Here is a 72,089-nt window from a genome sequence, read left to right on the forward strand (position 1 = left end):
ATATGATCTTGCCTTTCAGGCTTGTCAGGAGAATTAAATGAGGCAAAATATGTAAAATTTGTGGACATAAAGATGTTCCACAAATGCGTATATGCCCAAGGGCCACAAGCAGCCTGTGCAACTTTCCTGAGCAACCCTGGGTTCCTCAGGATGTGTACTCTGTATACTGGTCCACTCTATCCCAATATGGCAGGACACACAACAAACGGAATTCTGCTGGTTTATTCAGCTCCAAAATCAGACATTCCAACTGATGGACTAGAGTCTCAAGTCACACGCAGACCACTTTTCCTAGCAACGTAACAGGACTCCTCCTTCCTCCATTTGTATCCATTGCCACTACCGATCTGAAGCAATAATTGCTACTCAATTCCTCTGCCACAGTTGTATGCTACATAAAGGTATTATTCAGAAAATGCATAAAAAATAAGACCTGTCTTTACGAGAGGAGATTTTAAAGAGTCTTGGAATTAAAGAGATATTAGATATCTCTTCCTTGACTATTTTTTAAATGGTAACTATAAACATGATAATATAAATAGGGAGTTTTGGCTAATTGCAAATAGATTTATTCTCATTAAAGAAACTTGGCTAATCTCGAACTCTTATTACCACATAATAACCGTAAATCTATCATTACAGTGAACCCAAAATTATCCAGAATACACAAGATTAGAGCTTTGGGGAAAGCCTGTAGATACTAATATTCCATCAGTGATTTTAAGAAGCAGTAAGTTCCTTCGGTTTGCCAATATATTGTCAGCCAAAAACAATGATCAGAAATAAAATTGTCATTGGCCTATAAACAAGCTTAAAAACTAAATAATTGAATCAGATAGGCCCAAGGAGCTTTTCTAGGAAGGTTTCCCACTAAAAATTGCTCCATCTTTAGCCCTGTATTCATTTCTCAAACAGTGATTGTTCAGGTTATCTTATTCCAAAAGCTCTCACCATCTGTCCCCAAATTATCCCAATAGTGGCACATCATTTAGAAATTTCTTCAGCAATATTGACATTCTGTGCTGCATAATGCTTTGGGGGATGGGGGGGGGGTGCTGTCCTAGGCATTGTAGGTTGTATAGCAACATCTCTAGTCTCTTCCCATTAAAGGCCAGTAGTACACAACATGGCTCTAAGATGTGCCAACCAAAAATGTCTCCAGATATTGCCCATTGTCCCTGGGTTGGGGGGGGGGGGGGAGGCAAAATTGCTCCCTGGCTGAATCACTGATTTATTCATTTCTCTGGTGTCTCTGCCTCGACAAGACCCTTGTTAAAGTGCACATGCACTCCCTCAACAGTCACTGATCCAATGGCAATTGTTAATGCCTCTGAACACTGTTATGAGCCCTAGCCCCATACAGTGGCTGCTACATGTACTACTTTGTAGATGAAAAAATTCAGGTTCAGGAAGATGAAGTAACTTTTTTATTCAATGCCAGAACCAAGATTTTAAATTAGACCTAACTATAAAGCTTTTTATATGGAGAGATCCTTCCATAAGGACAAAGACCTCTGAAGAAAGAAGGCATAGTAGGATGAGTAGAGCTAAAAACTAAACAAAATAAACCCACAAGATTTAGATTCGTGAAAGGGATTCACCACCCTTGAGGGAGCGGTCACTTCCCTTTCTGGGTATCTGTTCTCCACCAGTGATAGAAAAATACTCCCATCTAGGGTGGTGGGCTGGGTGAAATAGGTAACGGGGATTAAGAGTACACTTACTGTGATGAGTACAGAGTACAGAATTGTTGAATCACTGTACTGTAACTAACATAACATTGCATGTTAATTACACTGAAATTTAAAAAAACAAATTCTTATTTATTTATTTAAGAGAGATAGAGATAGCATGCACAGGGGAGAGGGAAAGATAGAATTTTTTTAATGTTTATTTTTGAGAGAGAGAGAGAGGCGGGGGGAGGGGGAGGGAGGAATGCACACGCACTAGTGGGGTAGGGGCAGAGAGAGAGGGAGACAGAGAATCCGAAGCAGGCTCCGAACTGTCAGCGCAAAGCCCACCATGGGGCTCGAACCAACGAACAGTGAGATCATGACCTGAGCCAAAGTCAGATGCTCAACCAAATGAGCCACCAGGTGCCCTGAGGTAGAATCTTTAGGAGGGACCACACTCAACATGGAGCCCCATGTGCAGCTCCATCCCATAACCCCAGGATGACCCCAGCTGAAATCAAGAGTTGGGCACTCAACTTTTTTGGGGTGCTCCCAAAAACAAATTTTTAGAAAAGGAATACTCCCACAACCATATAGCATATGTGGACTGATGGCATACAAGTAGAATTATCATCAAATGATTTTTTTTCCCTCATGATAGGTTATCAGCACCCTAAAATCTCTTCCCCAGATTCTTTCCTACCTCCTTTGGGTCTTTGTTCCAATAGTACCCCTCCTAGGACTTCCCTATATGAAAGAGCACCCACCTCACTCTCACTTTCTGGTCCCTCTATTTTTTCTTCCTAGCACTCACCCTACTCCACATCATAGTGGACATTTGTTCACCCAGCTCCTCCGGTAGAATTTAAGGACACTTAATTTTCTTCTCTTTTCACTTCTATTCACCTCACAATGCCTGGCACACAGTGGGCACCCAGATGTTTTCTCAGTGGATTCTTAAAAACTAAACCAAAGATCATGGGGTTCCTGGCTGGCTGCTGGTAGAGTATGTGACTCTTTATCTTGGGGTTGTAAGTTCAAGCCCCATGTTGTGTGTAAAGATTACTTAAAAATAAAATCTTAAAAAAAAAAACAAAAAACAAAAAACTAAACCAAAGATTGTAACTATGTGCGGTGATGGATGTTAAGTAAACTTAACGTAGTAATCATTTCACAATATACACATGTATCAAATCATTATGTTGTACACCTAAAACTAATAGAATGTTACATGTCAATTAAAACTCAATCATAAACAGTAAACCAAAAAAATGCAAAAATTAAAGCAGGAAAATTGGAATTAAGGACCTGTGGAAATCAGATGGACTTTGATTTGAGATGAGAAAGGAAAGCCAAGGAGGTGGTGTTGGAGCATTGGCTAATGTTTTAAACATTCTAAAACTTTTCACTAGATGAGAATTAGGGCTGCCAAAGACTAAGCAGAGGAATTATTTGCTAACGAAAAGTAATGCCATATTTCTCCATATTGCCTTCCTTTCAGCTTCTAAGACTGACGCGATAGATGCAAGGAATACTTCATGGAATGAAAAATCTGCAAATCCCAGTACCAAATAATCTCTTTTATTTGTATGGCATCTTTTTCTTGATGCAATGATCATCTATATACATTTGGACTTGCTCAGGAAGCAATATACTGAAATGTTTGATATTAAAAAAACATTTAGCTTAATTTCTGATTACCATATAATACAAAATACTAGTGACTAATGTGTCTGATTTCACTAATAGATTAGCAAAAGCTTTCTTTTCCACATTCTCCTTCAACATTATTTAATGCTTAATCCAACACATATACAAACTCTGAATTTTGTAGTGGGTAGATTATGAGGAGTTGAAAATTATGAGATTAAGAAGTAGCTAAATGGAGAAGGGAATACATTCCCAAGTTCAAGACCAGTTGTCCCAGTTTCAATCTGGATAACAATGTAATTGGGACCAAAATCAAGAAGCACACTGAGCACCATAGGTTGCTAACTTAAAAAATATATGTTTACTTATGAGAGTCTCTGGTAACAGTAAAATGTTCGATTTACTTTTATTAAAAATGGCTAAAATTTTAAATCAAATCAGCTAAGTGCAACTATAAAATTATCAATACATTTCTTTTTATCTATTCCTAATGTAAAATACAGTGATGCTGTATTTAAGAGAAAAAATATGACTAAAACTTATTTATAAATGAATAAGTTAATAGGCTTCAACTAACCTGATGGTTTCATAGAACAAATGGCAGAAAGGAATAAGAGAATTTTGAAGATATCCATTTCCAAAGTATAAACTAAATTTATTATTTCTTCTAAGTACACTATCGTGACCATTTCTAAAGAATAATTTATTTCACATGTTCACAATGTAAATACTAAATATCTTTATGAATTATTTCATTTTACTTTTCAACAGACATTTCTAGATATGCATTGTAACCTTATCATGTGAAAAAAATTCAGTCTTTTTCAAAAAGAGATCTTTGACGTACATTTTATAATACACCAGAACAACTGCTGCTCTCCAACATTTGAAAGCCTCCTGAAAGATTTGGAGTGGCTGCTCTTAACACACAGGGAGAAACTGGATCTACCTTAAACCTTATATGTGTTCAGTGAAGTTCAATTCTCTAGCCATGTTTCTGAGAAATGAGCTTTTTCAAATCCAGTCAAGTCAGGTTCAGGCAGTGGTTTGCTTCCTATTGATAGGCTAAACTTTTTTCCTTTCTCTTCACAATCTTAATAGCTCTAAACACATTAATCTTATTTATTGCTGAGCAATGTCCCTACCATCTGCTCTTGCTAGTATTCCATCTAAAAATACAATTCTTTTTTTTTATATATTCAGCCCCAGTAATTTGTGTTCTGAATATTTTATTACAAAGCAAGTACATGGGGGGGGGGTGTTAGAATAAACTTGATCATCTAAATAATTATTTATATGTGGCTTATAAACAAAATCACCAACTGATGTCTGAAAAGCAATTCTACAAATATTTTGGATTTCTGCTCTGATATTCAGCTGCCAAAATTCCAACTGATATTCAGTACTGAATGTTTTTAACAAGCAGTACTTTCAGACTGTTCAAAATGTTTTTGTATTTTAGCTCCAGATGGAGTATTGGTCCAGTTGGGTGAGTGACTGATATAACCCAGAGTGATCATTTCTTATTAAATTAGAAAATGCATATTATTTATTTTGGGTTTGAAAATCAGACAAATAATTTCTATCATTAAATGCCATGGGAAGCCTTGAAATGATTCCATAATTATACATCCAATCTTATAAATTTTTACTTGCATGTTATGTAAGATTTCAATTACATACACAGATGAACTGATGGGATTTAAAAGCAAAAAAAAAAAAAAAAAAAAGTTCCCCCTTATAATTCTTTCTTAGCTACCTAGTTTTTAGATAAGAATAAAAGTGTTCTTTTACCCTGTATTAACCAATTAGTTGTTTGTGAGAACATTATTTTTTATAAATTAAGATGTTCACCCATACTAAATTACAGTAATTCAAAATCTCAACAGTTACAAGGCAGGGAATTTAAATGTTCTTGTTAGAAATACAAGATTATGCAAGATGCCCCCTTTTCTCCCAACTTTTCCTAAATACTACCTTTTCTCCTTTCATAGGTCATACACACTAGCATTATCAGCAAAAATAACATTGTATCATTCACTAATATACCTTTTCTCTCCTTGTCAAATATCAATTTGCTTTAGAGGTTTAATAAAATTAAAGTGTGAACAAAACGAAAACTGTAATTTTCTGTTCGTTCCCCCAGCCTTCTCTAGAAATCTCCCCAAATCGCATTTTAATTGTGCTTCCATAATACATTCCTGTGATTCATCAGCAGTAACCCATATCAGCTTACTGTTATTACCAGTCTCCCAAATGCATCTCATTCAAATCTTTAAGATCTTTTACTATACGACTATGGTAAACACATCCACTAATACTCATCTCCTTACATCCCTTTACACTTTTCCTTTACACAATAATCCTTCCTTTTCAAAGACAAATCTGTCACAACAGTTTGAATGTTTTTGACACTATGTTCAACATTCTTAAGTATTTTATATTCAAATAAATCCTGAACTATGTTTAGTTATGATTTCTTCTTTACTAAAAATGAAACAATTAAAAAAGTTAAGAATGTAATGATTTCAGATTACCCATATAAATTTTCTTCACCAAACTTTTAAGAGATTAGCTAAATTGCTAACATTAACACTCATAAAAAAAGATACACAGCTGACTACTCCAAATGTGATCGAAACACATATGATATCTTAGTGGAAAAAATCACATTAAAAAAATAAAACCCTTCAGGCAGCTGGGTGGCTCAGTCAGTTAAGTGTCCAACTTCGGCTTAACTAAGTTAAGGTCATGATCTCGGCGGTTTGTGAGCTCGAGCCCTGCGTCGGGCTCTGTGCTGACTGGAGCCTGCAGCCTGCTTTGGGTTCTGTGTCTCCCTCGCTCTCTGTCCCTAACCAGCTCATGCTCTCTCTCTTCTCAAAAATAAACATTAAAAAAAAAAAAAAAAAATCTTGGGAACTTCCGCAGCATTGTCTCCCAAACTCAAAGGAATAAAATTCCACGGTAACTTAGAAACAACATAATTCTTAACAATATTAACACAATTTTAAGATGTTCATTGAAAGGCTAAACAAAATGGGATCATACAGGACTAATTTTTAAAAATGTTTTAATGCACGTATGCAATGCTATGAACCTCAATCAGTTTTCTAATATTGTGCTTAGGACAGTAAAATTTACATGTTGGGTCTATTAAAAGCAAATATTTTCCTAATAACTTTCATTCCTGTACTTCATCCATTTGCAAGAGGAAAACTCCAGGTCTCATCTCAGCCTGCTTTCTAATCTCTTACTGAACACTTTTGTTATTCGGGGCCACTAAGTAACAAAACTGCAGCCTCAGAGAGGATATTTCCAGGACCACTACTAAACTGATCAAGGTCATGGGTTGTCTATTCATGGAGACCCACAATGATACCCATTTACAGTTCTCATTATCCTCCAAAAAGAAGGAACTCTCTTTCAAATGTTTATACTTGGCTTCCTTGTAGGAAGAGCCTAGTTTATGTGCAACCAAACATAAAATAGTTACATTGCTGATCTTGTCATTCAATTTTGCAATCCACTGTTAAAAAATTAATCTAAAAATGTCACTCCCAGATTTAAAAAGCTGTATTTATCTCAAAAATCAAGATTAAACTTTAGCTCCTTTTAATTTTCCAATAGATAATGCTTATAAAAACAAGATCTTGTATAAAGTAGAATGAACAAATGAGTCAGTCACAAGTTAAAATTAAACAACACTTTTCAAAGCAAAACCTAAAAAATAATAATTAGGGAGTTTCCAACATGTTACACTCACACTTTTTCTTTGTCAGAACACAATATGCCTTTATACACTGTACTTGTACATCTCTTTCTTGGTGGTTGGGGATGTTGATTCAGAGATTTTGTCTTAATTCCTCAATTCTGTGCATATTCAGTTCAACACATATAACAATAATTTTGACTGCAATTGTTTTGGTACGAAAAGTTATTTGCAATTCTCACCAACCAATGGGAGCTGTGTGACTTTATGAGTTACTAAAGAAAAGATTTAATATATAAACACAAAGATTAGCCATCTTTTTCCTAGATTGGGAATGTAAACAGAAGTTCACCACAGTTGTCTGTTAAGAGTTATTTATTAATTGTTCCACAATAGTACTAAAGTTCATACCAAACCAAAGTACCTAAAGAAGTCTGAACTGAGAGAATGACAAAACGCGAACAGGTTTTCAAAGATCTCCTTTACCTTTCTAGTTACTTAAATTCCCCAGGACCCTTATCAATATTGGAGTAAATTTTATATTCCCTATTTTCCTTCAAACCTATTCCTTTCCTTCTCCTATTCTAACATATTCCTTACCTCCCTTAACACACAACCTCTGCTCATTATTCTTTTACTCCCTACAAACACAGGAAACAAAATTTTCCCTTTGGAGTATAAGATCCAAATCATTACATTTTTCTCCAGCTGTTTATCTACATTTCCCAAGAGATACTTATCTCAACATGTAACAACATACTTCTCAAGGCTTATCTTGCACAGTATATTTCAACCTAGCTAGTCACACTCAGGCTATATGAAGCAGAGTTTTCGTTTCATGTTATTAAGAACTCAGTATTATTCTTTAGGCAAAAAGATGTGGGGCTGTGGGCTTTCATTTTTATCAATATACTTGCTTATGAGGGAAGCTACTCCTGTGCAACTGAAGCAGCACAATGGTTGACTGTAGTTATTATACACTGTTAACACATTTCTTTGTTGATTGAAAATACTGAACAATTGTCACGTTTAGCGTCTCTATGGTACTTATTATCAGATGGGAAACTGTGCAGAGAATTATATTCCACTAATTATCTGACCAGCTTTATCATAAAACTTTATGGCCTTATGTAACCTAAATGTGGTTCCATAAATGCTAAGTAACTAAATTGCAGATAAAGAAACTTTTAAGTATGCCTAATATCTGACGCTAAATTTAGGTAATGACTATAACACAAAATTTCAATATTTAGGCATTCTTCTAAGGCAGAGATTTTTTTTTTTTAAGCTTATTTTTTTTTTTAAGTAATCTCTACACCCAATGTGGGGCTCGAACTCACGACCCCGAGATAAAGAGTTGCGTATTCTTGCCACTGAGCCTGCTAGGCGCCCTAAGGCAGGGAATCTTTGTTAAGGTCCACAGGTTAAGAATTTTTTGTTGGAGTTTGTTCATTTTGAGGAAGGGGGTGGTTATTGTGAGTATACAAATTGGCTTGTAAACTTTCATGTACAAATATATTTCTGGTAACGAATGGGGGTGGGGAGATATCAATTCTCTCATCAGCTGCCCAGAGTTTGAGACACTAAAAATGTTATATACAGTTCTCCCCAGAGCAAAGGTTCATGAAAATCTTACAGTAGAATCTACTTACGTTGGTCACTCACATGCAGTTAATACTTTTTTAAAAAGCGAAACAGGTAAAAAGGAGAAATAACTTTAGAATTGTATGCCCTCTGTATGGTTTAAACTCACTATAATTTCAGAGAATTTATTTTCAAGTTTTTTGATCAAGGATAAGACAATAGAATTCCTAATGCTGTCTTTATGTTAATGTTCATTTTAAGTAATCAATGACTAAGGACGTAAATAACAAGTGGAACTAACACATTTTCCCTCAAAATCTGCCAGGAACTCGTTATCCTCTCATAGACGGTATGAGTATCATAGCACCAACAAAGGAATCTTGCATCACATTTTAAAAATTAAAACCTGTCATTATGGATCACAGAAAACATGAAGACCATAAAACTCAAAAAATGGTAAGTCTTCAGATGTAGTTTACTCTAAAAACGTAACTTTGAAGTTCAGAAGTTAATTTTCATTTGAAGAAAGTTCTTTAGTTTAACAAGAACTACGAATTTGGAAGCTAAGGACTGTGTATGTCCTATTGCTCAAACGGTCACCCAGTTCAGGCTTAAATGCTACTAATTACAAGAAACTACAAAATGCCAGATACCAGGAATGAACAAAAAGTTTTGCCTTTCTCACCTGATTAATGTAATACAGAAAACTAAATGTGAGGCAGAAATATTTGTATCACTGTTTGCAATTTTTTAGAAATATTAAAAATTTTAAGTACAGGGCCACCTGACTGACCCGGTTGTTAGAGCATGTGACTCTTGATCTACGGGTCGTGAGTTCGAACTCCACACTGGCGGTAGAGCCTACTAATAAAGAAAAAAAATTAAGCACAGATCTTTTTGCATGTATTTCTGTTCTCATTATTGAATTACCACACAAATTACTGACTAGCAACTGCTAAATTATGGTAAATTATGGTACATTCATCCTGAATGTACAGCAACACAACAGTTTTCTACTTCATACCCTAACATCTTGAAAGTAAAAACCTTAATTTTAAAATGACCATATTCAAATATGGCCATTCCACAAACAGAAGAAAACGGAGGGGGGGGGCGGAGGGGAGTGGGGGGTAGGTGGGTAAAAAAAAAAAAAAATGTTAAGGTTAACCTAGAATGGAGAAGTCAGTCATCTGTGCAGAAAAATTAAGAACTGGATTTGAATGCAGAATCAGGGAGACTCTGTTTAGCAGTCTTGTTCGAGAAAGTACCAAAGCTAGGAAATGACCTTGGCAAAGAAAGAACTAATTTACTTTTCCCAATCACATGGGCCCAGCAGATTATTTCACTAGAGACGAACCCATGTTTATGTCTAATATAATTTATCATTTCCCTGTAATAGTATCATATACCCAAAAAAAGCAAAGCTTCAAAGACCTATTCTATCCTTTAATATTTTTACTCCTTAATTCAACATTTGTAGCTACTGAATTTCAAAGCACAATTTTCTCATGATTTTACATAGCCACCCGCAATTTTTTCTCCATCTTTAAAAGGTACTTACTTTCAAATATCTCTTCTGCATCTTCAATATTTAAATGTCTTATCTCTTTCCTTCTGATATCTATACTTTCAACTTTTTTAAACATTGTTAGACTATGACTAATAGTTTTCCTACTAAAAATGCTCAAGGCCCTTTTTGTGTCCTACTGTTATTACAACCTTTTTGAGGCAAAAAGGATGCATCTAGAACCAAAAGATATTGGAATCTGATTTTAAGTGAGGCCTCAATAGTCTCTCTGATGTAATACTTAGGATACGTAACCCAATTTCAACAAAACATGTTCTAATTTACATATTAACTTTCTACCCTTCCATATAGTGCACCTCAAACACAAAATGCTCAACCAGTTTTCAAATGAAATAAACCTAGAAACATGAAATACTTAAGTTAAAAAAAAAAAAACACAATAGAAATACAAGTCTCTAAACTGCAAGTTATACCACTGATGTGAATATTTTAGAAAATGTAGTTCATGAAAAAAACTGAAAAATGTTACTGGATATTAAGTGATATCTCCTTTCTTCAATTTTGTGATTAACAGGTCTTTTATTGGTAGTAAACTAGAGCAAACAATCAGAATAATACATATGCAGTATTCAGTACACACAATAAAAGTTAAAGAAATTCAAAACCTGTATAAAACAAACACTGGAGAAAAATCATACAGCTTAAGAGATACAGTGGTAAAGGTCCTCTCCATCCTTTGATTACAGCTTGTACTCTGTACCCAATAGAACTTACCGCACTTACCAAAATAAGAAATACAGACGTTTTAGTATTGATGTATTTAAGAGGATTAAACACATTTTCTAAGAATCTTGCAATGACAAATAGGTGACCCTTTAGCTGGTAAGCAGACTTAAGGGAGGAAAGTGGGGAAAGGAAATTAACTAATATTTTGTAACCATTTTTAATAATTTCTTATTTTCCAAACACTGCTTTCATAACAGAAGTGTTTTACACTTGCACAATATTAATTACTTTATTATACATGGAAGCCTGTGGTAGGCTGATTACACAATAAGACTGCAAACAACCAGTGGTACTTTTCTGACGTCAGAAGAGTACATAAGACTGAAACATCACCAAAAGTACATAAAAAACTCATCAGCATAAACATCAAAGTACATTAAAAAATATAATCAGGAAAAAAATACAATTGCTAAAAAGTGGTTTAGAGCAAAGCCACTGTCTTATCAGTAGCTTCAAATGGCAATTAGCGTTCATAGCAAGTTTTGATGACTTTACAAGACCCCTGTACAATACTGACTAATGCACCCTTTTAAAATGTACATTAAAGGCTGCAATTTCACAAAGAGGTTCTGATGTCACTACTAAATGCAGACACTTACTCCTCACATTAGCTAGGTCACCAGTTGGAATTACAACCTTATTAACAGTATCTGTAGCTCAGACTATGTGGGGCTTTATTATACATGGAAATCTCTATGGTTTTTTTTTTTGTTGTTTTTTTAAAGATGGGGCGTTGTTTATCCTATTTAGTATTTGAATGCCACAAGGCATGTAAAATGCCTAATGAGTTACCTAATGGAATGTAAATCATTCTAAAATTGAAACTGTCCAGAGAGAAGAGGGAACAAGGCAGGCTCAGAAAGAGGGTAAGTCAAGAAAAGAACAAAAAAAAGAAGTGTGGGTGACACGTAATAACACAGACAAGAAAACGATGCTTTAAGCCATGTATAATAAATAATGCATACCCCAAATTTCAAAAAATTATGTAATTCCAACTTGGGTTCTAATACTGGATCCAACCAACCACTTGGGTGTCAACACTGTGCCAGATATCATAACTCCTAATGGAACTACAGCCCTGTTACAGTTGGGATAAGGAGAGGGTGCTATTTTTTCTTCTTTTATTAAAGCTATCATTCCAGGCTTTGATCAAAGATCCAAGAATATTTGTTCTACCAGGCTGGAATGAATGGTTTGGAAGTTCAGAGTACATTTAAAAGCTGCAACAAAACATAGGTAGCCAACATCTCAGAATTTTGGATCAGCCTAGATGGAGACAGCAATTTGAAATGTTTTCGATCCCTTACTTAAAATGATGAAATGTGTATCAGCCCAGATAGAGCAATTTGAAATGTTTTCGATCCCTTACTTAAATGATAAAATGTATTATCATACTATCTGTAAATTGGATATTCCATTACAGTGATAACGTACAGAATTCCCATGCGTTATTACACTTTCCTGAGAGTAAAGCAATTAGAATAACCTTAATCCTAGCAACAAAGTTTTTTTTTTTTTTGTGGGTTTTTTTTTGTCTTTTTTGTAGGTTTTTTTTGTTTTTGTTTTTGTTTTTGTTTTTTTTTTTGCCTTTTTTGTTTTTTTTTTGTATTTTTGTGGTTTTTTTGCATTTAAAACTTTTGGGCTATTCCCTGACAATCTATACATGTAAATTTGATTGCTAAACATTGTCACTTTGAATGTCAAACTATTTTTAATCTATTGATTTTGATTAAAAATCATAATACAAACAGAGCTAAAATCACACTAACAAAATAAACTAAATATGAAAAGTTGCATTGAAAGGGCATTACATTATTCTTAATAGGATCGTGTAGAAACATTCCAATGGCAGTGTTCTCAAAATAAAACAAAATTACATTAGACCTCCAGCCTGGTCACTTTGGGGACCTTACCTGTAACTTTGGCTGGTGGGTGTCTTTACTCTCGTACTACATGGCTCACTTACATCAGACATCATATTTGTATACCCTGAGAAATCTGACACCGAAGTCCTTACTCTATGGTCCACTTCTCCATTAGAGTTAGTGATGAAGGTCATTGGCACCCTGCTGCCCGACTTAAACTGAGAACCAAACGCTTGTGCAAAGTTCTCAATCTGGTACGTTGTTCTAGGCTCTATGTCTTTCTGAGGATCTATCTGGCTAGCTAACTCCTGAGATGGAATCTGAAAGCTTGTTGAGGACTCTAAATTTTTCTGTTGTTCCTTCTGGCTAGTCAATTTCTGAGATGAGGACTGGAAGGCTGATGAAGTCTCTAAATTCTTCTGAGAATCTATCAGATCATCCAGCTCCTGGGAAGGTGTCAACTGCTGATGTGTAGCATCCAAAGCAGATAAATAAAGACCTGGTTGAGATCCAAACAACATCCCAAAAGGAGGCTTTGGCAATGAAGATGGCAACACTGAGGTAACAGATTGGCCGAAACCACACTCCAAAGGAGACGTAGTGTATATTTGTTTTTCTGGAAATAAAGTGTGGTTGTGGAGAGGTGAAGACAAACTGACAAACTGGAAACCGTGTCCAAGAGTAAAACCTGCATTAGTGGATTTTTCAAAAGCCTGTTGGAGGTATTTGGAGTATTCTTGCAACATGCTTGCCTTATCACTTGAAGACGTTTGGGTGCCTGGGCTCAAATTTTCTTCTTGAACCAACTCTGAGTGTTCTCCTGAGGTGTGTAAATCCACTCGTGGTTCCGTTATGTTGAAAGGATCCTCTTTCTGGCTTTCTGATTTGTTGGAGTATTGATCCAAAATACTTTGTAAAACCTCATCAGGAATTCCAGACTTGTCATGACAAGACTTAATTTCAGCATTTAGAGCTGAGGAGTCAATAAGGGACAATGGGGTCTCATTGTCCAAAACACTGACACCTGCAGACTGAATGACGGACTGTTGGGAGACCATGTGTCCTACATTTATAGAAAAGGCACTGTTGCTGCTGGCAGTTGGTAAATATCTTCTTTTCTTTGAAAACTGCATGGCATCATCATAATTACTACTTATTTGACCTTGTTTACCACTGGTACTTTGGAGAAGACTAATAGTCTCCACACTATTATTTGAAACTATGCCAAGTGAGCCACCTGGTTTCCCAGACAAGGACTTCTGTCCAATGATGTCTGGTAATGGTGACACAAAATTAAGGTAGCTTTTCTCTGTATTCTTTCTGCTTCCTTTCTTAAAGATCAGTTTTGGCACCCTTTTCTGCAGTTCATCAATACCAGTGCCAATTATGCCTCCACTGGAAGACACAGTAGGCATTTCTACTGAGTAACTCTGCATGTTTATATTATTTGAAATTTGTGATTCACTTGTTTTACCAGTCTTATGTTCCTTATTTTCAACAGCTATACTTTTTGACTTCGTTTTTCTCCTTGAAGAACTTGTATTTCCCTGAGACAACACAGCCAGATTACCCATACTGCTATGGGTTGATGACCCAGGTTCTGCACCAGCGGCTCCTTTAGCTATGGCTTCACCACATGTGCGCCTGTGCTTCAACAGTCTATCAGTCCTTGAAAAATACTGTTGGCAAGTGTCACATTTATATGGCTTTTCTCCACTATGCGTCCTCTTGTGTCTCTCCATATGGTACTTCTGAATAAACTTCATGCTGCACTGATCACATCCAAATGGCTTCTCTCTACTATGAATTTTCTCATGTCTCTGTAGTAGGTATTTCTGAATGAAACCCATACTACACTGGCTGCACTGGAAAGGTCGTTCTCCAGTATGAATGAGGACATGTCTCCGCAGGTGATAGGAGCTTCTGAAAGCAGCACTACAGTGATCACAGATATGAGGTTTCTGACTTGGGGAGAGGATGGCACCTTCTCCATCTCCAACCAAAGAAGGTTTGGAAGATGCACTTGGCTTCCTCTTGGCTTTGATTCCCTGAGATTCTGGCTTTGGCCTCTTTGCCTTTTTGACATTAGTGTCCTGCTTTGGCTCCTCACTGCCATGGTGGTCATCAGTCCTGCTACTGCTGCTGAGCAATACGTCACGGTGGTGCTGGGCTGGTTGCTGCTGGGCATGCTGGTGGAGAATACTGAGGTCCTGGATGACGCCGTGGCTCCCCCCATCCCCGCCTCCTAGGCCAGGAGATCTCTCCTCAGCCCCAGCGAACAGCCCCCCATAGTGGTGGTGGTGATGGTGGTGGTGGTGGGACTGCTGCTCCTCAGGATCTGCGGGTTTCTCCTGTTTGATGCTAACCAAAGACTGCAAGAATCCCCAGGAGGTCCTCTGCGAGGGGAAGGCCGCGGCTGACGCCGCCGGCTCCTTCTTGAAAGTCATGTCCGGGGCTGGCGGAGGGGGGGGCTCAGCGGCCGGGGCTGCGGAGGTAGAGGAGGATAACACGCACTGCGGGGGAGGGGCGGCCGACCCCGCCGGCCGGGTGAAGCTGGTGACCGGGGGAAGCCGGTGGTTGAACATAACCATACCCTGGGGAAAGGTGGGTTCCATCTCTGCCCTCCTGCTGCTGCCGCTGCCGCCGCTGCCGCCGCCGCTACTACCACCGCCGCCGGAGCCGCTACCACCGCTACTGCCGGTACCACCGCCGCCACTCAGGAACCCACTGCCGATTTTCATACCCCGAAGGAGGCCTGGCTGAGGAGAGGAGGAGGAAGAGGGAAGAGGGAGGAAAGGGGGTGGAACCGGGCCCCGGGCCGGGACCACCGCAGCGCCCAGGACCCCGCCGCGCCGCCGCCCAGACCGCAACGCGCCCAGCACTAATTCCCAGCCCGGTCGCCTCCGGCACCGGCACACATGGTCCTGGGACTCTTCCCTGGGCCTCGCCCTCTCCCTCTCAGACCCACCGGCAACACTTACGGGTACCGCCGCCGCCGCAGCCGCCGTCGCCTCCAGTTAATAAAAATAACGCCGTCCTCTCCACAATGGAATTAAAAGCCTCCCCTGTACTGCGCAGCCGCGGCGCGGTGTCTGCTGGGAACTCTTCAACCCAGCCAGAGGGGAGCTCTGCGGAGCCACGGCGCCTGCGCTGCAGCTTCCGCCCGGTCTGCCTGTCAATCACTGGGGCGGTTGGGCGGAGGGGAGGCCCAGGGCTCGAGGGGCGGGGATTTGGGTCCCCTGTAGAAAGAGGCTTCCAGGCGAACGGGCGTGATTGGTGGGCTGCACTGACGGAGTTGGACGTGGGTGAGGGCTTCTGGGGGAGGACGCTCAGGGGGTGGAACCCAAGGGGCGGAATTACGCGGGACCTTACTGCGGCGTGGCTCGGGGGCTGCAGAGAAAGAGGCTGGCAAGATGGGGGAAACTGAGGACTGAATGTTGGGGCTTTTTCTAGCTTACAATTTGTAGTCTAGGTATTGAATCACAATCCAAACCCAGAAGTGGGTCACTTAGGGCACTTTTGGTTCTGCCTAAAAGCAGTAAACTTCAAATGCCCAACATTTATTAAAACAGATTTCTTCCGTTATCCCTCTTAGGTTGGAAATATTTTAATAGTGGGCGTGTACCTTTGCATTTATAGGAGGAGCCCGCTTTGAAACCGTTGCAAAAAAAAAAAAAAGTTGTTTTACTGCCAACCTACCTGAAGGCTACTGAAGAAGGAAACCGCGTGTAATCCGGGTGCTGCAGCCCTGTAAAACACGCCCACACTCATACTTCATCATCATCAGATGTTATTTAAATGCCCACATACCTTTTCAGTCTGGCTAATGACTCTGTTTGCAATGTTACAATGTTGCCTAGTCCCTTATGTTACTTATTTAGGAAAAACTGACTACCAGGCCCTTCTAAGACGTGTACTAGGAGTCACTCTGCCCTCCCCCAGTATAGACTGCTGAGAAACGCATGCAAAATTACAAATTTTTTCTTGAGGGAAAATTACAAAGTAAAATCTTGAAATCAGAGACTAACAAATACCACACAAGTCTCTACTCAGTGGCTAATGTACACAAAGCACTCACTTTCATATTAAACGTGCCAAAATCTAAACCAGCTACTTGCCTAACAAAGCCTATATAAATCACAATTTTTTTCATAAAAGAACTAGAACCATCACAATAATTCGTTTACATAGTATATTTTCTTCGTGAAATTTCAAGTCCATTTTCTCACAATATTTCTAACTAAATAACTGCTCATAACTAAATAGTAAATGACTTCTCTGAGAAACTTCACCATTGAAACCATAAGATTATTCATTATTCTTTATGGGCCTCTCTGAACCTGTGCAGAAACTTAAAAGGTAATATTTATGAACATTTGGTGGTAAGAAATATTATTCTAATTCCATGAAGTTACCTATAAGCATTCTGCCACTTAAATTGCAAAACTTGAATACCGTCAAGGATAGCTAAGTGTTAAAAGAAAGACTGAAAATTCCAAAACTTAAGGCAGTAGTAAAATATTAGTCAATGCCTGTGAGAAATGAGGCTGTCCCTTTATTCAGGGCGTCAGTGTTTAATGGTAAGCTGGGATGCATATAAGCTAGTCCAAGCATGAAGGGCAGTAGGACACTCATATGAAAAGCCAACTTTGTTCCTCAGTTATCAAGATAAGAAACCTGTCATTTCTCTCATTCACTCTGTCAGCCTTGAGATACTCCAAGCAGACTTACCTCTGTGTTGTATACCCCATATATCAGGAAGATGAAGAGACCCTGTAAAATAAAATGGAGGGAAAAAGCTGTTAACGCTAATCATTTCAGCAGTAGAAATACCTGAAATAAACTTTCCTGGGAACAGACAAAAGAAGACACACTTCATCAAGGTCAATTTATTTTTCTATTTTTCAACATTAGAAGCTGTACCTTGAGCATTTATAAGGTAACATACCAGCACATCACTTACAGTGGTTGTGCTACGCAATTCTTCATAAATAGAAAATAAAAATACCATTCCTGGTACATAGAATATTAATTATAAAAATCAAAATGCCAGTTTCTGAAAGATAGCTAGGTAATGAAAAAATTAAACTCAGAAAATGTCATCAAAGTAATCAATAGCACTCAGCATCAATATTTCTAAACCCTGTTTTAGACTACGGAAAATGGAATATATTGGTTAAAGTCTTCACAGGAGTAAAAAAAAAATTTTTAATGAAAACAACTAAAAGGATAAACTTAGGGTAATAAATAGTTTCTAAACAATATTTAAAACTCCAGTTCAGGTTAGGATAAAATTTCACATTATCACTTGTAAAACTACACACATTTTTATTGTAAACTTTTTATAAAGAAGTTTCAAAGATCTGCTGTTTATTAGTCCTTAGTTTTAGAAAATACTTAATTGTAAAATATAAAATGAATCTCTCTAAAATATTAAATTTTTTAAGAAAATAAAACTGATGTAGTTTAAACTTATTAGAGAAAATAGCAAGAAATTTTCCATGTATTTTGGCTTTGCAGGGGAAAGAAAAAATCTATATTATCCTATTCTTGTTAGGTATGAGTAAACCAAATATGAGATAGATGCCAGGACTAAAGTCTGGAAATGGTTCAAATAGTTAAGAAATGTGACATTTCAAAAGGAAAATATTACAGGAATATTTTAATATTTGTTTTATATCTGCATACTTAACATCTTACAGATAAAGGAAACAATCCTATAATAAGGAGATTGAATAAAACAGAACTAGGTTTTGCTCATCAGTTTCTTCTGTAACATATTTTATTTTTTAAGAACAATTTTACTTTCTTTATTATTTTCTTATGTAATCTTTACACCAACATGGGGCTCAAACTCACAACCCTTGAGATCAGGAGTTGCATGCAATACTGACTGAGCCAGGTGCCCCTCATCATTTTACTCTAGTATGGTATGTTCATTACAATTAATCTTACAAGTTTTCAATACTACTCTCTATATAATATCAGAAACAAACCTTCATTACATGTATTTGTATTAGGAAGAAAGGTTGATAAAGAGTTTTGAACAACCAAAAATGTCTACTGGGTCATTGACTTTTAAAAATTCAAGTACAGTGAGAGTTTCTTCACTGTGTATACATCACGTCCCATAGCTCAATATCAATACTCAAATCCATCCAAGTAGCCTTTCTCAAGATCTACATAGTGTGAATTCAACCGTCTTAGATGATACTCATTTTATAGGCTACTTGTTTGCCTATATTCTAGATAATTCAAGAAAAAAGTTCTCTGACTTATGACAAAACTATACAATAATTAATAGTGCTCCTTCCTTTCATAATTGCTAATTCTTTATTTCATATTGTGTTCTATAGATATAAAATTAAGAGTAGGTCACTCAAATTACTTCTATGTATGAGACAGGAGTATTTTGCTTTGTGCAGTACCTAAGTTCTTCACCACAATGCCTTGTGTATGGAACAATAGACACTGTGATTTCTATATGTTAAGAAATTCATCTGTTGGGGTGCCTGGGTGGCTCAGTCAGTTAAGCAGCTGACTTCAGCTCAGGTCATGATTTCATGGTTTGTGGGTTCGAGCCCCGTGTCGGGCTTTCTGCCATCACCCAGGAGCTCGCTTCAGATCTTCTGTCCCCCTCTCTCTCTGCCCCTTCAATATGCTCTCTCTCAAAAATAAATAAACATTAAAAAATGCACAAAAAAAGAAATTCGGCTGTTATCTATATATTTTGAGGCATCTATAGAAGAGCCCTTCTATGATGTGTATAATCACTTCTGTAATTTATCTATTTCGTAAATTCAATTTTCTCTAAAAGAAAAGAAAATTTCAAAAATCACATTCATTCTCCATGTCTTGGTAAAGTAAGAAAGATATGGAGTATGTTCTAATATTTTTATTTACTCTATTTCCATGTTACTTGTTATACATTTTAAGTTCTCACATATTTAACTCTTTAAAGTAATATAAAATGATCCACAACAAAAGTCTGCCTTTTGAAAAAAAGATTTAGACTGAAAAACTGTTTTAAATAAAGGCAGCTTCAGTCTCAGAAGTTTTTTTCTCTTTCTCCTTTCTCTTCAACAGATGCACACTTAAAAGCATGGTAAGCAATCCCCAAATTATTACTTCAAAGATCCTGAAAAAGCCTGAGACTTGAAATCACTCCAAGGAATCTCTGCTTTTTTTTCTCTTGGGTTGTCTACCTGATGTCACCACAACCAGCTGAAAAGTAAAAATAATAATAATAATAATAATAATAAATTGTGTGTTTTATACATGGTGCCTTTTTTCCCCACTGATTTTACCAACTATTGACAGTTGTGATAATTTAGATCTAACTCTACAGAACTTCATAAGCCCTTCACTACTGGTTAAACATCTCATTTTCTCTTTTTTCCCAAGGGAAGAATCAAAACAGAAATAGCTAAACATAAAAATCTTAAGCCATAACTAGGAGCCACTTTTAAATCCCCGCAGGGAGAATACCTTTAAGAACAGCTGGAAGGAACCAACTGCCAAGTTTCAACTGGCACTGAGACTTCTGAGCTCCTTCTACCAACATTCTGTCCCACCAAAGAGTGAACACTGTAAGTATGCCTTATTTCTGAAACGAATGATCCTTCATGTCTGTTGGGGAGTTTCTGCTATTCCATCCATAGACCTACCCATTCAAAATATATATGGAGTATTAATCTATAATGGAACCAATTTCTCAATGTTTCAATCACAGTAAAAATAACAGTAATTGGACAGGAAACATCCCAAGCGTAGCTGGATTCCTATAGCATGTGTATATATCATGGGCAGGAGCCAGGACCAGGGAAAGAACACAAGGGTATTACATCTGATGCTGTACAGGAGTTAAAAATAGAAACTTACAGGAAAGAAGGGGGGAAATCATGCTATATTATTTTATTTTCATTTATGTATGAAACATTAAAAACTGAGGCAGCTTTGTAAATATCTTCATTGTCCTAGAAGTTCATTGAACAACGTCGGCGGATAGATTCAATGGCTGACATCTAGTCTGTTATTTTTATATTGATTGTTCTGTACTTTCGTAGTGCACTTCATGACTGCTACAAAATCAATCTTTTCTGTGGTAATGTATTCTTTCCTGGCGATACAAAGAACAGGAAGGTGCCACTATACACAGTACATTGCCCACTCAGGAATCAGAAGAATATTAACAATGCTAATATATGTATAGCTCTCTCAAAGTACTTTCATTTGCATAATTCCATTTGTTCCTCACTACAATACTGCAAAGTAGGCAGCATGAGTGTTATTAGCTTTTTTTTTTACATATGAGGATTTTGAGGCTTGCTCAAAATGCCACCGTGCTGACAAGTGGGCAGAGGCAAGGATTAGTTTCTGACTCCTCATCTAATGTGCTTTCACATACAACTGCCTTAAATAGACACCTTCGTAATTCTGAAATCACCAGCTTCAAGGTAATACAATTGGTGAGCTCTTTAAAAGCTGAGGTGTTTTGAAAGCATATTATAGTTTGATTAGAACTGTAGAAGGTCAGGGACTCAGTATCCAGTAATAGAGCTGCTTAGACTAGTGCTCCACAGTCTAAGATGGCCTAGCAAATACAACAGGAAATACACTTTGCAACAGTGGTTCCTAGTTGCTATGCACCAGGTTCTGTCTTTTGTGCTTCCTTACAAGTTCTCATTCAATGATATATACTTGCTAGTTGCTGGGAAACATATCTTTTCCCATCAAAACGCTGCTAGGTAACCACATAGTCAAATATCCTTTATCATTATCATCATTTACTGACCTTCTTTGAATGTATGGTGCTATGCTGTGTGCTTTTATTTATTTACAAACCATGCTCCAACCTAGTTTCTATAAACAATTCCTGTTTGGGGGACGAAATCCCATGGAAACAAAAGCATTAGTGTGCAAGGATATGTGTATTTGCTTGTTGCAACACTGTGTGTAGTGGTAAAGAACTGGAAACAACCTGAATGCCCTTCAACACAGGATTGGCTGAGTAAATCGTGGTCTCTTCATCCCTTAAGATACTAGGCAGCTGAAAGAATGAGTTAGAGCTATGTTTATTAGCCTGGAGTAATTTCATGAATTGTTAAAGGAGAAGAGCAAGAGGAAAAGACACGTGTGTTATATCGTCTCTTTTTTTAAAACAAATGACAAAACCTCCCTTCCTCCTCCCCAAATACAACTGATTCAACAGGAGAACAGTGGAAAGGTGCACACCACACTGTTGTCACTGGTTTTCCTAGTGGAAAAGACGTGAGGGAGAGGAAGCAAGTCAGAAACATGTTAGAAGCACACTAGAAAAATATGTATGACCTTATCAAAGGAGGTGGAATGTACAATTCTATGGAGGATATTAAATATAAATATAGAAAAGAGAATCTGCACATGGATAAGGAGCTAAAGATAAGATGGACAAATAAAATACTGATTTGATTTGGGGTAAGATTGGGGGTTTTTCTTGACTCCTATTATTTTTTTAAAGCTTTTATTTTTAAGTAACCTCTACACTCAAAGTGGGGCTTGAACTCACAACCCTGAGGTCAAGAGTCACATGACTGAGCCAGTCAGGCATCCCCACTATTATTTTAATATAAAGAGTAGCTGAGGTGCCTGCGTGGCTCAGTCAGTTAAATGTCTGACTCTTGATTTCAGCTCAGTCATGATCTCACGGTTGGTGAGTTCAAGCCCCATGGCAGGCTCTGTGCTGACCGAATGGAGCCTGCTTGGGATTCTCTGTCCCACTCTCTCTCTGCACCTCCAGCTTACATGCACACATGTTCTCTCTCTCTCTCTCTCTCTCTCTCTCTCTCTCTCTCTCTGTCTCTCTGAAAAATAAATAAATAAATATAAAAAATAAAGAGTATAATACATTTGAACGAAAAAAGATGTAAGTGGGTTTATTTAAAATGAATTCATTGGGGCACCTGGGTGGTTCAGTCGGTTAAGTGTCAGAGCTCGGCTTTATCATTATCACGAACTTGTGTTCGTGAGTTCAAGCCCCGCGTCAGGCTCTGTGCTGACAGCTCAGGGCCTGGAGCCTGCTTCAGATTGTGTGTGTCCCTCTCTTTCTGCCCCTCCCCCACTTGCACTCACACACACACTCTCTCTCTCTCTCAAAAATAAACATTAAAAAATAAGAAGAATTTATTATTTTTTAAAAGTGGGGTATAATTTACCAATAAATGTATACTTGTGATTAGTAGACTAAAGAAAATAAGCAGTTTATACAGCAGAACACATCAATTTTGCCAGGGAAAGTGGGTGCATCATGAGAAGGGAGCTAAAATCTATTAAGCGATGGCCTCTTGTGGTATGTGTTTGGTTTGCTGCTCTTCTGAAGATCTGATTCTTGAAGGAGAAGGAAGCGTGGTCAGTGAGACAGCTGGGAAAGGGCATTTACGAGAGATCTTTGAGAAAGCACAGCTTCATGAAAGCACAGAGATCTCCAGGGGACACGCAAGGAGCTCAGAATTGCTAGAGCAAGTTGCTTTCAAGCGAGAGAGGGGAAGCTGATGAAACCAGAAGCAGGGGCAGCACCAGACTGCGAAAGGCCTTGCATAGCGTGTCAAGGAATCCAGTTATTCCTCTCCTAGAAAAGGTGGTCATTACAAAGTTTTCATCAGGAAAGTGATGTCAGGAGCTTTTGGGGGTTTTGTTGTTGTAAAGCAACTCCTGTAGCACTGAGAGAAATCGGTTAAAGAGGCATAGGGCAACCGGTTAGGAAGCTACAGTCAGGGTAAGAGAATCCAAAACGAGGGAAATGGTTATGAGAATTCAGAGACGTTTAGGAGGTACAGTCAAATATCGAACGGAGGTGGATGCTGACTGGACGGGACAGGAAAAAGCGAGAGCTGGGTTACAGGTGATCATCAGCTCACTGGCTTCAGTGATGGGTGATTTCCTAAGGCAGAGAATTAAATGGAAAAGAAGCATGTTTGCTGAGGAAAAGAATGCATTTATTATATGTGTCAGATGGGAATGTGGTCCACTGAGCAATTGGACACACAAGTCTGAGCCTCAGGAAGGATCTCTGGGATAGAGATACAGGGCTGGGAATCATCCAAGTAGGGATGGCAGTGGATGCCCTCAACTAGGGAGCACGTAAAGTAAATGAAGGCAGTGGCTGTAGACAGATTTCTGGGAAATGCCATTCCTGCTTCAGAGCTAAGCAGAGAGAAAACCAATGAAGGAGGAGTCAGAGAGATGGTGCTTTCATGGAAGCCAATGGAAGATTTTTTTCTTTATTTGGTTTTATTTATTTCTTTTAATGTTTATTTTTGAGAAAGAGAGAGCGCGCGCGCGCGAGAGAGAGAGAGAGAGAGAGAGAGGAGCAGGGGAGGGGCAGAGAGAGCGGGGGAGACACAGAATCTGAAGCAGGCTCCAAGCCCCTAGCTGTCAGCACAGAGCCCAACACAGGGCTTGAACCCACGAACGGTGAGATCATGACCTGAGCCAAAGTCTGACACTTAACCAAGTGAGACACCCAGGCACCCCAGAAGAGAGTTTTAAAGAAGAAATGAGTAGCGGCAAACATAGGTTAAAGGCATAAACTCTGAAACCATACTGCCTGGGTTCCATTCCTGGCTCTACTACTTACTAGCTGTGTGAGCTTGGGCAAATTACTAAGCATCTCTGTTCCTCACTTTCATCATGTATAAAATGCTCACAGTAATGTGCCTGTCTCATAAGATTGTTACGGGAACTAAAAGAGTAAATAAGTGTAAAGTGCTTGGAACAGTGCCTAACAGAGGTAATACTATCTGAGTATTTGACTGATGTCACATAAGATCAACTAAGAAAGGACCGGCAAATGCCATTAGATTTGGTAGTTACTGGATTCATTGCATTTACATTTGAGTAACTTCTATATGTCAGGCGCTGAGAACATAGTCATGAAGGAAACATTGAACTTGCTCTGAAGGAGCTTATATTCTGGCGAATAGCATTCATTGACTGTGTGTGCACTGTTCTAATCACCTGACAAGCATTATTACTTCGCTCATTCCTCACACTTACCCTGGATATAGGTACCATAATTATCCTCATTTTACAGATAGGAACATTGAGCAACACGGAGAGGTTCAGCAAGGAGCTGGAGCCAGGAGGTGGCAGAATCGGGATTTGAATTGAGCTGGACTGACTTCGGAGAACACCTCCTTAGCCTCGAAATCGTATAGTCTCCAGTTGGCTGCTGGTGACCTCAGTAACAGTGCCTTTAGAAGTATGGTGGGGACAATACCCAGAAACTGAGCATTGAATGGGAGCTGGTTAATTGAGAGATTGAGAAGAGTTGAAAGCATTTCCACATAGAATCACACTGACAAAGTCCAAGTATGTGGATTTGTGGGGGATTTATTCTATTTGGGTGATAGAGTAAGGAAAGCGAAAGGATTAAGTAGTAAGCATGTTCTTTGGTCATGTCTTTCTCAAATACCTGTTTCAACTATTTCTTTGCAGCGATCTGGCTGGCGGTCAGTTCAAGATTAAGATCTCTGGTGAGTGCCTGAAGGGTATGTATTTGTTATTATTTATTGAAGCAAGATCAGTACAATTTCTTTCTTTCTTTCTTTCTTTCTTTCTTTCTTTCTTTCTTTCTTTCTTTTTTCAATATATGAAATTTATTGTCACATTGGTTTCCATACAACACCCGGTGCTCCTCCCAAAAGGTGCCCTCCTCAATACCCATCACCACCCTCCCCGCCCTCCCACCCCCCATCAACCCTCAGTTTGTTCTCAGTTTTTAAGAGTCTCTTATGCTTTGGCTCTCTTCCACTCTAACATCTTTTTCTTTTTTTTTTTTCCCTTCCCCTCCCCCATGGGTTTCTGTTAAATTTCTCAGGATCCACATAAGAGTGAAAACATATGGTATCTGTCTTTCTCTGTATGGCTTATTTCACTTAGCATCACACTCTCCAGTTCCATCCACGTTGCTACAAAGGGCCATATTTCATTCTTTCTCATGGCCACGTAGTACTCCATTGTGTATATAAGCCACAATTTCTTTATCCATTCATCAGTTGATGGACATTTAGGCTCTTTCCATAATTTGGCTATTGTTGAGAGTGCTGCTATAAACATTGGGGTGCAAGTGCCCCTATGCATCAGTACTCCTGTGTCCCTTGGGTAAATTCCTAGCAGTGCTATTGCTGGGTCATAGGGTAGGTCTATTTTTAATTTTCTGAGGAACCTCCACACTGTTTTCCAGAGTGGCTGCACCAGTTTGCATTCCCACCAACAGTGCAAGAGGGTTCCCGTTTCTCCACATCCTCTCCAGCATCTATAGTCTCCTGATTTGTTCATTTTGGCCACTCTGACTGGCGTGAGGTGATATCTGAGTGTGGTTTTGATTTGTATTTCCCTGATGAGGAGCGATATTGAGCATCCTTTCATGTGCCTATTGGCCATCCGGATGTCTTCTTTAGAGAAGTGTCTATTCATGTTTTCTGCCCATTTCTTCACTGGGTTTTTTGTTTTTCGGGTGTGGAGTTTAGTGAGCTCTTTATAGATTTTGGATACTAGCCCTTTGTCTGATATGTCATTTGCAAATATCTTTTCCCATTCTGTTGGTTGCTTTTTAGTTTTGTTGGTTGTTTCCTTTGCTGTGCAGAAGCTTTTTATCTTCATGAGGTCCCAGTAGTTCATTTTTGCTTTTAATTCCCTTGCCTTTGGGGATGTGTCAAGTAAGAGATTGCTACGGCCGAGGTCAGAGAGGCCTTTTCCTGCTTTCTCCTCTAGGGTTTTGATGGTTTCCTGTCTCACATTCAGGTCCTTTATCCATTTTGAGTTTATTTTTGTGAATGGTGTGAGAAAGTGGTCTAGTTTCATTCTTCTGCATGTTGCTGTCCAGTTCTCCCAGCACCATTTGTTAAAGAGACTGTCTTTTTTCCATTGGATGCTCTTTCCTGCTTTGTCAAAGATGAGTTGGCCATACATTTGTGGGTCTAGTTCTGGGGTTTCTATTCTATTCCATTGGTCTGTGTGTCTGTTTTTGTGCCAATACCATGCTGTCTTGATGATGACAGCTTTGTAGTAGAGGCTCAAGTCTGGGATTGTGATGCCTCCTGCTTTGGTCTTCTTCAAAATTACTTTGGCTGTTCGGGACCTTTTGTGGTTCCATATGAATTTTAGGATCGCTTGTTCTAGTTTCGAGAAGAATGCTGGTGCAATTTTGATTGGGATTGCATTGAATGTGTAGATAGCTTTGGGTAGTATTGACATTTTGACAATATTTATTCTTCCAATCCATGAGCACAGAATGTTTTTCCATTTCTTTATATCTTCTTCAATTTCCTTCATAAGCTTTCTATAGTTTTCAGCATACAGAAGATCAGTACAGTTTAAATATCAGATCCACATGTGGCAGAATCTCATTCTATTACAAAAATCAAAAAAGATGAAATGTATTCTCAACCAAATTTAAGATAGCTGAGATGAGAGAATTTTTTGGTAAACGTAAAAAAATCTAAAAAGTAGTCTTACCTTTTCTTGGTCTGATTCTGGACGAGTAGGTTCCAGGAATCTGCATTTTTAACACACATCTGAGTTGTTCTGATGCATAATAAAGTTTAAGAATTAATTCCAGCTCCACTATGTACTAACTCTGTGACCTAGGGCAAATTACTCAGTCTCTCTGTGCCTCAGTTTTCTCATTGTAAACGGAGATAATAATAGTACCTACTTCAGAGGTGTGTTGGAGGATTGAAGAGGTAAATTTTTAGCACATCTGGCTCAAAATAAGCCTTCAGTATGTCTTTGTTATGTAAAATAAACAAATCACAGTTTTAAGGGACAATTGACAAATTAGAGGCTGTAACTTTAGGGAGGTGGGAGTGTGCCTTATTAGAAGGCAAATTAAATTGTCATGCACTGATTTTCAGGTATTGTAACCAAAAAGCTTAGGGAGTAAATAAATTAGGAAGAATTTCAGGATAGAATTTAAAGAGTTTTGACAACAAAAGTTTTCTTCTATATTTGCAAATGACATGTCAGATAAAGGGTTAGTATCCAAAATCTATGAAGAACTTATCAAACCCAACACCCAAAAAAACCCAATAATCCAGTGAAGAAATGGGCAAAAGACATGAATAGACACTTCTCCAAAGAAGACATCCAGATGGCTAACCGACACATGAAGAAATGCTCAACATCACTCATCATCAGGGAAATACAAATCAAAACCACAATGAGATATCACCTTACCCCTGTCAGAATGGCTAACATTAACAACTGAAGCAACAACAGATGTTGGCAAGGATGCAGAGAGATGGGATCTCTTTTGCACTGCTGGTGGGAATGCAAGCTGGTGCAGCCACTCTGGAAAATGTTATGGAGGTTCCTCAAAAAATTAAAAATAGAACCACCCTATAACCCAGCAATTGCACTACTAGGTATTTATCCGAAGGATACAGGTATGCTGTTTAGAAGGGACACATGCACCCCCATGTTTCTAGCAGCACTATCAACAATAGCCAAAGTATGGAAAGAGCCCTAATTTCCATCAACAGATGAATGGATAAAGAAGATGTGGTATATTTATACAATGGAGTATTACTTGGCAATCAAAAAGAATGAAATCTTACCATTTGCAACTACATGGATGGAACTGAGGGTATTATGCTAAGTGAAATTAGTCATAGAAAGACAAATATCATATGACTTCACTCATATGAGGACTTTAAGAGACAAAACAGATGAACATAAGGGAAGGGAAGCAAAAATAATGTAAAAACAGGGAGGGGGATGAAACATAAGAGACTCTTAAATATGGAGAACAAACAGAGGGTTACCAGAGGGGGTTGTGGGAGGGGTATGAGCTAAGTGGGTAAGGGGCATTAAGGAATCTACTCCTGAAATCATTGTTGCATGATACGCTAACTAACTTGGATGTAAATTAAAAAAATAAATTTAAAATTAAAAAAAAAATTTCTTCTGGAGCTCTTTTTTTTTTAAGTTAAGCTAATTGGTCAGATATGAGGCATGTCATATATAGAGGTCCCCATTTTACAGATCAATTCTACAAGGATTTCAAAATATAGTTCAAATATTATATGAATGAGGACCTCCATGGTTGTAAATGACAAACTCAACTCAAACCAGATGAAACAAATAAAAGGACAGAGATTTATTGAGAACTAGCTCTAAGAATTGAATAAATAGTTAAATAATTAAATCTCAGATTTGCAAGAAGAGGAATGAACAAAGATTTCTCTGTCTGCTTCTCAGCCGTTCTCCCAGATCATTTTTCTCTGGTGGGACATGTACCACCCAAAGGGTCCAGGCTCTTGTTTTTACAGCTTTTAATACAAGAGAAAAACTGGTTTTTCTCTCTCAACTCTTGAGATAGGATTCTGGCCCTATTTAGGTCACATGTCACTCTGAATCACTCACTGTGGTCCAGGGAATGAGCTGTTATGGTGACAAGTCTACACCTTAACCAATCCTATGATCAGAAGAGCAGGATCGTAAAAGAAGATGACCATTTCCATTCAGACCACTTAGCTAGAGCTGGAGGAGGGAGAGGGATAGAAGTAATCACGTGGGGAACGTCAGTTACCCCAGTTAGTGTTTACGGCAGACACGGTAACTATCCTCAGGACTCACAACTTAGGGAGCAAAATATAGAAATTTGTATGAGCGCCTGGGTGGCTCAGTCATTAAGCATCTGACTTCGGCTCAGATCATGATCTTACAGCTCATGAGTTCGAGTCCCACATCGGGTGAGCTCGAGACCCACTTTGGGTGAGCACGATCCCCGCTTTAGGTAAAACAGGAGCCCCAGGTGAGCCCCACATCTCTCTTTCTCTTCCCCTTGTGGGATACTCTCTCTCTGCCTCTCACTCACTTGTATCTTCTACCTCTCTCTCAAAAGAAAGAAAGAAATTTGTATACATGAAATAAAGAAAGGCTTATACATGTGGACTATGGTATTATAAAAATACAAGTTAAATACTAAAAGATTTGTGGAGAATCAAGATTATGAATTTTAAAAGAGAAAAAATAATCATAGTGACCAATGAGAGGGCTTATATCTGAGAGACAAAGATTATATGAAAAGAGAAAGTATATGAAATAAAACCTGCTTGGATGGAAAATCCTGATCAGAGTCTTGGTAGTTTTCCCACTAAGACCAAATTAGTCATTGACTCTGGAAAATGGCAGTGTTATGAAATGAATTCTAAGAATTAAATCACCATAGAAGCCAGTGATGTAAAGAGGTATGGAAATAATTAGAATGGAGTGTGGGAAATAAAGGCAGAGAACCCACATGAGGAAGATATTGGAGGATCCCGAATGAGAATTTACCACAAGTGAAGGCAAGGAATTGTCAGTGACAACAGAGGCAGATGAAAAATCTGAGTGTTCTTCAGAAAAAAAAAAAAAAAAAAAAGTTGTAGAATTTGATTGACTGGATACAAGAAACCAAAGAAAAATAAGTGCCAAGGAATGTGAATATGTTAAACTTGAATGTGAAACAGAAAAAGGAGATTTGCAATGACGATTGTGGAAGACAGGGGCAATAGGAAGAGATTCTGAAAGGAGAGCTTAGCCAGACTATTTTACAGGAAAAGAGCATGAGAGGGTGTAGGAAGAGAAAAAAATAGAGTTGGTCTTCTGACAAAGCATACAATTAAAAAAGACCATCCTTGGATGGAACAGATATTGCAAAGCAACCCCTATTACAATTACAAAAGCAAGTGAGAAAACCACAGATGTTTCGATCAGTTTTCCACATTAACACGGTTACCATTCTCAGTTATGGTTGCTTCACAGATACTTTAGTCAATTCAATCCTATTAGGATTTTAATATTTCTTAATTCAGGATATTGATTTTAACATAATGGAATTTTACAGAAGGTGATATCTGGTGTCTAGATTAACCTAGAAGTCGAGATGTACGTCAGCTGAGACATTCATGTCCCTGTTCATCCCTCTATTATACCGTTTCTGCAGTGGATTCCCCCACACAGCTTCCATGCTTGTCTTCCTCCTGAGTATCTGTGCTCCTTAAGGACACAAACTTATTTGCCCTTGTAATCCTAGTGGCACATAGTGAGCCCTTACAAATGCACATTAAGTGACAGAAATAAAGGCCTTACCAGTGATTAAGTGATTTACCCAGTTTGCACTTCTGGTTAGTAGCAAAGCCAATCCTGGGATCCAGACCTCCTGTACCCTAGTCTTGGACATAACCCACAGATCATGCCCTCATCTTGCACTCTTTTATAAAGATTTCTCTTACGTTTCGATACCAGGTAGCTGCCCTTCGGTGCCCAACTTGGTTTTCATTCTAAGGAAATTGTCTTAAAATCAATTTCTTTGGCTGCTGGGTGCTCAGAATTAAATTTGTGGCTCGCCATTAGCCCCTTTTGTACTTTGTCCTAATTTCTGAGTATCTCTATACGCCATCCCAAACCCTCCTTGGAAAAGGTAAGAAAGCAATGCCCATGCAGCATGTATTTAGGGTCCAGCACTGTCCCTATGACTATGAAGGACTGCCTCTTGACTTCATATGTATAATGTCCTGTTTTCCTCTTTCATACCTTATTGGTATAAATTTCTCAACCTTTTTTATGAAATATTACAAATTAATATAAAATTCAAGACTTCTGGATCATTCTATGAAAGAATTAAACTGTTGGAAAAAGCCCTAAAGGAGAGTGCCTGGGTGACTCAGTCAGTTAATGGTCTGACTGTTGATTTCTGCTCAGGTCATGATGGGCTCTGCTCTGAACATGGAGCCTGCTTAAGATTTTCTGTCTCTGTCTCTGTCTCTCTTTCTCTCTCCCTTTCCTTCCCTCTCCCTCTGCCTCTCTCCCTGGCTTGCTCTTGATCTCTCTCTAAAATAAAAAAATAAAAAATTTTAAAAAATAAAAAGCCCCAAGAAGAGGAATGGTGAAGGAAATTATGTGTATTGGTATAACATTACACCGCAGACATTAAAAACAATCTTTTGGGAAAGATTTTAATCATGTGGGAAACTGCTTAAGATAAATGAGTGAAGAGGGGTGCCTGGGTAGCTCAGTTGGTTAAGCGTCTGACTCTTGGTTTTGGCTCAGGTCATGATCTCACGGTTTCCAGGTCATGATCTCATGGTTTCCTGAGTTGCAGCCCCACATTGGGCACCAGGCTGACAGTGCGGAGCCTGCTTGGGGATTCTCTGTCTCCCTCTCTCTGCCCCTCCCCCACTTGCGCTATCTGGGTCTCTCTCAAAATAAATAAATAAACTTAAAAAAAAAGATAAATGAGTGAAGAAAACAGGATTTTACAAAAGGTATGACCCCAGCTGTGTAAAAGGAAATGCATTGAAAGAGAAAGGAACAGATACCTGAGTGGTTCAGTCAGTTAAGCACCTAACTTTGGCTCAGGTCACGATCTTGTGGTTCGTGAGTTTGAGCCCCACATTGGGCTCTGTGCTGATTACAGCTCAGAGCCTGGGGCCTGCTCTGGATTCTGTGCTTCCCTCTCTCTCTGCCCCTGCCCCTCCCTCACTCTCTCTCTCTCTCTCCCCTCTCTCAAAAAATGAATAATCATTTAAAATTAAAAAAAAAAAAACATAAAGAAAAAGGAAGGAAATATGCCAAAGTATTGATGATTACCTTTAGTTGTAAGATTGTGGATAATTCTTTTTAAACAATTTATTTTAGGGGGATGCCTGGGTAGTTCAGTCAGTTAAGGTGACTCTTGATCTCTGCCCAGGTCATGATCTCACGGTTTGTGAGGTTGAGCCCCACATTGGGTTCTGCACTAAGCATGGAGCCTGCTTGGGATTCTCTCTCTTGGTCTCTCTCTGCCCCTCCCCTGCTCCCAAGCGCACGTGTACTTCCTCTCTCACAAAATAAGTAAACATTTTTAAAAAAGATTTTATTTTTATAAGTATTCTCTACTCCCAACATAGGACTCCAACTCACGACCCCAAATCAAAAGTCACATGCTCTTCTGACTAAGCCAGCCAGGCACCCCAAGATTATGGACAAATTTTATTTCCCTTATACTATTATATATTTCTCAAACTTTGTATATTTCTTATTATCAGAAAAATATTTTCTAAAAGTCAATTTTAAAAGATTTTTAATGGCACAGGGCAATAAGTGTAAACTGTTAAATAAGAAAAATCTGCCTACAGAAGCACCTGGGTGGCTCAGTCGTTTAAGCGACCAACTCTTGATTTCTGCTCAGGTTGTGATCTCACGGTCGTGGGATCAAACCGTGCTTCTGTGTGGAGCCCACTTGTGATTCTGTCTCTGTCTCTCTCTGCCCCTCCCCCCATTAAATAAATAAACTTTAAAAAAAGAAAGAAAGAAAACTGCATAGGAATTAGTATCACAATATAATCACAACCATATAAGAAAACACATTTTACAAAATGGATAAAATGCACCAAAATATTTTAAGTGTTGCTACTATGTGGTAAAACTCCAGGAAATGTCTTTTTCCTGCATTTTTATCCTTACTCTCTCCTGTGTCTCCAATGGGCTTGTGTTTCTTTTATAATCAGAACTGCCTCTCCAAATAATGTAAAAAGAGCTTCATAAGCATAAAAACCTAATAAATGTGAAATATCCAGAGTAGCTCTTCTGCTACTTATGTATGAATGGTATCTGCTAGAAATCTAGACTTCTACTTTCATTTTGAAAGGTCACTATACACTTCCAGGAAAGAGTTTTGCAAAACCATCTTAACATTTTAGCAGAAACTAACAACCTGTTAAACTTCCTAGAACTTCCCAGAAGATCAGAGCTAACAACAACTTCCATACTTCCTGTTGTGTCTAGAAGATAATCACATAGAGTAGACATAATTACATAGGGGTATTATGCTACTTTGCCATCTGGTGACAGAACATAGGGACAAGTTGTTGCTATGAACCAAAAAGAGGCTACAGTAGCCTCTTCAGGGAATTTGGGCAAATTGTTCTAGGCCAACAAATTAACTAAGTAATTGACATGGTTTGTTGAAAATTTTGAACAGCAAAAAAAGCATAAAAGTCTTGGCATGTTGAACCGAGCTGTATCTTTTGCCAAAGCCAACTGCAGTTCTTGGAATACATACCATTTGGACTTCAGAGTGTAGTTCAATAGAATTCTCATCTTAAGGTGCTGCGTTGACCTTATGTACCTTTCAAGTTGAACTTCATCAGGACCTACCTTCACTGAACATGTACTGTTGAGTGCACACTAGGAACATGCATTGCTGGGTGCTTGAATTGCCTGGATATTTAACTTCCAGAATCCTAGTCTCCAGACTTGTCATCAAATCCAAGGGCTTCTCTGTTAGACATATGCCAACTGGTGTCAAATTTGGTGTATTAAACATAGTAAAAACAAACAAAAAAACAAAAAACAAAAACAAAAACAAACCAAAAAAACCTACTTTGAAATAAAGAACAAGTATGAAATTTAAAAAATCAACCATAAAATGGCCTAAGGCCAAAATGTTTGGAAATTTCCCCATAAGTCTAACCCTCGTCATAGTATTTGTAAGAGCCAGAACTCCTAAGGCTAGCCCTATGCAAGTTCCCTTTTCCAGTTCCTTGCATTTAATTTGTTCATTTTTAAACATTTGCACACTACTTTATGGGTTTTTTTTTAAGTTACTTTTATGGAACATGATTTCATTTTGGACTCAGTGAATCCCATTTTAAAAAATGAGGAAAATAAGTTACTTGCCCAATGTAACAAAATAAAGTAGCAGAGCAAAGATAGAACCTAGATTTCGTGGCTCTTAGTTTGGCATTTGTTCTACTATTGCACACTTCCATTTAACTAATAAAATGGCTTATTTGTGTCTGTTTCTCTTTCTTTTATGCCTAGAGTTATCATCTTTGCTCTCTTCATATGGTAGACCAAAAATTAATTGGTGACTTTCTTATAGAAGATAGTATATAAATACAAATTCCTAAGAGGGATTCAAAATTTTATCGAACCCATTTTATTTATTTATTTATTTATTTATTTATTTACTTATTCCTTCCTTCCTTCTTTCCTTCCTTCCTTCCTTCATTCATTCATTTAAATTTTAGAATCCCAGCATAGTTACCATACAGTGTTAAATTAGTTTCACGTGTAGCCCATCTTTAGAAGGTGAAACTGAATCTACCATTTCTGCCAAATATCTTGAGTTTTTTACTCAACAAATTTTTGGACTCAAGCTGACATCTTCTGAGAAGATTAAGCAGCTTGCAAAAGCAATGGGTCCATTATAATTTACATCCTGTTTCACTTCACCGTGAGTAGTTGAGGGTAATGTGGGTCTCTGCAACATAATCAGACTTTCAGTTCTTGACACCATAAACAGTAACTTAATTGTCTCTAAATCCTAGACCGTTAGCCATTCTTTTTCAAAACGTGTAAAACACTACTGAGTAAATCATGGAAAGTACTTTCAGTCCTAACGAGTATAAAATAAGGCGTTATTGTAGGCTCTTTATTATTTTACTTTATAGTTAAATAACAATTATTCCATGAACTGAGTAAGCACCAGCCTCTTAGCTGATGGTCTAGAGTGTTCTGCGTCACCTGAGTGTGACTTTGGAAGTAGCTAATCCAGTTATCTTATCGAAGTAGGAAGCAACAATTTTGCATCAAATATATTGACAGTAAGAGCATCATGACAGAAGTCCTTTAACATTAAAATAACTGTGAGATGACTGTTCAATAGGATGATACTCAGATACTTGGGAACACCTTTGTGGCTGACATCTTGAGAGCTCTGTTAGGTTGCATTTTTCAGGTAAGAGTTCTTCAGGCCAAAATAACACCTTCTGTGTTACTGCAACAAATTTCTGGGCTTCTGTATGGCTCTAAAAGTGTTCAAAAGAATACTTGCATGTGCCCCTCCTCCCACATCCATGTACAAGTATGCTAACCCGCAATCTGCAAGAGTACACAGAAGTTCTTAGTATGGTACGAGAAAAGGATAGTTCTGTCTTGTGTATCCAGTTTCTAAGCTCATTGGAAGCCCTTCCATCAACAACATGGAATATCAGCTCTTCAGACACTTGACAGGGTTTCAAGCATCCATTGACTGCAACCCAGAACTTGCCACAAGCTGTTTCTAGACACCTGATATTTGTGAGAAATGGCATCTAGGATATATGTCAACTATTCCTAGATTTTTTGAGGGCTATTTCTGTGTAAAGTCAGAAAACAATCATACAGTATTTGGATCACATCAACACTGCTCCCTTACACAAGTGCCTTCAGTGAGTAATGCCATTTCTACAGGAATTTTTTAAAGTTTTATTCTTATCAAGGTTATGCATGGGCATGATTTCTGGAATCAAATAGTTCTCCAAGACATGTAGTAAGAAACACTGACTTCTACCTCCAAATTCAAATTTCCTCCTCACAGAGGCCACTGATTTTCACTGATTGTTTTCTTACTTAACTCAATATGTCTAAATAATATGCTTCTATTGCTACCTCCTGGTTTTCAGTTTTTGTTCTTTTTTTTTCCATAATTTTTTTTTTTTTTTTTTTTTTTTAGTAATCTCTACACCTGATGTGGGGTTCAAACTCGTGACTCTGACTGAGCCATCCAGGTGCCCCTCATTTTCTATTCTATCTTTGACTCGCCACAATGGAAGATGTGAATTTGGCTCTTTAACCCCACTCTGTCTCATTGACAGTGTTTAATGCTGTCATTGGTGTGGGTGAAATCTCATTCCTTGAGGAAGGCATTTGGAGACCCTTTCAGTTGGAAAGGGTCTGGGAAATTTTCTTAAGTTGTTTCTTCAATAGTTTCTTCTCTCTTCTCTTAATTTCTTTGTCCCCTCCCCCACCATTTGAAATACCCCATTATTTGAATGTTGGATTTCCTGAATAGAATCTCTAAATTTTCTTTATTTCCTTATATTCCCTCTCTATTATTTTATTCTGCCTTCTGGGATATTTCCTCAACTTTATGTTCCTTCCTTTTATTCCGTTTTTTTTTTCATTTGTCATATCATAATTTAATTTTCAAAAACTGTGTGTTTTTTCTTTGATTTTTTTTCTTTTAACAGTGTCTGATTCTCATTTCAGGGATACTAATTATATTAATCATAGAATTTGGGATTTTAAAAAATTTTTCTTTTATGTCTATTTAAGAGTAGGACACAAAAAAGTTGCCTGGGGTTGGAGGTTTCACCAAATGCTTATCTGGTTAGGGTGTTTTATTGGCTTAAAATATTATAGCATGAGCTATAAATAACATTAATGCAATTGTCCAACCAGTTTATCATTTTAAAAGTCAGATTTTTAAAAATTAAAATAACTTTTGAAGCTTTTTTATCTTATATTAAACAAGTGGCGTATGCTCATTTTAGACTACCTGTCAATTGATTCATGAGTTAGAAACTAGAAAAAAAAAATGCTTAAGTTATTTGTAATTTTGAAGTCTAGGGATAACCACTGTTATCACTTTGGTACATATCTTTCTGGACTTTTTTCATAACTAAATGCATTCTGTTTGAAAGGAAACTAAAATTCACCCTATACTTTGTTTTATAGCCTGTGGTTTTCACGTAACCTATTACAACCATATTGTCATTGTCATTAAATTTGAGTTCAATTGTTTTCCTTTTGCAGTTTTGTTTACATTGCATATAATGTATTAGTCAGCCTCACTTTAATAGCTTGGAAAATTTTAGGGAAAAACCATCAAGAATGAACTTGAAAATATTTCTAAGGAAACTAATAAACTGACTTTGAAACAAAGAACCCTTATTAGACAAAACCTGATCTTTCATAATTTTACTTGCTGAGAAATTGTAGCATTGGAGATTTACAGAGAACTTGGATTTCTACCAAAATTGATGATCCATAAATTTTACTATTTGAGTTTGAAGGAATGCAGAATATGATTTTGACAAGTTTTTGAATTGTGTTCTGAATGACATCTATCAACATACATGACAAAAGCTGAATCAACATTGCAAGTCACATGGAGAATTTGATTCTTAGGAAATTGGCCACTGTCAACCCAAAGCAAAACACAATATCCAGTTCTGGGGCCCACAGTGAGCCACGAGGACTCCCATCCAGATGTAACCCAGGTTATTCTGCAATGTGACCACAGTTCCTGGAGTAAAGTACTCAGGACTTTGGAAGCCAGAATTTTAAACCTATTGTCTTTTCCTTTTAAAAAAACTTACTTTTCTCTTGTTTGGGCTTAGTTTGGTTTGGTTTTATGAAGTGATCATTTCAGTATCTCACAGGAGCTAAAGAAGACAAACGAGGATCTAGAATATATCAGGTGTCTGTCATGCCTGCTAGACATGTTATCTACTTCATCACATATATTCCTAAAATAACCCTGTTGTAGAGAAAAGAGGCTCAGAGAAGTCAACTAACTTCTGGGTCACGCCTAAGATGGTAGGTTACAAAGCCAGGAATTAAAACCCAGCTCCAAGTGTGTTTTCTCCCTGAGACCAACGCAGCCTTCTTGTGGAATACTATGGAAGAACAGTGGGGGTTCTGTACAAACTGGTAACATCCATGGTATACTTTTTGAAGAGCAGAGCACATGCTTGACATTCAGAAGAATTATATGTGGGGAGAGGAGCATGAGACCCAATGATTCTATGTCCCAGTTATTTGTGACAGTCCCAATTTCTGTCTGTGAGTATTTCCTTATGCAATTGAACATGAGCTCTGATTTTTGGTTCATAAAACCTTGGCGGCATCAGTATAGACTATCCTGAAAAACAGACTTAATGATAACGACTCCTGTGTGAAGTAATCAATCCTGTGTGAAAACACAAGGATTCCATTCCGTGGTACTCTGGGTGAAGGACAGGCATGTCCGGAAATGACCGAGCTGCAAGCTCTCCCCACAAAGAAGAACTCCTATTTGGGATCTTAAAATGGAAGCAGAAACAATGCTGACATTTAAGAGAATGAAAATAACTGTTCTTTAAAGTAGAAAGGTTCCCTCTAAGTCTCTCTCCTATTGTGACTCAGCAAGTCTAAGAACCTCGGTATCTAGATTGTTTGGGGAGAGATATCATCTGAAAAAAAGAGGTGACCCCAACACCAGGAAGAGGATGGCTTTGGCAACAGCAGACCACTGAGCCTTCATGGCAATTCACTCCTGGAGGTGTTTAGTGCACTAGCTACATGCCAGGAACTCTGACGGATGCGAGGATACAGTAATGCTAAAATTCAGCCCCTCCTTTTGAAAATTAACTATCTGGAAAAGAAAACAGAAAGGCAAACAGTGAAGTACAAAAGTTGTCTGGGGGATTCTTCAAAATTCTTCAGCATCAGGGCAAGTCAAGGAGGGTCTACTAAATACGACACCAGACACTACTCTAAATATTTTACCTAAGTTTCAAAGGATGAATAGGAGTTTTCCAGGGAGCTACATTTTTTTTTTTTTTTTAGTGTTTATTTATTTTTGAGAGAGAGAGAGTGCATGAGAGTGAACGGGGGGTGGGGGGAAGACAGAGGATCTAAAGTGGGCTCTTGCTGACAGCATCATGAGGCCATGGCCTGAGCCAAAATGAAGTTGGATGCTCAACCTACTAAGCCACCGAGGCACCCCAGGGAGCTACATTCTTAACAAACCCCCACCCCCTTCTTTAAGATTGGCTTTGGGGAAGATAATTCACTAGTAGAGATCACAGCTGGGCCATTATACTTCCCCAAGTGTGACCTTTTTATTTTGGGAGCATCAAGAATGGAGATCCCATCCAGTTTGGAGTGTGGGCATCTTGAAGGTAGGTCTGTATCTTGTTCCTTCTTGTGTTCCTGCTATTGAATGCAATGTTCAATAAATCTTTGATGGATCAGTGAATAAATGATTAAACAAATCAACAAATTAATAAATGGTTTGGTTATGATCATCAAGTGGAAATAAAACTTCTAAGAAAGACTAAATAAAGGCTTTAACATTATACAGTACAACAGGAAACAACAGAGGTTAATAATAATAAATAATCTTGCTTAAAAATTAATCTTCCCCTCAGGAATGCAGCCCCATTCTAGCTGATGGTTTGCCTCCATATGGTGGGCACTATTTTAGCATCCTCCCTAATTCCCGCCTTCGTTAGACATCTTGACTTCCGGATGTTTGTATCTAAGAAAGTGGTTTCAGAGAGAAATGAGAAATTATTTCTCACACCTACCTCCTGCCTAAGGCCTTCTGAGTTCAGTTTCCCAAGGAACCACACCCTTTTCCTAGATGGGAGAGGGTGAGGATGAGCTCAGGATCTGTCATGGAGTAGGAATAAACAAATTGATAAGGTTGTGTGATGGGGCAATTTTCAGGGATGGAACAAAAAATTCAATAAGGATTGGAAATAGGTTCAGGGATGGCATTGAGAGCCTAGAATGTCTCTTGCACAGATTACTTTGTCAAAATGATCTTTTTACTGATTTATTTTTAAGTTTATTCATTTTGAGAGAAAGAGTGCGTGCAAGTAGGGGAGGGACAAAGAGAGAGAGGGAGAGAGAATCCCAAGCAGGCTCCACACTGTCAGGGCAGAGCCTGATGTGGGGCTCAAACTCACAAACCATGAGATCATGATCTGAGCTGAAATGAAGAGTCAGATGCTTAACTGACTGAGCCACTCAGGTGCCCCAAAATGATCATCTTTAAATAGCTATGTTAAAATAACCTTCTTAACAGCTTACTAGCTGTTATTAACCTTATTGTAACTGTTGCCAACACCAGAAGTTCCTATAAAAGTACCTTGCCAAGAGAGGATGGGATAATCCATAGAAGACCTGCTATGAGTGATTTTGATGGGTCATCAAGGGAAGGGAGTTGAATTATCATTACCAATTTCAAGTGGCACTGCATATCTTTTATTAATTAAAAACTTCCCTTTATTGAAACAAATCCTAGAAGTGAAAAGACATGAGATTTTTCAGCAAGATACATTTTCTAATTTCTTTTGGCACAAACTCATACCAAGAAATACCTTGTTAATAACCATCTGGACTTTGGACCATGAGCTCTCCCAGCTAAGGATTATAAGACTATGATTTAAAATGACTGACAGGGGCACTTGGGTGGCTGAGTCTGTTAAGCATTGGACTCTTGATTTTGACTCAGGTCATGATCTCATGGTTGTGGGATCAAGCCCCAAGTCTTGCTCTGTGCTTCACATGGAGCCTGCTTCAGATTCTCTCTCTCCTTCTCCCTCTCCCTCTGCTCCTAAATAAATAAATAAATTAATTAATTAAATGAAGATATAATCAGAAATGAACATATGAACATATGGGGCCAATGAGGATTCACATTTATGGAGGGAAAAAATAAGCCATTGAATCTTAAAAATAGAAGGGATATAATTCATCTGTATGTTATTTGAAGCCATTTCCCAGCACTTATAACCTCCTTGTCAAATGATTCCTACCGAGGCGCCTGGGTGGCTCAGTCGGTTAAGCATCTGACTTCGGTTCAGGTCATGATCTCACAGTTTGTGGGTTCAAACCTCGCATTGGGCTTGCTGCTGTCAGTACAGAGCCTGCTTCAGATCCTCTGTCCTACTCTCTCTCTGCCCCTCCCCAGCTCATGCGCGCATGCTCTCTCTCTCTCTCTCTCTCTCTCTTTCTCTCTCTCTCAAAATAAATAAATTAACAAAACAAAACCCCCCAATGATCTCTTACCTGCTTCCAACCCTTACTGCTTTGTGGGCAGCTAGATCTGTTCGGGGGCAGCTCTGATTTATATTCCAATATTGTGCTGAACACTTCCTTGCTATAAATCCCATTCCTATGCCCAGTTTTGCTCTTTGGGACAACACAGAAGAACTCTATGCTGCTTTCCATTTTCAAAATATTTGAAAATATCGGACATGTGCCCTCTTGCATCTTCTCTTTTCCAAGCTAATTGTTATGAGTTTTCTCAACATTGATCTGTGACAGTGTTTTGATCTCTCTCTTCTGGCTGAACACACCTTAAATTATAATGTCTCTTACTATAGAGCAAAGTCGGAACTGAATCCATATGTGGTTAAACAGGCTCACAGTCCAATGGTTGGCGTATTATAATTCTGTTAATGTAGCCTAAAATTGCATTCAAATTTTAATAACTACATCATACCCTTGGGCTATGCATGGTGGGCATGTAATTATATGAATAATTAAAACCCCAGATCTTATTCACATAAACTATCAAGTTGCCCCTCCCCTATTTTGTGTGCTTTATTTGGAGGATATAAAATATCCCTCTTTGTCTCAGCTTGTTTATTTTGATACGTAGCTAGCTTTTTATGATTAAAAGAGTAGATTGATGCTTTAAAAAAATTATTTTTCCTTGTAAAAATTCAGATGGTAATAGTACAAAACAGAAAGTAAAAATCATCCCCAATTCTACACCTAGGAGTGATTGCATTTTTAAAAAAATCAACACACAATTTTATTTTTATAATGGTATCAAAGAAAACATTATTTATAATAGTAAGTTTACCGTTGCTTTGTTAACTATGTTTTGTCTTTTTAAAAATATTTACTTATTTATTTACTTATTTGCTTATTTATTTTTAGAGAGAGAGAGCGCACAAGCAGGGGAGTGGGGCAGAGGGAGAGAGAGAATCTTAAGCAGGCTCCACGCTCAGCACAGAACCAAACATGGGGCTCAATCCCATGACCCTGGGATCATAAACTGAGCCAAAATTGAGTCAGACACACAAATGACCGAGCCACCCAGGTGCCTGTGTTCTGTCATTTTTAAGTTTAGAATGAGACCTGTGGCATAATACAGAAAAAATACAAGTTGCCAAACGGTGTAATTCCACTTTGGTTAATTAAAAAAGAAACTCCATGCATATTGATGTGAATGTGCAATGTTTACAATGGGATCACACTATATTCTGTCTTATAACATGCTCTTTTCTCTCAACATACACATCTTTTCAGGTAATAGAGAATAACAACATTATTTTTAATGGTTGTGTAGTGTTCTATTGCATTTGTGAAGTACAACTTAGACAAGTGATTTGCTTCCAAATTACACTTTTATAAGCAGAACTATGGTAAACAGTCTTTCTGCACTTGTGTGATTATCTCCTTGGTAGAAATTACTAGAAGCACCACTATCATAATTTTTTTTTAATTCCTAACTTTGTCATCTACTATGTCTCTCCTAGTTTTGTATTTTCGGTAAATGTGATAAGCACACCTTTTTTCTTAATCTGAATTTGATAAAATTTCCAAACACAGACTCACATCAAGGGTCACCTTCTGTATAAAGCCTTTCCAATGCCTCCCCTCCTCCCACCTCAGATCAACTGCTCTTTTCTTTGTGTTTCCAGTTCACCCACTCACCTTCTGTAGCCAATCATTTTAATTCTCTATCATTGTTTTTTTATTATTATTTTTTGCTTTCCCAGAGTCTACTAGACAGCAAAGACCAAGCCTTCTGAGTTTTACGCCTCTGCTCCCACCCGAGTGAACATAGTTCCTGGCACATAGAAGGACATTATGAATGAGAGAAGAAATGAAGGATTGAAGGGTTCAACATAGGATCAAGGACAAATTCCCACAGCATACTACTAAATCCTAGTTTTTAGGTTTATTTGAACTTTTAGGCAAAAGTCAGCACAGAACTTTCATTGTGGTTAAGTCAAGGGCTCATTCATTTTGTTCATTTATCACGTCATCTATTTTTTTCTACACAGATGTCATCGTTCATTTTTTTTTTTTCACAAAATTTATGGAGTGTTTAATATGTTACAAAGTTACTGAGGTACGGACTATGGGAAAAAACAAAAAAGACCTTAACCTCAATAAGCCTACTGTTTGTAAGGAAACCAGCTATAAGTGCTATCATTATCATAATGAATAGGAACCACAAGAGAAGTCTAGTCAAAATGCTATTAGGATTCACGGAAGCAAAAAATAGTTTCCTTGCTGGGCAGAGATGATGGTGGTGGGAGTTCATAAGGATGAATTGAAAGGGAAGGCCAGAAATTCTTCTAGGATTTTGATGGATTCTTGTCTCACATTTAGGTCTTCCATTCATTTTGAATTTATTTTCGTGTATGATGTAAGAAAGTGGTCCAGTTTCATTCTTTTGCATGTTTTCCCTACACCATCTGTTGAAAAGGCTGTATTTTTTCCATTGCATATTCTTTCTTGCTTTGTCAAAGATTAGTTGACCATATAGTTGTGGATCTATTTCTGGGTTTTCTATTCTGTTCCATTGATCCATGTGTCTGTTTTTTGGGTTTTGTTTTTTGTTTTTTGTTTTTGTTTTTGTGGTTTGTGTGTGTGTGTGTGTGTGTGTGTGTGCCAGTACTGCCTTGATCACTACAGCTTTGTAATATAACTTGAAGTCTGGAATTGTGATTCCTCCCGCTTTGCTTTTTCAAGATCGCTTTGGCTATTCAGGTCTTTTGTGATTCCATACAAATTTTAGTATTGTTTGTCCTAGCTCTGTGAACAACAGTTGCATTTTTATACACCAGTAATGAAGCAGCAGGAAGAGAAATCAAGAAATCGAACCCATTAACAATTGCACCAAAAACCGTAAGATACCTAGGAAAGAAGCTAACCAAAGACGTGAAAGATCTGTATTCCGAAAACTGTAAAACATTTATGAAAGAAATTGAAGAAGACACAAAGAAATGGAAAAACATTCCATGCTCATGGATTGAAAGAACAAATATTATTAGAATGTCTGTAGTACCCAAAGCAATCTACACACTTAAATGCAATCCCTATCAAAGTACCTAGGGATCTTTTAAAATCCCAGGTGCCCTGGGGCACCTGGCTGGCTCAGTCAGTAGAGCATGCAACACCTGATTGAGTTTGTGAGTTTGAGCCCCATGTAGGGCATAGAGACTACTTAAAAAAAAAAAAATCCGAATGCTCTGGTTGCATCATAAAGCACCCCAGGTGATTCCAGTGTTCTGCAACGTTTGAAGACCACTGATATGACCGTACTCAAGATATTCAAAAGGTAATAGGGGGACTAGCTCTACCACATACTGAGATATAGTATAAAATTATGGCAATTGAAACAGTGGCACTGGCATGAATATACAACAGACAGATGAAATAGAGCTCAGAAAGAGATCAATGTGCATACTTGGGGATGTAGAATATAAATTAAAAGAGTTCAAAGAGAAGTTAATTAATACTATGGTACAACTGGCTAGCTATTTGAGGCAAAATTGAATGGAACTTCTTACTCCTTAGGATCAATCCTCAGTGACCCTCCTCTCCTTGTACCCCTACCCCCTACCCCCTCTCATTTATTTTCCACCCAAGAGCCAGACTGATCTTAAAATCCATGATCAGATCCTGCTTCTCTCCTCTTACAACCCGGACGGTTGTCAGGGCCTTCTGGGCCCTGACAAGTCGGTCCAGGCTCTCCCTTCAGCCTCCTGTCTGCCCCTCTACCTTTTTTTTTTTTTTTAATGTTTTTATTTATGTAGTTTGAGAGAGAGTGAGAGAGAGTGCAAGCAGAGGAGGGGCAGAGAGAGAGAATTTCAGGAATTTTGTGTCTGCTTTCCTTCTGCCTAGTCCTTGCAAGGCCAGCTTCCTCTTGCCTTGAGGTCTCAGGTTCAAAGTCTCCTCTACTGAGGGGCACTGCCTAACCTAACCTTCTGGGACATTCCCCATCCCATACCCATAATTCTCTATCTTTGCATTCATGTAGACATCGTACTTACTTCTTTATTAGTTCTTGCCTTATGAATAATTACCATATTTATTTGTTTATTTTTTGCCCACCTCCCCCAAGCTCCACGAAGGAAGACCTTGTCAATCTGGTCACTGCTAAGGTCTCAAGATCTAATACATAGTAGGCGCTCAATAAATATTTGCTACATGACAGAAAACTTGCATGGGGCAAAAGCTAGGCCTGAGATCCAGGACAGTGACCTGCTGCTCTTGTTCCATCGGCAAAACCCTGCAGCAGGTATGGACACCTGGAATCTTCCTCTGGGAGAGAGTTCATAAGTCTTAAAGGATCCTAGCCGGTCAGGATGGGTTCCTTTCCTTGACAGGAGCTGTATCCTGAGGGGTAGAGTCAGGGTTCTAAGCTGAACCTTCTTCCAAAACTCTGACATCCAAATGGGGCATCAAATCCTTCTTAGTCACTCTTGCCAGTATAAAGGCCATAATCCTTGAGGGAAACAAAATAACAGGTTAGCAGCACAGTTTTGATTGATTTCTCTCTGCATCTGACGAGTAGGATCCATTAAAATAGTTATAAATGTTAGTGCTGGAAAATGCCTCAAATACCATCTCCTAATAACTATAAAACAGCCCCACCTTTTTATTTTATGGATGAAGAAAATCAGGCCCAGGGAGATTCAGTGGCTGGCCCAGTAAATAGTTAGTGATGGGGTCTACCTCTCACCCCCTTCTTGATGTGCTGTTCAGAGCCTCTGCTATGATAAGATGATAATGTGACTCTCCATCTCATTCAGGAAAAATCATTTTGAAAACAAGTCATTTAGAAAACTTACATTCATTCTTATTATCCATGAACTTTTGCACCTTCTGCAAGCAGTATGCAGTATAGTCTTATTTGCTTCCTCTAGAAGCCTTAAAAATAATTCGGGGGGAGGGCCCAAACCCAAGATGGGAACTGTCGGCAGCATGTAGAGGCAGACAGATGGAGCTTCAAGGTGACAGAGTTGGACCTGAGTGGCCTCCTCTGGCGCTGTTGTGACACAACGAAGCCTTGTGTTAGAAAACGTTCAAAGCAGGCAGCCTGTGAGGATGTCTCTAGGCCCCTGGGCTGGGCAAAGGCCTCTTCCTTGGAGACAGCAGTGATGGCTGCAAACATGGGCTTTCCAAATGGGGGAGACAGTCATGTCTTCTTGCGCTCTTTCTAACCAAAAGAATGATTCAAGGAGAAGAGTTATCCAAGTTCGGGGTACCCAGAGCAAGATGATCTTTGGCTTTTATTCCCCTTTACACTGTAATTATTTTTGATAGAGGGAATATGAGCTTGTGCAAACTCCACAGGCATCACACAACGAATTGACTAGAGAAGCTGAGGAGCACCTGCTAACCAAGAGCTTATGTAAGACTGTTCTGGTTGACCACGAGTCTTCTAAAAAAGTATACATTTTTTTTCGCTTACCGTGGTTCTTAATGTAAGAACTTTAAGAAAACCACAAAAGATGCCACTATTTTTAGGAAATTATGTTGTTTTGGGGCACCTGGGTGGCTTCGTTGTTTGAGCGTCTGACTCTTGACTTCAGCTCAGGTCATGATCTCACGTTCGTGAGTTCCAGCCCTGCATCAGGCTCTGTGTGGACAGCGTGGAGCCTGGAGCCGACTTCAGAGTCTGTCTCCATCTCTCTGCCCCTCCCCTGCTCATGTTCTGTCTCTCTCTTTCTCTCTCAAATATAAAACAAAAAAAATGTTTTTTAAAAAAGAAAATTATGTTGTTTTTAATTTATTCTGGTACTTGGGACCACTGCTAGTTTAATTGTTAAAAGTACATTCTGCATTGAGAACAACTATTCTGACTATTGACTAAAATCACTATGATGTTTTATCTCTGTCTTCAGTACTGAGCGGTGCTTTAATCAAAAGACCTCAAAGCACTTTTGAGAGAATATATCGAAAGTTTCAGGCCCTGTGAAAGAAATCTATTTCTTAAAATTTTATTTTAATTCCAGTATAATTAACATATAGTGTTATATTAGTTTCAGGTGTAGAAAGAAACTGTATTTTGGATTGCCAAAGTATGTGAATTTATCCTTAATCATCAAAAAATAATTATGTCTTGGAATCCTGCCAGAAAATGTAACTTGAACTCTCTGCTACCCTCTTCTTATCAAAGCCCACTGATGAGAAATGATATTAATGGACAATTTCCAGAAAGATATATAACCTGTCTATTCCTAGATATTCTCAATTTTGTCTGGGATCAAGCCAAACCATCAGACAGCCATATACTTGATTGCAACTTCTTGAAATCTCCTAGGATTTTTTCCCCCTTTGGTAACATCTTTACTGAGATATAAATGCTTCACTCATTTAAAGTGTAGAATTTAGTGGTTTTTAGAATACTCACAGAGTTGTATAACCATCAACACAATCAATTTTGGAACATTTTTATCATCTAATGACAATGATAACAAAAGTACCCATTAATCACCTCTCCACAGCCTATCTCCCCCAGTCTTAAGCAGCCACTACAGTGCTTTCCATCTCTATGGATTTGCCTATTCTGGACATTTCATAGAAATGGAATTATCTATATGTAGTCTTTTGTGACTGGCTTCCTTCATTACTTAATATTTTCAAAGTTCAACCATGTTGTAGCATGTGTTAGTACTTCATCCTTTTAATGGCCAAATAATATTCCATTGTACGGATATGCCACATTTTATTTATCCATTCATCAGTTGATAGACATTTGGGTTGTTTCCACCTTTTGAATATTATGAATAATGCAGCTATCAATATATGCAGGTTTTGGGGTGGGTTTATGTTTTCATTTCTTCTGGGTATATGCCTAAGAGTAGAATTCCTGGGCCAAATGGGATCATTATGTTTAAATTTTTTTTCATTTTTTAAAATGTTTATCTTTGAGAGAGAGAGAGGGAGAGAGAGAGAGAAACAGGGCACGAGCAGGAGAGGGGAAGAGAGACAGGGAAACACAGAATCCAAAGCAGTCTCCAGGCTCCAAGCTATCAACACAGAGCCTGATGTGGGGCTCAAATCCACAAACTGCAAGATCATGGTGTGAGCCAAATTCAGACACTTAACCAACTGAGCTACCCAGGCCCCCCTCATTATGTTTAATTTAAATGTTTGAGGAACTGCCAGATTGGTTTCCACAGTAACTATAATATTCTCACCATGAGTCTATGAGGTTCTGATTTCTCCACATTGTCTCTAACATTTACTATTAATTGACTTTTTTTCTTAAGTAAACTCTGTACCCAATGTAGGGTTCAAGATCAAGAGTTGCATGCTCTACCGACTGAGGCAGCCAGGTGCCCTATCTGAATTTTTTATTGCAGTCATCCTAGTCAGAGAAAAGTAGATTCTAGTTGTTTTGATTTTCATTTCCTTGATGACTAATGATGTTGAGCATCTTTTCATGAGCTTATTGGCCTTTTGTGTATTTTCTTTGGAGAAATGTCTGTTAAGATCCTTTGATCATTATTTAAATTGGGTTCTTTGTTGTTTTATTATTGAATTGTAAAAGTTCTTGGTATATTCAAGAAAGAAGTTCCTTATATTTGCAAATATTTTCTTTCATTCCATGGGTTGACTTTTCATTCTTTGTTGCTGATTTGAAGCACAAATCATTCGATGTTGATGAAATCCCATGTACTTGTTGTTTGTGCTTTTGTTGTCATATCAAAGAATCCCTTGTCACAAAGATTTACCTTTACATTTTTTCTAAGAGTATTCTAACATTAGATTTTACTTTTAGGTCTTTGATTCATTTTGAGTTAATTTTTGTATATGGTGTGAGGTAAGGACCCAACTCATTCTTTTGCATGTAGCTGTCCTAGGTTCTTTTTACAAGGAGCATCTTAGCATTATAATAAACTCCTCTGTGAAACACAACTTTGTATTTTTTGAAGCAATGTGGTTGGTTGGTAACAGTGTCCACTATATCACACAGGTATCCCTGATGAAGACCAACAAAAGGGATTTTTCTCAAGCTTTAGTTCCAGGAGGATTTATATCTACAGATATAGTGAATTTGCCACATATAAGCCAGTTCTTCGGCAGCCAAGAGAGTTCAGATCCAAATGTGCTGCCCATCTCTAGTAATACATATGCTTAAGATGGACATTTTGTGTATGGTATTGGCTCTGATTTCATCTTCTTTTCCTACCTTTATATTTTTCTGACTTCTTCATCTGTTCTGTTTTCATTCAGTTGTGTGCTATGTATCCTTGGGGCCATCTCACATCGTTTTTTGAAACCAAATAAGGTAAAAATAAGTCAACAAAAACTTACAAAAAATTAATATTATTTGGTATATCTTGAATTTTGTCTCATACCATGGTTCCTTGTTAACATATACAAATTCCATAGTATAATTCATAGGCAAATATGAAGTCTTTTTCACCTTTTACTTTTCCACATCCCACCCCATCAATTCCCTAAAAGATCATGCATTTAAAATGTTTCTTAAATAATTTTTTTTATTTGAGAGACAGAGAGAGAGAGAGAGAAAGAGAGAGCAAGCACAAGCGGGGGAGAGAGAGAACATTAAGCAGGCTCCATGGTCAGCATGGAGCCTGACACGGGGTGCAACCTGACCCCACAACCCTGGGACCATGACCTGAGCCAAAAATTAAGAGTCAGATATTCAACCAACTGAGCCATCCAGGCGCCCCATAAAATACAATGTGTTAAATGATTGAATGAGTGAGTGAACGAATGAGTAAGTGAATGAATAGTTAACAAACAGTTGAAGAATAGATTTCACCTAGCTGGAAGTAGGTTAAGAGCCTCTCCCTCTCTCAACAAAGTGGATAGAGATGGAACATACCTCAAAATAAAGGTCATATATAACAAGCCCACAACTAACATCATACTCAACAATGAAAAGCTTCAGCTTTTCATTTAAGATCAGGAACAAGACAAGGATGCCACTCTCACCAGTTGTATGCAACATAATACTGGAAGTCCTAGCCAGAGAAATTAGGTAGGAAAGATAAATAAATAAATAAACAAATGGCATCTAAAGTGGACAGAAAGAAGTAAAACTGTCACTATTTGTGTACAACATGATTTTATACATTAAAAGACCCTTTTTAAAAAATATATGGAAGTCTCTACCAAAAAACTGTTAGAATTAATGAACAAATTCAGTACAGCTGCAGAGTATAAAATCAATATACAAGAATCTGTTCTGTTTTTATACACTAACAGTGAACATCAGAGAGAAATTAAGTAAGCAATTCCACTTACAATGGCATCACAAAGAATGAAATACCTAGGACAAAATTTAACTAAGGAAGTAAAAGACCCATACACTGAAAACTATAAGATACTGATGAAAGAAATTGAAGAAGAGGGGTGTCTGGGTGGCTCAATCAGTTAAATGTCTGATTCTTGATCTTGGCTCAGGTCATGATCTCATGGTTTGTGAGATTGAGCCCCATGTCAGTACACACTGACAGTACAGAGCCTGCTTAAAATTCTCTCTCTTCTGCTCTCTCTGTGCCTCCCCCCCCCAAACTCTCTCTCTTTCTGTCTCTCTGTCAAAAACTAAATAAATATTTTTTAAATCCTTAAAAAAATAAATTAAAGAAGACACACATAAATGGAAAGATATTTTGTGCTCATGGATTGGAAGAATTCATATTATTAAAATGTGCGTATTATTCAAAATAATCTAATGCCATCACTATCAAAATTCCAATGACATTTTTCACAGAATTGGAACAAACAATCCTAAAATTTGTATGGAGCCACAAAAAAAATCCTGACTAGTCAAAGCAATCTTGAGAAAGAAGAGCAAAGCTGGAGGCATCACGTTCCCTGATTTCAAACTATATTACAAAGCTTTAGTGATCAAAACAGTATGGTATCAGTATGAAAATAGACACATAGATCAGTGGAACAGAATAGAGAGCCCAGAAATAAACCACTCCTATATAGTCAATTAATTTATGATGAACGAGGCAAGAATTTGCAATGAGGAAAGGTCTGTCTCTTCAGTAAATGGTGTTGGGAAAACTGAACAGCCACATGCAAAAGAATGAAACTATCTGACACCATACACAAAAATAAACTCAAATTAAAGGCTTGAATGTTAGACCAGAAACCATAAAAGTCCTAGAAGGAAACATAGGCAGTAAATTTCTTGACATTGGTCTTGGCAATGTTTTTCGGATCTTACTCCATAGGCAATGGCAACAAAAGCAAAAATTTAAAAATGGGACTACATCAAACTAAAAGGCTTCTGCACAGCAAACAAATGGCTTCAAAATGAAAAAGCAACCTACTGAATGGGAGAAGATATTTGCAAATCATATAGCTGATGAAGAGTTGATATCCAAAATATATAAAGAACTCATAGAACTCAATAACAGCAACAACCAAAAAAATGCAATTTTAAAAATGGGCAGAGGATCTGAATGGACGTTTTTCCAAAGAAGACATATAGATGGCCAATAGGCACATGAAAAGGTGCTCAACATCACTAACTATCAGGGAAATGCAAATCAAAACTACAATGAGATGTAGCCTCACACCTGACAGAATAGCTTTTATCAAAAGAACAAGAAATAATGAATGGTGAAGATGTGGAGAAAAGACACCCCTCAGGCACTGTTGATGTAAATGTAAATTGGAGCAGCCACTGTGGAAAACAGTGTGGAGTTTCCTCAAAAAGTTAAAAATAGGACTACCATATGATCCAACTATTTCACTTCTGAGTATTTACCCAAAGAAAATGAAAACACTAATTTGAAAAGATATGTTTGCCCCTATGTTTATTATAGCATTATTTACAATGGCCAAGATATGAAAACAACCTAATTGTCCATCAGGGGATGAATGGCTAAAGAAAATGGATACGGATGATGGTGTACATACATGAGCATGCATGCACGTGTGCCCATGTGCACACACACGCGCACACACACACGTGCACACACACACACACACACACACACTGGAATACAATTCGGCCATGAAAAAAGAATAAAATCTTATCCATTTTTATCAACATGGATGGACCTTGAGGGTGTTACGCTGAGTGAAATGTTAGAGAAAGACAGATATCGTGCGATTTCACATAAATGTAGAACCTAAAAAACAAAACAAAACTCATAAATTCGGAGAACAAACTGGCAGTTGCCTCAGGGGAGGGAGGTTGTGGGTGGGCAAAATGAGTGAAGGGGATTGAAAGGTATAAACTTCCGATTATAAAATAAGTCATAGGGATGTAATACACAGCAAGGTGACTATAATCAATAATGTATTGCAAATTTGAAAGATGCCAAGAAAGTAAATATTAAAAGTTCCCATCACAAGAAGAAAGAATGTTGTAACTCTGTATGGTGATAGGCAGTAACTAGACTTATTGTGGTGATCATTTCACAACATATACAAATGTCCAACCACCTTTATGTTTTACATCTGAAACTAATATAATGTTGCATGTCATATATACTTCAGTTTAAAAAAAAAGAACATTTCCCTGCATCCATTTTAGGAACCACAGAAAAGAGTCCAATATTCAATATGATAATCCAGCTGCCCACTGGATAGCATTTATAATCCCAACCATCTGAGCTTTCTCCCCTTATATATGGGGTTCTCTATCACCTGCATCAGAGTAACCTGAGGTATTTATTAATAATTTAGATTCCTGGGCTTCACCCAGGAAGGCGGGGACAGGAACTGCAGTTTAGCAAGGACTTTTTTGCACTCTAAACTTTGAGAAATATTGCCTACAGGCGATAACATCTGGGAGGGGTAACATTTTATGTGATTTTTGGTGCTTTGTAACTTAGTGTGAATGGTTTGCAGATAGAAAAAAGGAAGAACGTGTAAGGACCCCAAAAACATCAGTGCAAGAATATCCAAAGAAACACTTTATCTTTTTCAAAAATATGCCGAGAGTTAGTTTTGTGGGGAAATGAGCACAATCTAGTTAAAATTTTATAAGCCTGAAGATTCAGGTGAGATAGCTTATGTTTATTATAAATTGCATGAGTTTTGTTGGCTTATAATCAGGGATAGCCATACTATAAGAAATATGACACAAAAACAATAATTTCCATAAGCAAAAGTTAATTTTAGCAATCCCTCTCCATATAGATTTAATATGGCTGGTTTGCTTTGAAAAATGTGTGGAAAGGTTACTTTGGCAGCTTTGTTCTTTGGTACTGATCCTGAACGGTGTCTGCCCGGAGGCCATTCCAAAGTGTGAAATTGAAGAGAAATACCAGGCAGGTGGCCAAAGTTTTAGAGATTGGACAGAAAATAATTCTTTTTCTTTTGACTTGGGACAGTGAAACCCAATGATCTCTTCTGCATTTGAAGACATATTTTTGGCATACTTTTATAGTACTAGTAAATAACACTTTTTCACTGGAAAACCCCCAAAACAATCATATAGAAACCAAACCTTGTAATCTTTATTCTTTCCTTATGTCAGCATAGGTCATTCATGTTTTGAAAGCAGCTTCAGCAAAATCCCCTGGTTTTGATTTTATTCAGATAACTATTTCATTCATTCATTCTTTCTAATAATGTGCTTCTAAGCCAAACTCATTACGCTACCCCTGTTTGTACCCAGAGACATCCATTCCCTTGGGCCCCAGCTAAATAGACATGCATCTCAGAATGCAAAAATTCTAAAAAAGTACCTGAAACACATATCTTTCAGAACCTTCCTTGAACTTTCTAACATATGAAAAAGATTAGTTAACTCAGTTAAAGCTGAATTTTAAATAATAAAAACGATATTGGAGATACTGACTATAATGGGGGGGGGGGATGAAAGCAACTTAAATGTCCAGTGATGAAAAGATCATTGAATTGTTTCATTTTAATGATAAAATATTATGCAGTCAATTTTTCAAAGAATCTTTAGCAACTTGAAGATTTGCTCATGATAGATAAACGTTAGGAGAAGAGAGTATAAAGAGTGTAACCCCAATTACATAAATATATTGGGATTTGGATCCTGAAAAAGACTGACAGGAAATAGCAAGAATAGTAACGGGGATTTTCTCTAGTTGTGGGATTTTTTGTTATTTTTATTGTCTTCTTTATATTTTCCTGAATTTCCTAATTTTCTTGTAAAAATAATCCCAATAAACTATCAGTAAGTTTATTTCTCTGATTTTTTTTTTTTTTTGCTTGTTAATTATTTTTGGTATATGTGCTGGTAAAGCAGGGACTGTAAGTCAATTTTGGAGAGCAAGCTGGAAATATTAAATTATATCATCTTTCCATCATGATTTCCTGTCCTAGCACCTTTCAGTCTCTTGGCTCTTACCCTAAATTAGGAGTTTCCCCATTGTGCCTAAGTGTCACCCGGCAAGCCCCCATCCCATCCGTTCCAAGATTCATTGAAGCAGGCCTGGAGCAAGTCCAGGAAACTGCATTTCTTTTTAAAGTTTATTTATTTATTTATTTTGAGAGAGAGAGAGAAAAAAAAAAAGAGAGAGAAATCAAGCGGGCAAGGACCAGAGAGAGTGCGAGACAGTCAGAAGCCCAAGCAGGCTCCACACTGTCAGCATGGAGCCCGATGCGGGGCTCGAACTCACCAACCACGAGATCACGACCTGAGCTGAAATCAAGAGTCAGAGGCTTAACCAACTGAGCCACCCAGGAGCCCCTGGAACTGGCATTTTAACAAGCATGCCTGGTGATCTGATGCAGGTGATGAATGGCCTACTCGAAATACACCTCGATGAAATCTCCTAATCCCATCCCCGCATCTCTGTTTTCCCTCCACTCATTATGCCAGTAGAAAATTTTTTCTGGAGTAGGGCATGACTTTATACTAGTTTCTTACCTCCGTTTAGCAATGGTGCCAGAAATTCCTGGTGGGAATCTGGATCATAGCAGTCATGTGAGGAAGTCAGGAGTCAGGGAATCACTTTCCCTGTCTATCCTCTTTGTCCAACCATTTTCTCCCCATTTCCACCACCCTCCACCCCATTTACAAAGTATGTTTCTCTTTGGAAGTTGTGTATAGGGTTCCTTCTTTTATAATCGAGCCACTAGTTGAATAGCTATAAGCAAGTAATCTAATCTTGCTAACTCTCAATTTCTTCATCTGAACAAGGAGAATAATACCTTGTATGGATGCAGTGATGGTGAGGAATAATATAAGTCAAATACTGTCACAGAGTAAACCATCAATCAAGGACAATAATTATTATTATTCACTAGGGTACAATTTGTCAAGATGCAAGACAGACTCAGATTAGCTTAATGTTGCTTCCTTGAGCCCACCTAAAAAAAAGAGGGTCTGAAAGTGCAAACAAGAATTACCGTGAGTATCGGACTCAAAAACTTATTATAATTGTTACTTTATTTTTCGAATAATAAATCCCATTGAGCTGAATCAAAATATATTTAAGAAATAATGCTCGTGGCAGTGGAGTATAAAACATAATGAGCTGCTTTTGTGGGTGATTAAACATCCAAGGGAAGCTGATATAGCCACAAATGTCATGATTCCAACGCCAAAATCATTATTATGAATACACGACAAGGAAGGGTCAATAAACCACAAAAAGAGAAGTGGAAAATAGTGTTCTTTTATCTCTATTACAATAAGGATAGAGGTTGTGAATGGAACATACATACACATTTACACAGTCACATGCACTTGTGCATACACTTGTACACACACACACTAAAGTCACCTCAACTGACAAATTCTGAAGGACATCCAAGTGTTTCGGCGTCACAGTGAGTCATCATTGTGCTGACTATACTTTATCAGTCATAGCACTGACACTGTGGGGTCTTTACGACTGAAGAGGCTGTGTGACCTAATCCCCCCTGTTCAGCCAGACTGCAAAATTTAAAGGGATTAATACCAAAATACACTTGAAAGGGTAAAGAGAGAAATTGACCAATATACGGGGAGAGAAGGAACAGGGGAAAAAAAAGAACCAAAATTAAAGAAAGCAAATAATGATTATTTTCGAGACATTATTAATTAAAGGCAAACTCAGCACTAAATGCAATTATCAAAATATGCACTTATTCCACAAATATCTATGAAGTATCTACTGCATGCCGGGCAATGTAAGAGGTGGAAGGGTGATCAGGATATGGCACCTGCCCTACATTTATTGTTGAATGGAGGAGACGCATACGTGACATCTACATGTATCATTGGGAAGCATTAATTTGTTTAATTGATAATCACTGACTGATAAGCCAGGCTCTGTGCTCAGCATTGATACATATGCATAAAAACATGTGAATACAAAAATTATATGAGTGCAGAAGAGACATGGAACTTATGGAACTTGACATTGGATAACAAGTTAATATCAATATAAATAAATATGAATGAATATTCTAATGATGTTCAATAGTGACCCAAGCCAACACTGTATCTCTAATGCAAGTATCTTCCTTATGTTAAAGACTTAACAGGTGTCAGACTGACTTAAGGGAGGGACAGATGAACTTTATTTAAAAATAGGAAGGGAAACTTGTTCTCTATCTACAAAAATCTAGTTTAATAAAGAAAGTAGAAATTTGCCAGACTTACTGCTGATTCAATTGTTTATGATAATTATTTATTTTGAAACCGGAAGTCACAATCTAGTGTTCTCTCCTAATATAATGCTCTTGGTGGCTATCTTTGTGGCTGCCAACAAGTTTGACTTTTATTTGATATTACAAGTGTTCTAATGCATAATTATTCCTCATTTATAGATCTACCTTAAATACCACTACATACCTTGAATACTATAAAATAAGATACGGTTAGTTTTAGGACTCTACAGAATGCAAACATACCAGTCTGGGGCTTTCTTGGAGCACTAGCTCAAGCATTAAAATCAGGCAAATAGACAAATAAAATTGAATTTCACATTCAGGTAAGACACACATTCTTAAATTCTGCTGGATTAAAATAAAAATTTATCAATAATGATGTTGTTTGTAAATATGGTGAGGCTTCATTCTATCAACCTCCATGCATTTTAAGATATATCCTCTCACCAGGCTAAAAAAGATCTGTATGTTTTATATGTTACATCATAATCCATAGCCCACAGGATTTGGATTTGGATTTTAGCACTCATTTACTAGAGATTTAAGAAATAGTAAGGCTTTTAACAATTCAGTTCAACACCCATTTATTGAGTGGGTTTATTTTTTTTAGCAAAAATAATTAGGATAGAGTCTCTAACCTCCATGAACTCACAATCCAATGGGAGATTTTTTTTTTAATGTTTATTTATCTGAGAGAGAGAGAGAGTGCACGTGTGCAAGTGGGGGAGGGGCAGAGAGTGAGGGAGAGAGAGAATCCTAAGCAGGCTCTGCACTGCCAGTGTAAAGCCCAAGGCAGGGCTCGATCCCACGAACCACAAGATCTTGACCTGAGCTGAAACTGAGTCCGAGGCTTAACCTGCTGAGCCACCCAGGCGCCCCTAGTGGGAGAATTTTTTAGCCAGTTTTAAAACTGCTTCATTTTCCTCATTTTCAAGATGAGAAGATGCAGTCCTTATTTCAAGAGCATCTTTGCCCATTCCTTGAGTTCTCTTGCGTCTCCCTTCTGCTATGTAAGGCCAGTGCCCCAGGAGTTTGGATCCCAGTCTCTCCTCTCTTAGGAATGTTACTTTCAATTCCTCTTAACTATCCCTCCTCTCTACAGGCGTATTCACCGCACTCTCTCAACTGGATCCTTGCCATAGAAATTTAAACACACTCAGGATTCTCCCATCTCAGTAAAAACAAAAAACAAAAAATAAAAACCTTCCTTAAACCTCACATCCTTCTCCGGCCTTATTGCTCTCTTCCTCTTTACAATCAAATTTCTAAAGAGACATCTGTACTTCCGATATATTTCTTCACTTCCCACTTAACTCCTCGACTCACTTTGAAACAGTGTCCATGCCTTCACCCCCAAACAGCTCCCATGAAAAATGATCTCCTCAGCTTTATGAGACATATCTGAGGCCATATGTTACTTGACCTTCTCCTTGAAATATCTTCCTTGACTTTGGTGACACCATGGTGTCCTCATTTTCTTCCCTCTTGGCGACTGCAGTACGGATATAAACGAGCAACAGTGATCCTGGGGTGTTTACTTCACATACTCAGAAGAGGCAAGAGGTGATCACCCTCCTTCCCACGCTTCAACTTCAGATGTTCTCCCATCCTAAAAGGCCAGGGTTCAGGCTGTCCTTGCAGCTTGAATCTCTTCCCATGTGAGATGACAGGGTCTATTTCAAGAATTATTTTAGGTAAACCATGGCTACACCCCAGGAGATGGGGGCAGAGGGAAGAGAGGTTTTGAGACTAAGAATTAGTCCTGGAAACTTTCCTCTTGTCCTCCTCTCCACCTTTTCCCCATAAATTAAAAAAATTTTTTTTCTTTTTACATTTATTCATTTTTGAGAGACAGAGAGACAGAGGGAGGGGCAGAGAGAGAGGGAGACACAGAATCTGAAGCAGTCTCCAGGCTCTGAGCTATCAGCACAGAGCCCGACGTGGGGCTTGAACTCACAAACCTCAAGATCATGACCTGAGCTGAACTCAGAAGCTTAACCAACCAAGCCACTCAGGCGCCCCTCCCCCATAAATTTTTAAGGTGGCTCTCCCATTTCCCTATTGATATGAGAAAAGGAAACAGTGCTCAGCTAATTGTAACTCAAGAAATGGGAATTAAAATAGCAATATTTTAACCCTTGGACAGATTTTGAGCAGGAGAGAGATGTGACCTAAGTGCTTTGCTAATCAATGCATCTTTGTTCAGTTAAAGACTTTGGAACAGTACATAACCATCTAGGTTTGTCTCAAGACACAAATGACTCAGATCAGCATTTGTGGAATATGAGATATTCCACAATGGTATGTTGTTTTCCATGAAGAGAGAAAAAAAAAGGGCAATATACTGGAATACCAGAATTCAGAAAGCTGGAGTTGCAATCCAGACCCTATTTTCTGGCTCCTTCTCAGCCTTATTCCCCCCTCCCTAAACCCTAAAGGCTAGAACTTTTCAAGGCTAGTCCCAAAAGTTGTACTTTTCTTCCCCTAAATCCCTCTTAAGGCCATCTTAGTTGTGACCACAGCCCAATGCACTCACATTTTTAGCTCCAACCCTGATCGCTTACTTGAGCTCCAAACACAAATATCCAGCTGCCTGCTCAACATCTCCACTTGCTTGTCTGCAAGGCACATCTGGTCCTTTTTCAGGCTTCCCTCTGTCAGGAAATGACCCTACCAGGAAATAACAGCGACTTCCATGGACCACAACTTTCTCCTAGTCCTGAAAACTTTGCCTCCTAAACATACGCCTGGTCTGTCTGCTTCTCTCCGTGTTCAGCAGCACCAGCCCCCCCTCTAGCTCACACCTCCAGGATCGCTCCATTAGGCTACAACAGCTGCATCCCAACCAGTATTCCCGAATCTATTCAAGTCCTTTTCCGGTACATGCTTCTCACGACAGTAACAATCTTATAAAACTCAGATTATAGCACTTGTTATTTAAAGCTCTTTAACACATCCCACTGCTCTTGGGGCAAATACTCAAATCCTAAATATGCTCTACTAAGCCCTGTCCAGCCTGACCCCTCTATTCTCCAGTCTCATTGTCTACACTTGTTTTTGCTTTTGGCTGTTATCATACTGAATGTCTTAGACTCCCCAACACATTACGCTCTTTTCAGACACAGGGCCTCTGCACATGGTATTCCCTGTCCCTGGAACATTCCATTTCTACTAGTGAACCCTTATATTGCTTCTTCACCTTTCAAACGAGATATCACTGGCCTAATGCCCTTTGTCCTGGACCAGGTGGGGTTCCCCTGTGGCATGCTGTTGTAGAGTTGTGTCTTTCACAGCACTTAGCCAATGTAATCCAGCTGAATCCACTTTTAATTATACATCTCTCCCTACAATTTACTTTACTTTGTGATTTACTGGACTGCAAACTTCATGAAAACAGGAATAAGGTCTAGTTGTGTCCCCCCTTGTATTCCCAGCACCTACCACATTACCTAGCACATTTAAGGCACTCAGCTGAATATTCACCACAAAGGGACATAGTATGTTAATTTAAACAACCATAAATTGTTTCATATTAGGTTGCAATGTTGTCGGACATTCCCCCTGTCTCCTTTCAGTTCTTTTTCAAATTTTCCTTAAATCTCTTGTTCATTTTCTCACTCCCTCAGCCTCTTTTAAATCTCCTTGCCTTTGCCACCTGTCCTCTGTTACCAGAGACCTTATTTGATAACATTTAAGGTAAGTCCAACACCGGCTCCAAACCATTCTCTGAGTATTCCCGAGTCTATGGGAAAATCCCAGTTGTGACTTTCTCCTTTTGCGTTTCTCATAATGAATTCTTCCCTTGCTCCCTCTTCTGCCCTCCCTGCCAGTTGCAATTAGATCGACTATCAAACAGGGGTGACAATGGGCCTAGAGGACCCATCTTCACCATAGGCCATTTCCTCCTTCTTCAGGAAGGTGTTATACAAGTGTAGGAGAGGTTGGACACCATGATGAGTTCATGGCGTCTCAGTTGTGACCTCATCTCTAGAAAAGCCCACCAGCCAGCTTTCCATCTGGGACATCTAACTTGTACCCTCTTAGCCGCCTGTACTTCTTCTGTGACACACTCTGCACATTTGTAGTTAAATACTTATTTTGTAATTAGTTGTTGAATATCTCTCTCTGCCACAATTAAGCCCTACAGCTGGTTGTTGGCTATACCCACAGTGCCAGGCACAAAGTAGAAACTCAATAAATAGTATTGAATGAACGAACGAATGAATGAATATAACTAACTGAGGTGCCAGTTTGGCAGAATTTGCCACTTGGCTATGCTTTTCTCTAGGCAGCTAAATAATCTCATTAAATTTGATCATTGCTTTACATTAAATACTATCATTAAATATCAGTAATAGAAACACTGCATCTGAGTAATTATTTTAAATAAATTAAATAATTACAATTAAATTGAAACCATGCCATTTATTTTTTTAAGTTTATTTATTTATTTAGTAATCTCTACACCCAACGTGGGGCTTGAACCCACAACTGTGAGATTGAGAGTCACGTGCTCTTCCGATTCAGCCAGTCAGGTGCCCTGAAACTATATAATGTAAAGCAACATTTCAAGAAATGCAAAAATGTAAGTACACTTACTTTTCACCTTGATTTTCATGCCTACATATCTTTCCCGCTTTTTCCCTTAGGCTTGAGTAAAAAGCATCATACGTAGCATCTTCTCCATACCTGGAATTTCAAGTGGTTTCCAGAATTATCACAAGCATCTTCCCTGAGCTTCAAATACAACAAGGATTTGGGTATTTTCTACATACCAGGCACAGTGACAAGTATTTTCCCCTGCTCTATTTTATTTACTACCTATCATACCTCTCCAGAGTGGAGATTCTTTCTAAACCCAGCAAGATTTTCTTTAACTTGTTTTCTGTATTGTGCTAAAACGCCTTTCAAAAATTTCCAAGCGGCTCTTTACACCTGCAAGTTTCCTCTATTTTGTGTGTATCTGGAAAAATGAGGTTTAAAAGTGTCTTTAACAACATTGACTTAAGGAGTCAAATATTAATCATGAAAAGCCCATGTGTATTTATCACTCCTTTGGAAGAATGATAGTGTCCCAAGATTTGGAAGAAAATAGAAAAAAAAAATCACAAAAGATAATAGGTTCCAGTCGAGAAGAATAGACATCTAAAGCACTTAAAAACAACTAAAAGGAAAGGTAATTGGGAAGATATGTCTCAAATATTATATGAGAGATCCTACTTCCTATTAGTGAATTCCCTTATAGATGCTGTGCAAACTGCATCATCTATGGTAAGCCATTTGCATTTAAGTGATCTACATCCTCCTCCCCAGCAGACTTCAAGTCCTGTTTATCTTTCTCTTCACAACATCCTCCAGAACATAGGCACACATACATGTGCATACACACACGCATTCATACCCACGCATTTGTGTGCACACAAGCATACGCGCACCCCTAGCAAAGAACCTGGCACAGAGTAGACTTTCAAAAAAATTTTTAAGCCAAACTAAATTCTCTTAGTCTGTAATTGTAAAAGGTACGGTTAGACATTTCACACAAAATGTGTTATGAAAAAAATCAATGTTTTTATATATATAGATGTGAAGCTAGACACTCAGACAGGTGTTAGAGCTTATGTAATGCGCAGAACTTCCCAAACTGTGGTGGGGTTTTGGGACACTAAATCATAATCCTCTATTATTACTAACACAAATGTTTATCTCTTTACCTAATGGTGATAGAAAGATAAATTATTTAGAAAATGATCAAAAATTACCTCAAATAGGAAGGCATTGGGCATATTTTATTAATCCTATTTTGCGGTAGTTTTCTGCTCTCTTGTCCCTAACATAAGATATTCAGTATTCTAGAATGGAAATAATGTGCCTCAACCACAGTCAGTCTGGAAAAGTGGGATGTGTAAATTGTCTCAGTTTTCCCTCGTTGATATGCCATCCATATCAAATCAAATAGTACCTACACCTTCACAGGGATCATCACAGTGTTTCGCTTTGATAGAGGGGTGATACCCCAATCTGTTATAACTCTTAAGACGAGGAAGGTTCCTGGAAGGTACTTCATCTTCTCCTTTTCTTTTGTACCCATCACAGTGCTACAAACATAGGAGGACCATTCAGGCCAGAACTGTTGTTACTTTTTACTAAAGAGAATGTCATAATATGTTCCCAAAAAAGGAGTTAAAATTAACTACAAAGGAGAAAGAATAAGGTGATGCTACATTTAAAGTATAAAGTTTGGTGATGTTTAAAACGTAATTTTAATTTGGGACACCTGGGTGACTCAGTCAGTTAAACGTCCGACTTCGGCTCAGGTCATGATCTCACGGTTTGTGAGTTCGAGCCCCGCGTCGGGCTCTGTGCTGACAGCCCGGAGCCTGGAGCCTGCTTCAGATTCTGTGTCTCCCCCTCTCTCTGCCCCTCCCCTGCTCGTATTCTGTCTGTCTCTCTCTCAAAAATATATAAACATTAAAAAAATTTTTTTAACCATAATTTTCATTTAATATTAATTTTAAGAATTAATCTCATAAAAGAAAACAATAAAACCAATATATCACTGTCTTATCATACCTAACATAGCTTTAGCTCTTATTTTTGAAGTCACCACTATTTTAAAATCCTGATGTTATATACACACGCATATTAGATAATGTTTTTTAAAAATAGTGGTAATTAAATTCAACAACCATTTGGTTAGCTTCTTGTGCAAGGCATAGCATCAGAAGCCAAAAGGAGCTCAGAGATGAAGATAACTTGCCCTTGCTTTTAAAAATTGAAAGTATAATACATAATGACACGGAAATAACTGTAATAGGAGCAGAATGTTAGAATTATGAGATGTACTACAGTGGAGTACAAGGGGCAGACAGGAGAATTTTTACAAAGGAGGTAACCCTTCAACTGGACCTTGAAGAATTAGCAAGACTTTGACAGACAAAGGGAAGGGTATTCCAAGCACCATGAACTAAATAACATCGTGAAAAAAATCAATAAAACCCATGCCTGTGTTGACGTTTCTGTTCTCAACTGAATGGTCACTTCAGTTACCTGAAGACTGTTTCTCTTTCTTTGAGTTGTTAATCTAAGACTGTACTTTTGAACGGGGCTATTTTTATTGCCAGAAGTATCACCTCCCAAACTAGAAATCGGTCACTGTCACCGAATTACGGCCTAACGACTTCACATGGGACTAGCCTTATGTGAGCTGGAGGTCTACAGAAAATTTGAAAGTCTGTAAATTCCCAGAAATTAAAGAATTTAGAAGCTCTAATCAATCACACTGAAAAGCAGAGTGACATATAGTCTCAAGTGCAAAGGTTCTGGAAGAGATGATTGAGACTAGCTATATACAAACATTTAACCGAGTTTCAATTCATTATCCCTTTGGAAACTTTCATCAACTATTCTCAATGCAATAGGCTCCATCAGTGTGACACATAGTAGGTGCTCAAAAAATACTAGTTAGATGACAGATCTTTTTTTTCAGATGACTTTTGTGCCCACTTTGTAATAAAGGCTGCTGAAATATTACATAAAAAGAATCTGCTCTGAACACTCAACTCTACATTTATTTAATGTCTTTTATGTCCAATGTACTGATAGTTTGTGTACCCGTTCAGTGAGCAGAATGATTTTTCATGCAATGTCCTATTTGGTCCTTACAACAATCCAAAGGGCAAATCCCACTACTCCTATTTTATGGATGGGACTATGGAGATTCACCAAGATCAGGAGACTTGTCCAAGGTCGGAGAATTAAACCTTGGCTTAATTTCCACAATGTGACACAGCTTACATCAGTGCCTTTCTTTGACTAGTCCTGATTAATACTCCTTGCCTAACACGGCTTGATTTACGTAACAAATAATTATTACTATCTGTTCATATTCATTCATCTCTTTATCTACGTATCAAAAGAGGAATATATATAAACAGAAAGTATAGAGGTAATTGCATTTTGTTTTCAAATGCAAAAACAAACTTTTTATTAAAAAGTGTAATGAGAGGGGCGCCTGGGTGGCTCAGTCGGTAAGCGTCCGACTTCAGCTCAGGTCATGATCTCACAGTTCATGAGTTCGAGCCCCGCATCGGGCTCTGTGCTAACAGCTTAGAGCCTGGAGCCTGCTTCAAATTCTGTGTCTCCCTCTCTCTCTGCTCCTCCCCCGCTCATGCTCTGTCTCTCTCTCCTTCAAAAATAAATAAAAACATTTTTAAAAAAGTCTAATGAGAAAGCATTTGTTTAAGTTTAATATTATGGTAATGTTCATGAATATATTACAGAACACTTATGAAGAATCTCTAGCTAAACACTTTAAGTTCAGAAATCACTTCCAATTATTGCTCGAATTGGACCAAGGACTTATTTCTGTGCATAAACAACATGCAGTGCTAATTGTATTCATAAGATAAAATGTTCTCAAGTTGTCTTTGGCCAATGGACTGAGAACAAGAAGCCTGACTTACATTCCACAGATGTAAATAATAATTTGATGGTTAGCTCATTACAGGGAATGTGGTAGTGTAAAACGACCATAGTACATCTATTCTGGAATTTTAGGGTTTCTACAGAATCCATCCGTGATTTGTTTATGATGTAGAGATGATTGACTCTGTCAGTTACTAATAAATGGTAAATAAAAAAGTAACCTATGATATTAAAGTACTACATTAGCTACATTGTGATTAAATTACAGTAACACCACCAGCTATAAACCTTTATAGAATCTTCTCAACCATGCAGTAATTCTCCTAACTATACTATTATGTAGAGCACAAATATTTCTTTGTAAGTCCAAAGCAATACATCAGGGAAGCGTTTACTGCTGAAGCTAGATTGAGAGTAAATGCATCTTGGGTTGCTATGAATAAAAGCTCTAGCTTCTCATTACTTTATGACAAGACACAGAAATTCACTTTACTTTTCATTTAAGCTTTTCGGCTTCCGTTTATAGATGTATGCCTTCACGCTTTTATTCCCTTCTTGCTTCAGCCGTACGTAATAAATGATTATAAATTTTCACATTTGACCACCTCTCTGCTAGTCTCATGCTTAATGCACAAAGTTAGGAAGCCGCAGGTAAAATTTCACAAACACTTTTATTTATGATGTTGTCCTTGGTAACGGAAATTTCAATGTACTGAAATGAAAAGTATGATTAAAGGGATACGACATCCTGACAAGGATAGTAGAGGGCAGTCTTCTATTTCCCACTGAAAATATATAATACTTTTTTGACATCAATTTCATAGAGAATAGACATGGGTTAGTCATGGAAAAAAGACACAAACATGTTTCTAACTTCAGTATCCTCGAATTTTCACTTGTATAACTTACAGTAGAAATACCTTATCTGCTGATGGGCTTACGATGTGAAAAATATTTTATTATTAAATTATTATTAAAATTTAATATCAAAGACTGAACAGAAATTGAGGAAAAATAAAATTTGTGATGAAAGAATCCTTTTTCTGGAAGGCAATATATGTAGAATAGTACTGAATTTTTCCTGTTTTAATTATTTCAGGAACTATTGAATAATAATAACTATTTTATTATTTTAAATCTCTACGTGGCAAAAAACGAGGCAGGACAAATTGGAAAAGTTAGAAACACAGTTAGCCTTTTGTGCATTTCTCCAAAATTACCATTGTGCAAACAAGATACAAATGTGTCTACTTATTATAATGTCAAAAATATTTGAGGATTTGAGGCTATGAGTTACCCTTTTTCTATAACTTTGGGGAAGAAAGAAGCTAAATGATTGGTAGAACTTCCTCTTGTAAAGTCACTTCTCAAATTAAATTCTGCTGCTAAAAAGTGCAGTTTCCGTGCCTGAAAATTAGAATTGCTTCAGACACGCTGGTTTCACCCACAGTCTTATTCTGGTCTCCAGCCAGTTAACAAAATGTGTTATCAGTAGATTTGAGTTCAAGGATCATTATAACTCCCTCAGCCTTGTACTGCCACAGCAGGGCGTTGAGAGCTATTTCCTACTCATCGAAGGAAGATATAACATCTTGATTTCAAATCTCTGGCAATAAGATATTGTGGAAATCTTAAAATGTAGATCCTTTTGATTTCATAGCTATGAAACTAAGAAACTGGAAACTTACTTTGAACAGCTGAAGATTTAGCCAGGGATGTGGCCAATCTCTGGGCATTCATACCTGGATTGTCTTTAGGATATCCCATGTCTGTAGCTTAAATGTCACCGATTCATTCACAATGTGTGTCTGCTGAATTTCCACATTGTGCAGAGCGCCATACTAAGCCCGGGGGAGGAGGGAAGACGCACGAAAAGCACCAGGCATAGCTCTTGTCGTCTAGCAGCGTATAGTCTGGCAAGGAAGATAAGACTTGCACACAAGTAACTAAAATTGCAAGTCAGCAAATAATCAGAGCCGTATGAGCAGAGAGGTAAATTTCACGAAATTACCTCGTGCTGGAAGGGCCGAGTGTGGCCGCCATCTGGCAGTTGCAGGGAGTTTGGGTGGTCTGTTCATCCGTCTCAGTTCATGGCTCGGGCAGAGGTCAGTAAATTCAGCAGACTTGAGTGCTGCCAGTTAAGGACCAAGAGCTAAAGACCCTGTGGTGTCCTTGGAGCCACAGACAGATCCAAAGCCCAGACAGGAGAGGAAAGAGTGAGGAAGAGGGAGAGGGGTGATGGGTCCAGAGAATAGGAGGTGAGACAACGAACACCTCCAGCATCAAATGCTCAATGATGTTGACGTTACGACACAGGACGTGTTGGGGAAAAAAAATTCTTGAAAGATAACTTTGGGTTTTGCATTAATGAAAATAAAAGGATTTTAACAGCCTAGGCAGAGGGCTTGCTATACAACACATGTCCGCAGTCATTACACTATTAAGAAGGTATTCCACTGCTGTATGGGCTAAAAAAAAAAAAAAAAAAAAAATTAGTCTGTGTAGCATTTCAGCAACCTCACAGCGTTCTTCAATAACTGTTCCTACAAATACTTTCTGACAGCTTCCATTTGTTGCTCGGCTATCGCAGAACCCTGAAAAATATATTATGTCTCATGTCAGTTATAAAAATAACACCACAAATTATAACCAAAACAAAATTACCCAGTAATTATCATTTAGATGTCCGTTTGAATCCTTTTCAGAGTTACTGTTACTTTAGTCTGCCATTAGGAGCCAGACAATTTAATACAAGGCACACTGGAGGGGTTTATTTAAATCTTACTCCTTTACCATGTGATATACAATAATATCTGAAATCTACCTTTCTGAGCACTCTGCGAGTGTCTTAATCTCAAGAGCACTTCTAAATACATTCAATACTTACAGCCTTAGATTTGACAAAAATAGGCATAGTAAACATGTGGTGTCAATTATGGGAAAAAACCGAACAAAGGTTAGAGGAATAAGAACAGAGCTCACAACTTTTCTTTTAACTTGTTAATGTCTCTGACCCTTTTGTACCAAAAAAATCACTTTAATCAACATTATATGCATTTCGTTCTGGCCTTACCATTTAACAGCCTGTAAAAAATGTTTGGCTATCAATTATACACATCAAGTTGATACGCTGCAGGACTGGGGGTCATTTATGCTTGCAATTAAATCTGAGAGGGCTTGAGGAGACCCACATGGTTAGCAAGCTTTCCTCCCTCCACCCCACTCAGCCTTTTTGAAACTGCAAGAGATGAGGGAGCTTAATTAAACTTATCCAAGATCTGTTTTCTCATCCTAGGAATTGAAAAGCCATGGTCAGGAGTATAGTGAGTTTCAGATCTAGGGCCTTCTTTTCCAGCTCTGTACTATCCCCTCTCCCACTGTACTCACATAGTCATACCCATAGCTACACACACACACAGATTTTAGTCAAATAAATTTAAAAATTGATTCTTGACTTGCTTTGAGTCTCATCTGAAGCCAAAACAGTCATCCAAATCTGAGTATGGCCACAGATATCTGTAGTGCTAGTGTAAGATATGGGTCAGCACACATAAGTGCCCCATTTATAATCACGAACCAGAGGATAATGCACCAGAGGCCACATCACTGCTTACATCCTCTTAATCTTATGGGGAAGTTGATGGGATGTGCAATCTAAAATGATAAGAAGAGATTCTCATTTAAGTGGTCTTAAACTGGTGTGGCCTCAGACCCAATTCAACAACTCAAAGTCTCCTTTAAAAATGCACATAGGGAAGGAAAACTGTCTTGTGTCCAGCAGTGTGCTGATAGGTGTTTGTTTGTTTGTTTTAATGTTTATTTGTGAGAGAGAGACAGAGTGCAAGTCGGGGAGGAGCAGAGAGAGAGTGAGACACAGAACCCGAAGCAGGCTCCAGGCTCTGAGCTGTCAGTACAGAGCCCGACGTGGGGCTCGAACTCACCAGCCATGAGATCATGACGTGAGCCGAAGTCAGTAAGGAGCCGAAGTCGGATGCTTACCGACTGAGCCACCCAGGAGCCCCACTGATAGGTGTTTTAAATGGTGTTCTGTGTACATCTGAAGCCTAGGCTAGGGCTCCAAAGCAGATCAGTATTTGGCTTCTTGTATTTAGCTTCATGAATTCTTCCCTTCCTTTCCTTCCCTCCAACCTCAGACTCTCAGGTAAGAGGACCAGCCATTGGATTTCAAAGCAGATTTGAAAAGTCACTCCTTCAACATCCCTTCATTCATTCAACAAATGTTTACTGAGTGTCTACCATGTATCAAACATTGTGCTTGGTGCTGGCTTAGATTTATTACTGATACTTTTTGAATATATACAGTATGTTGCAGTCAAATTCATCTTGCTATGATATTGTACCTAACTCCAAAAGAACTCCCCTTTAGATTGAACAGTTCTGGGAATTAGGGAAGTATAACTCCAAGTGCCAACTAGAGGCAGCCATCCAATTTTCAACTTTACAGGAGGTGGGGAGGGTAGGGGTAGATTTGGATGTTCACAAGCATATTAAGGTGCAATTTTCAAATGTCATGGCTCGGCTGATGCACAGAACATTAAGAATATTTTGAGACTTCTGTGTGCAGCTAGCATCTATTTTAATTGATGTATTTTTTACCATAATATTGTACTATGTGGTCTCTTCCTCTGTGTTAGCTTTTTATAATTAATAGTGGTATGTATAGCAAGGGAAGGAGAGAAAATATATAGCGATATACTTCTTAATATTCTAGGGGGCATGTGGGTGGCTCGGTCGGTTAAGCGTCTAACTTTCGATCTCAGCTTAGGTCTTGATTTCGTGGTTAGTGAGTTCGAGCCCCCCATCAGGCTTTGCATTGACAGTGTGGGGTCTGTTGGGGATTCTCTCTCTCTCTCTCTCTCTCCTCTCTCTCTCTCTCTCTCTCTCTCTCTCTCTCAATCTGCCCGTCCCCTGTTTGTGTGCATGCTCGCTCTTTCTCAAAATAAATAAATAAGCCTTATATATATATATATATATATATATATAATATAGTATATATATACTTATATATTATAAGTATAATATATATACTTATATATATATAATATAGTATATATATACTTATATATTATAAGTATAATATATATATTTATATATATTATATATAAACTTTATATATATATACATATATATATATGTACATATAATATGCATATATATTATACTTTTATCACATTAGCATCTTTGGCTCTGCTCCTGAAAGCGTATGTTCTTCTCATGCTTGTTTTCAACATATTAATCTAATAAATAAACCATTTTTATTAGAGGACTTTGTATTGATGAATTGGAAATACTACTTTCCAACTGTAAGCCTAATTGTGTATATCCTATGAAGGTAAATGCCCACAGAGATTGATTTTCTGTTAAAATGGATGTTCTGTTTGTTTTAAGGGAATTTAAAAAATAATTTCTTGTTATAAATCCAGTTGTTTTTAAATACTTTTTAAATGTCAACATAGAGGAATCTAACAGCCTCAGACAGTTATAATCTCCCAGTAATATCCTCATGGGCTTAAAATATGTCCATACATCGCCCCAAAATGTTTAAGTAAATCGGAGAAACCAGCTGGCAAATAAATAAGCATGTCTGTTTTCCAATTTAATACATATTATTTTTTTGATGTTCAATAAAGCTGAGATTCCATAAAAGTCTAACCTCCAAACAAAATGTAGCAGTCACATATTCATTGATTAGATTTTATTACAAAGAGTACCCCCAAGGTTTTATGCAAAAAAAAAAAAAATTATTACAAATTGCCTACAAATGAACTTGGAATATTTTATCTGGCTTAAAAAAAGAGCTAAAAGGAATGAAGTCTAGACTGGCTTAAAAAAACCTGAAAATATGTGGGCATGGAAACAAGGAAGAAAAGGAAGTTTCTGGGTTCTTCTTTCCACTCCAGGAGAGATGAAACATATGCCTGAGTTATTACAATGCATTGATCTGACTCCAACCTGAAGTTGCTAAGGTTTTATAAAGCTGCAATAAAGCTTTCTTTGCATTAACCAGCCAAGCACATAAACATTTTAATGAACTGTTTTTACATGGTTCATTGGGCAGCTACCAGGCTACTATAATACAAATCACCACTCTGCCACATCCAGCTTTCTCATGATGGTTGTACTTTTTCAGTTTACCAAATGCAAATTGAATATCATGGCTATGGAGCTTAATCAAATACTTGACTATTCGAGCATGAGAAATTCTTAGCCTGGAATTTACTGTATTCTGGGATAGTCACTCAAAGGACGGAATCTCAGAATTTCAACTCTCAAGCTTCCAAACCCAAAGTGAAGTTTATCATGATAGTCATGGAGACCACGAAAAATTAAACCCCTCAAAAATTACCACTCCATCGAAATGGTTTAAGGCAATGAATGAATGACAGTGTTACCATGAGGCATAAGTAGCTGAATCACCATTAATCATGAAGAGATGGGATCCCCAAACTGATAGTTCTCTTAGTGACCTGAAGGCTGGAATGAATTATTGAACTCAATACCAATGCAGATCAAATCTCCTTGGAATAATTAAGTATCATTACTGACAAACATTTGTGTGCATTCTAGTCAACACTTAAAGTAACACTAAATTATTAAATATTTATTATGTCTTCTGAGAGCTTTATGACACTGTATGTATTTTTAAGATTAAAGATTAGCCCAACACAGAATTTAATAATGAATGCAAA

The 72,089-nt window shown here is 38.0% G+C and overlaps 1 protein-coding gene and 1 long non-coding RNA gene across 6 annotated transcripts; one reads left to right on the forward strand and one right to left on the reverse strand.

Moving 5' to 3' along the window:
• Positions 1–10,703: 10,703 nt before the first annotated feature.
• Positions 10,704–17,552, reverse strand: ZNF281 (zinc finger protein 281). Of its 3 annotated transcripts, XM_049635204.1 has the most exons (3): positions 17,527–17,552; positions 16,495–16,543; positions 10,704–15,554 (listed from the first exon to the last, which is right to left on the reverse strand). In XM_049635204.1, the coding sequence occupies exons 1-3, from the start codon at positions 17,544–17,546 to the stop codon at positions 12,840–12,842; spliced, it is 2,784 nt and encodes a 927-aa protein (XP_049491161.1). In that variant the 5' UTR covers positions 17,547–17,552; the 3' UTR covers positions 10,704–12,839. The 3 variants fall into 3 exon arrangements, with proteins under 3 accessions (XP_049491161.1, XP_049491160.1, XP_049491162.1); XM_049635203.1 differs by lacking the exon at positions 17,527–17,552 and having other exon boundaries at positions 16,495–16,592; XM_049635205.1 differs by lacking the exons at positions 16,495–16,543; positions 17,527–17,552 and adding an exon at positions 15,777–15,853.
• A 7,264-nt stretch (positions 17,553–24,816) lies between these two features.
• Positions 24,817–44,085, forward strand: LOC125925925 (uncharacterized). 3 transcript variants are annotated; one of them, XR_007458936.1, is made up of 3 exons: positions 24,817–25,143; positions 25,270–25,322; positions 43,134–44,085. It is a non-coding gene; the product is annotated as an uncharacterized LOC125925925 (long non-coding RNA). The 3 variants fall into 3 exon arrangements; XR_007458937.1 differs by having other exon boundaries at positions 25,270–25,307; XR_007458938.1 differs by having other exon boundaries at positions 24,817–25,033.
• The last annotated feature ends 28,004 nt before the right edge of the window (positions 44,086–72,089 follow it).

Source organism: Panthera uncia, chromosome F1 (assembly GCF_023721935.1).
Source record: "Panthera uncia isolate 11264 chromosome F1, Puncia_PCG_1.0, whole genome shotgun sequence".
NCBI classification, from domain to species: domain Eukaryota; kingdom Metazoa; phylum Chordata; class Mammalia; order Carnivora; family Felidae; genus Panthera; species Panthera uncia.

Excerpts from the sequence above, each read along its gene's own strand:
- ZNF281 (XM_049635203.1), bottom strand. The coding sequence starts at position 16,566 with ATGAGTGTGGGCGTGTTTTACAGGGCTGCAGCACCCGGATTACACGCG. Across the intron at positions 15,555-16,494 it reads CCTTCTTCAGTAGCCTTCAG|CCAGGCCTCCTTCGGGGTAT; the intron begins GTAGGTTGGCAG and ends TCCTCTCCTCAG.